At 52.4% G+C, this 70,578-nt stretch overlaps 1 protein-coding gene across 8 annotated transcripts; it reads left to right on the top strand.

The window, feature by feature from the left end:
• Nucleotides 1–38,055: 38,055 nt before the first annotated feature.
• IRX1 (iroquois homeobox 1) lies at nucleotides 38,056–57,455 on the top strand. 8 transcript variants are annotated; one of them, XR_010413377.1, is made up of 7 exons: nucleotides 38,056–38,360; nucleotides 41,167–42,202; nucleotides 42,546–42,618; nucleotides 48,002–49,671; nucleotides 49,934–49,988; nucleotides 51,352–53,344; nucleotides 53,835–55,428. XR_010413377.1 is itself a non-coding variant. In XM_064596888.1 (4 exons), exons 1-4 carry the CDS (start codon nucleotides 38,085–38,087, stop codon nucleotides 48,048–48,050), a joined length of 1,434 nt encoding a protein of 477 aa, XP_064452958.1. In that variant the 5' UTR covers nucleotides 38,056–38,084; the 3' UTR covers nucleotides 48,051–55,428. The 8 variants fall into 8 exon arrangements, 3 of the variants coding, with proteins under 3 accessions (XP_064452958.1, XP_064452959.1, XP_045719750.1); XR_010413376.1 differs by having other exon boundaries at nucleotides 48,002–49,811; XR_010413373.1 differs by adding an exon at nucleotides 56,162–57,455 and having other exon boundaries at nucleotides 48,002–53,344; nucleotides 53,835–54,176.
• The last annotated feature ends 13,123 nt before the right edge of the window (nucleotides 57,456–70,578 follow it).

Below are 70,578 nucleotides of genomic sequence, written 5' to 3'. Positions count from 1 at the left end.
TCACCCGCTGCTCCATGGACGACAACCTCTCCCATGCCAGGAACCCTCTACACTATGCCCAGAAATCGGCTGAGGGGTTTGTGGCCATGAGCAAGTGTATCCTACTCGCGCTCCCTGGACCCACTGACCACCAAGACCACTGGGGTGTCCCCAAGTGCAGTCAGGCTCCAAGAGAAACCTGCATTTCTTGGGAGGGAGACCCAGCCAAGAATGGGGGGCACAAGAAGGTGGGGCTGTCTGGCCAGCTGCATGAGCAGGGGGAGTGGATGGGCCGTGAGCTGTCCACCACCAGAGGCTTCTGAGGCTTTTGGGGCCCCTGGTAAGTCCGGCCTCAGGACCCTGCTAGGTCCACGGCTCTGCCCACCCCCCGACGAAACTCATTTACCGTCTGTCTTTGGTCTTCCCCAGATGAAGTATGAGGCTAGAGATAAAGAGTGTACCCACATAGGTGAAAAAAACCCGGGACACGCGCCCCCAGCACTTACCACACATAACCCCAACACTCTTTCATTTTCCCCTAAAATGCAGTTGCCTGGAAGGCAGACTCAGGGTCCCTCAGCCCTGCATCTGGGCCTAGTCGAGTGCCTGGCACACAGTGGGAGCTCAGTGAGCCCCCAAAGAGGGCAGGCGCAAGGGGGCGTGAGGAAGATGTGGGAGCTTCACATTTGCTGATAAATGCCAATAAATATGCAAATGATGAATCTAGAAATGCTCTTCTTACTTTCCAATTCAATTCCAGTAACCCAGGGGGTAAATCTCTATAAATTATAGTGGAGTGTGACTTGTAAATAACATTTTTCTGACATCCCTAAAGCATTGCTGTATGTTTGGAGTTTATAAATTGCTGATATAAATGAGTTTATATAACCATTTCGTAGTTAAAAATAATACGCAGAGCAGTACTGGGAATCAGGTGCGCTTCCGAGAGCAGAAATGTGGCGGGTGTGGATAGGGAAGTGCCGGGTTATAATTTGGTTGTGCCCACGCCGCTGGGAGCTGTGCATGTGAGGTCTGCAGGGAGAACTGGGGGGCCTTCTCTCACTCATTTGTTCAAGGTGGATACAGAGCCAAACCTCCCAAGTGCTGGGCACTGTGCTCTGGGCCGGAACACCGCAACCCTCAAGACCCACCCATACTCGGAGAGGACAGAACCCAGGGGAGTCAGATCTGCCCACACAGGGAAAGGAGATGGGGCATGTGATGGGCCGAGTTCAGGCTCCAGCAGGGAGCGGGCCCACCCCCAAGGGCGAGGGGGCTGGAGAGGAGACTGGGATGTGAGGGGTGTCTCCCAAGCAGTCACGGCAAGGGGTGTGGGCCAGACCCGGAACAACCTCTTGGAGTTATGAGAACAGACCCACTCAGGTGACTGCCAGAGGCTCAGCGCGGACGCGGGGTAGATCTAAGGGCGCCAAGCTGTTCGGTGCAGCTGGGAGGAAAACCTTTGCCTCCACACCCACCTGGAGCTCCGTGGTACCCACAAATGTAGGAAGGGGTCCATGAAGAGAGAGGAAGTTCAAGCGTGGGCCTTTTCCCCTTTGCAGATATTCCCTGCATGTCTGCGAAAGCAAACGTGAGCTTCATCATGCCTACGCAGAGGAGGAAGAAGTCCTCAGGCAAGCGACGTTGCTGGCGGAAGCTGCCTGTGCATTGTGCTTACGTCTCTGTGCGTGGCTCCTTCAGAAATCATGGACGCAGATGCTGTTCCAAACAACATTCCAGAAAAGTCCTGTATATAGACATGGGCCAATTTATTCCTAAGGATGCCCATTGGCTAAAGGTCAAAGCTGCAGGTCAGAGGATTCACAACCTGGGTCACCTCACCCTAGCGGTCTTTTCTCCTTAATGCATCATACTATTGCATCAAATGCAGAGAAAAAACGGTTTTAGGTGGAAGCGACCTCTGATTTCTTCCAGGACACAAGCATACACAAAATAAGATCTGACAGGCACACATCACACACACACACACACACACACACACACAGGGACCTCTTTCAGATCACTCTCTCCTATGAATGTGATACACATATCCTAGCTGCAATATTAGCAACCAGACCTAGCATGTTTTAAAAATGATACATTGTGACCAGGTTAAGTTTATTGCAGGAACGCAAAAAGCACATGACACCAGAGCGAAGGAGACAACCATAGGGAAATAATGATAAAATTCTACATCTATTCTTGAATTTAAAAATCTTTTTTTTAAAAGCCTTAGCAAGTTAGGAAAGACTACATCTAAATAGCTACTAAATACCTACATCTGTGTCTCTAGGTGTCTATCTGTGTGTGTGTGTACATGTGTGTGATCAGTATGTCTCATTATATGTGCATCTCTGAGACTATAAATCAGCTAACCACAGAAAACATCCACTTTGATGCAGAAACACAGCCAGGGACAAGAGCAGCCCCCCATCACTGCTGTCCCCATAGGCGCCACTTCAGGGAGCAGACACCCCACCCAAACCCAGGACTGACCTCGTGACAGGTTGATTGTGTGAAGTAACTTACCCCTTCATTCTGAAAGATGTCCTGATGTATGTCATTTATGTAGTTATGTGACCACCCTACCTAAGGCATGAAATAAAATGAATTTATAGTATCGGAAAGAAATACCAAGACATATTTATTTCTGACTTTCTGATAGCTTATCAAGAAAAATCAAATAAAAATTATTAGAATTCGTAAGAACATTTAGTGTTTAAATATATGTGTAAAATATAGTTTTCTTCTGTAGGCCACCTAAATTTACTTAAAGAATTGCTTTACAATTTCTAGAAGAATAAAAACTGAAGATACTCAAGAAAGTTCTGCCGCGGTTATTACATGCCAGGCACTGGCCTTGAACCTTGTCCACAGACAGAGAGTCCTGTGATGTCACAGCCCGGGACGCCAAAGTCCTCACTTCACAGAGGAGACACTGAGGCTCAGAGAGGTCGGCTCGCGCTCGACTTTGGCCGCCACCCCCACACGGGCAGACACAGCTTCCGCCCACCTGGCACGAGCGAGCCAAGGCCCAGAGATGCCGCGTGCGGCGGGGTGAGCGTGGCGGCCAGGAGGGTGGTCCCCAGGGTTGTCCACTGTGCAAATCAGCACCGCCCAACAAACAAACCGGGGAAAGCATCTGTGGCTACCTCACCGATTACGGGAAACTGAGCCGCTCTGCATGTCCCCCTCACGTACTGCCGCGCAGAAGCCTGCAAGGCTCCTCATCCGAGGCTCTGGGAAGGGCTCACTCCAGGGCGGCCTTGTCGCTGGCGGAATTCTACCCTGTCTTGCAGGACTGAGGTCCCCGCTTCCTTGCTGGCAGTCCCTGGAGCCACTGGGAGCTCCATTTCAGCAGCCGAGTCTCCCTCGAGCCCAAACCTTCTGGCTCTTGATTCTCTGACTTCCTGACTTGCCACCAGCTGGAGAAAACACTCAGATTTTTAGAGGGCCTGTGGCACGAGGTCAGGCCTCCCTCTTTCAACATCTACGGTGCCACAGAGCATTCCAGTCGCAGGAGAAAGATGTGCAGCATTCACGGTCCTGGGAGAAATCTTGGGGTGTGCTGGGAAGTCCCTAGGACCATCTGGGAGTCTGCCTGCTGCACACACAAAGAGCCGATTTGCTAAATAAAGACCACACAGTCCTTACGAAACGTTATCTTAGGAAGGTCGCATATCAGAAAGAAAATGGAGTCAGTCGTGGCAGTTCTGAAGCTGTCCGAGTGGGACACCACATCTGGAGCAGACGGTCTATGTGTGAAAGGAACCACCAAGCCTACACGCTTCCTCGCGTGAGGACATCCCCGGCCTGGGTGCCCTGACCCAGGTGTGGTTCTGGAAAGTAGCCTGGAGGACCTGCTGTGTGATGAGCTGGGCAGGAGGAGGGGAGAATGGTCAAGGGGTCCAGAAGCACCCCACAGGGGCTGCAGGGGGACACCAGGGTCAGCCAGGCCCCAAATCGGAGGTCTTGCAAGGGTAGTCGAAGGTGCTGGGGCAGGGGCAGCCCGTCTCCAAATGGGTCACGGACACGGAGAAGGAGGCCAAGCCACCAGCGCGGGCTGCCTGCTCTCCATGGGGCAGCGCCCTTAGTTCACACGGCATGCGGACAGCACGCCTGCGTCCCGGCCCAGCCCTGCCTGCCCCAGCTGGTATGTCCCCTTACCAGGGTAAGCAGAGGACCGGCATCCCCGGCAGGCAGAGGCCTGCTGTGGAGGGGGCTGTCACCGAGCGGCCCCAGACCCCGTGGGCCAGCCCGCGTTGCCTCTGCCACGCGAGGTCATCGTGGTACCTCCTGGAATTGAATGCAGAATGGTTAGTGCGTAACCATGTAAGTTTCTGTGGAAAACCTTTAACTGTCATTGGGACTTTTAAGAAACTATGACCGTCCCCTCCAATCTCTAGCAGGAAAAAAAAAATTATATATATATATATATATATATATATATATATATATATATATATATATATATACTTTATTAATTCAGAAAAATTAGAAGCTGTTGTCTTCCGTAATAGTAGATGCTATCCATTGTGTCATCCTCCAAGCATCCCCATCACTCCCTCCTTTGGCCTACAGACCAAATCCCAGTGTCCTCTGGACCAGCATCTGGGCTGACAGGTGACAGATGGGTGGCAGGCGGGGGTAAGACAGGGAGCCAGACCTCCCCCCGGACACCCGGGATGGCTCCCCTGGAGAACTGGAACCCTTTCCAGGACCCCCTCCCAGTAAGGAAGAGAACTGGAGCCACCGGGAACATGAAAAGAAGACAATTTGGAGTCTGGGCACTTAGAAACCACAGAGTATTTGCTTTCTATGTGAACTGCCTGAAGGAATAATTCAGTTCACCCCAGGCCAGACTGAGGGGACCGTGTTCTTCTGCAGCCTTAGAAGACTTGCCTTTGGTTTGCAAACCGCACTGTGAAAATTGGCTCTGGCTTCCCTGGATGCAGAATAACTTTCGATCAAACTTAATTAAAGTAAGACCAGTCATATTTATCTTGCGTTTTCTCTCAGGCAGTGTTTTTCTTCTAATTGGGACTTGAGGGTATCCCCCAGCCAAGGCGCCTTGGGCTACAGAGAGTGGCCGATCCCGCAACCTGACAGGCAGCTGGCTCTCCCGGGAGGAGACACAGGCCCGCCCGCGGGTTCATCCAAAGAGGCTCCACTAAATCATTTCCATCCCAGCCATGGAGATAATTTCCAGCTTGAGGTTGATCTGCAGGAGGACTCTGACATTTTCAAACAGCCCCAATAGCCATAACTCAAGACAGCGGGGTCCCCGTGAGCACGGTTCTGCAAAGATCCCCCAGGATCCCGTTGCTGGGAACCTGGCTTCCTCCACCCCCAGCAATCTGCGTGAACTTGTCCACTGGTGAGCCCCAAACGGGGCGAGATGGACAGAGGCGCCTGCCCCGATGAGCAGCCCCTGCTCCTGGAGGGTACTGTTCCCCGGGGTAGGCGTCGGCATTTCTGCCACATCCCGGTGTGTTTTAGAGGCAGAGGGACTGGTGCTGATAAATACATCATCCTGACCAAGGCTTCCAGAGATTGTGAGTTACCAGAGCGCCAGCAGTCGGGGCTCATCACATCACACGGGGGCTGCCGCCAGGAGTCCAAACGAGACGCTTAAGTCATGCACTCCCTGCAACCCCCGTTTCTCGCACTAGGGCGAGACGTTCTGTAAAGTCCCCCAGACGCTCACATTTGGGTCCTGCTTCCTGGGAGCAACACCACCTCACGCTTCCAGGAGCCACGGAGCTTCCCAGACGCACACGCGGTCCCCGGGGCAGGTAATTCTTCCCTTGACTTTCCAAGATAAATGGCCTTGCACCGTGTATACAGGGTTTTCTGTCCACAGCTGTTTTCATTTTATTTCATGTCTGGGATCTCACCAACGCCATGTAATTTTCACATTTTTCCAAATTGAGCTGTTTTAGTTTCTACTTCTGCTCTGCTGCCACATCACCGGAGTCCAGACTCCCTTCAAAGGGCCGTGTTTTCAAGTTTTGAAGGACAGGTTTACTTGAAAAGGAGTTCTGTAACTTGTTTTCAGGTTTTCGAGCTTTTGGGCTATTCCAGCCTGTTCTTCATCATTCATACACAGCATTTTGCATGTGACTTGAGGATAAATGGCCCTAATAAAGCCCATTATTCTGAAGAACAATAAAAATAACAGGTTGGTGACACTGGAGCCATGATAAATACCATTTTTTATTTTGCCTTGTCATTATTATCTCGTCCCTCCTGCCTGGCTGCTGATAGACTGTCTCCCGGCAAACCCAGCCGGGGATCTGGGCCCTGCCGGCAGACAGACAGCCCGGGGGTCTGTCTTCAGGAATTCAGCAAATGTAGAGTCAACAACTGTTCTCTGCAATCCTGGACAGTCCACAGAACATTCCAGCCCGAGGACCCCCTGAAATCCCAGCCTCAGAGCCACTACCAATCCCTCAGTTCTCCTTGGTGGGATGATCTGGAAGGCTGGGTTACTGCATCACCTTCCCATGGACTCAATTATTGGAGCTCAAGCCCAAAGACCAGGAGTCAGTGAGACAAGCTAGAAAGGCACGTGAAGGATACAAGGACAAAGGAGCAGCGTTAGGCCCTCACAAAAGCTCTGGAAAGCAGTCTGGAAGGCAGCTTATTAAACTTGCAGAGCCAAAATCAAATGTGTTGAATGACACCAAATCTATGTATAAAAGTCTTGTTTGTATTTATCTGGTTACCAGAGTGGAATTATCTTCCTGAAAACAAAGCAAAAGGACCCAGCACATGAGAAGGTGTTAGTAAAATGCCCCGTGAGTGAGTCTACTGTACTCTCCCGCCCACGTCCATGGTGGGTGTGGGACCGTGGGGGGTGTGAGGTTTGGGGAGAAAACCTGCAAAATAGGATGACAAGCCCCAGCCCAGCCTCAGTGAGCCACAGGCTGGAGTGACGCCCCCACTGCATGCTGCCAGCATCTCCTCGCCTGTGGCCCAACATTCTCCCGGAATTTTCCATCTTAATTGTCCTGTTTCATTTGCATTTCCTCCTGTCATTCCCATTTCCGAAGGAATCTGTTGCTTACATGTCTGATCAGAAGGGGTCCACGTTTAGTCTTTCCTAAGGAAAGTCTTCCCTCTTCATCTATGCCGGCGCTTACAGATTCCCAGCAGGCCTCCGAACACACGGGCATCCACTGGGTGTAACAGCAAAAGTAACCACATTCTTGAACCCGCCGTGGGCTAGGCGTTATCCTGCAGTGTTAGCACACGTCTTTCTCACACCAGCCTGACAAAACAGGACTCTGCATTAAGCCCATTTTGCAGGTGAGGCAGCTGAGGCAGGGCCAGGATGAGGACCGAGTCGAAGTAAGCTCCCACGGAGGGGAGCCAGGTACAGTCCGGCTCCAGAGGCCGTGCACTCACCACTCCGCAGTGTGTCTCCCTCGGTGCCAGGAAGTGGTCGAGTGGGGGGTCGGCACATCACTGGGAATGTGGCCAGCAAGCTTATTGCTGCCTTGTGAACATTTTTTTAAATATTGTATTGATTTATTTGAGAGAGAGAGAGAGAGGGAGAGAGAGAGTGAACGAGAGAGAGAGAGCAAATTTGGGGGGAGAGGCACAGGGAGAAGCAGACTCCCCACTGAGCAAGGGGCCCCATGTGGGTCTCAATCCCAGGACCCTGAGATCATGACCTGAGCCAAAGGCAGATGCTTAACCCACTGAGCCACCCTGTTGCCCCAGCCTGTGCACATTTAACCAGGATTTGCTCCATTCTTTAATTGGAAACTCATCAAACTCCAGTATCTGCAATAAGGGTCCACAGGCACTCAACAGATGAGAAAGACTAGGGTATAGCCAACAAAGCTTGGGCAGATCATCGATTTGTGCAGCTAAATCCTGGTGTAGAGCTATACTAAATTCCTCTCTGTCTACATGTTTGCCCAGCCCATTTCCTTGGGTATAACAATTAAAATTTAAGAAGTTGTCTAAACACACCCACAGAGATCCCAGGGGTTAAAAATCCCGGAAACATTTGTCTTAATTTGGCATTTAGTCTATTTGTGGTTTTGGGAGTGAGGGCAAGAGAGCCAGGCTTCGGGATTGGGGTGGGGGCAGACCTTCACGGAAGCATGTAGCTTGTACTCAGGAAAGGAGCAAACCCACACTGGCATTAGGTCTGTGGAGGGGACAAGAGAACCTGGTTGGGGGGGATCTGTCAGCTTCACCCTGGATGGCGACCAGCACACAGATGTACACCCCTGCATTTGCACACGAACCCACCGCAAGAGGCCTCCATGCATGGTTTACACTAACCTCTATCATCTTGAAATTCTTAATTTCTAAACAAGAGTCCCTGGAATTCTGTTTCCCAGTGAGTCCTGCAAATGACGTAGCCAGGCCTGTCCACCACAAGCACGGTCTATCAAGGATGTTTGTGGTTGTCATTTGGCTGGAAAAGCTGATGACGTTTTCTGGGGGGACAGAGACTTCGGGTGATTATGTATACAACCCCAGAACGTTTCTGTAGAAAGACTCCCATGTGACAGTACCCACTCGAGCTGTGGCCGGGAGAGCGCCTGTGGCTGGCAGGGCACGTGGCTGTCTCACTCCTGACAGCATGGCTGACGGGGCATCGACATGTGGGGCTGTGCACTGGGTGAGCCGGGTGTTCTGATGACACCCTCGCCTTTGCTGAGGCTAACTTCCACCTCTTTAAAATGTGATACAGTCAACTTGTAATAAAGAAAAGAGTCTCCTTAAAAAAAAAAAAAAAAAAGGTCAAAAAAGCATGTTTCTAGTAAATGTGAAAAATCAGTGAACGCACAAAACCATGATGTGATTCTGGGCATGTTGTTAAGGACATAAAATGTTTGAGTCCCCGAAGCTTGTGATCGTTGTGCTGGGACCGCAGTGTAATGTGCGTGCTGGCCAAAGTGGACTCCCCGAGCTTCTCCACAAGGCCCATCACCACAGAGAAGAGAGGAGATGGGGCATTCTGCGTATTTTATGATGAAGGCTAACGGCACTAGGCTGACTTTCATGATGTTCGATAAAGTGAGAGAGAGCAAGGGGCAAAGCACCAACAGCACACTGGGTGGAATTTGGAATTCAGGTTTATTAGTCATCTTCCCTATCTTCAGTCCTAAATTCTCCAAAGGACTCAGGCTTCATGCACCAAAGTTGAGTGGTCTTCGGGAAAGGATAAAAGTCTTTCTTTTTTTATTATGTTCAGTTAGCCACTGTATTGTACATCATTAGTTTTTGATGTAGTGTTCAATAATTCATTAGTTAAGTATAACACCCAGTGCTCATCACAACACATGCCCTCCTTAGTACCCATCACCCAGTTACCCCATGCCCCCACCCCCCTCCCCTCTGAAACCCTCAGTTTGTTTCCCGGAGTCCAGAGTCTCTCATTGTTCGTCTCCCTCTCTGATTTCTTCCCCTTCAGATTTCCCTCCCTTTCCCTATTGTCCTCTGCACTATTCCTTATATTCCACATATGAGTGAAACTATATGATAATTGTCTTTCTCTGCTTGACTTATTTCACTGAGCATAATCCCCTCCAGTTCCATCCATGTCGATGCAGATGGTAGGTATTCATCCTTTCTGATGGCTGAGTAATATTCCACTGTATATATGGACCACATCTTCTTTCATTTGCACTGGACAGAAAGTCTGAGTCGTGCCGCCTGCGAAGTAGGAATTCGACACAGATCCACAGCCCCACGTGCTCCTTCTGCCCAGCCACTCACACAGCCCCAACATGAGGCTCAGAAGCCAGGCCTGGGACTAGGATGGGACCACTGCCCTCCAGCCCTAATGCAGCGCCTTGCAGTGGGGACACTTGCATCACAGAACAGCAGGGCTGTCTGTGGGCTCAACCCACCCCCCCACCCTTCCCCAGCTACTTGGGCTGGCTGCCTGACATGCTGGGGCTCAGGGAATTGGGGGCTGGTTCCAGGGCCTGCACGCAGAGAGCCCAGCTCTCCTTATGCCCTCCAGTCCATTTAGCTGGGGAATGTGGCATCTGGAGAGAAAGCAAGGGGGGACACTGCAGCCCTTTTCATGCATTTTCCTGGTTGATCATCAGCCAATCTGGAAAGAATCCACTCCTGTGTTCTCAAGAGTATTAAGGAAACAACCCATTATTCTGACTTGTAGGAGAATCTAATGCATAACTTACTATTCAAGTGCTGTTCAGACCCTCCGTCCCAGGAAGTGACTCAACAAGACTGATGGGTCCCACCAAGATCAGCAGCCAGCACACAATCAGGTTTGATATTTTAAGCACTTGGGGATTGCTGTCGGGGTAATATAGAAACAGAGAGTTTCAAAAGGACAGACTTAAATCTAGGAGGAAAATATTTAACAGCCGCCTGAAGAAGGAAAGTTTAAAAAAAAAAAAAAAAAAACCCTGAAGAAATGGAAGCTTCCTAGGAACACCAGACATGGCGCGAGGTGCCCAGAGAGGGTGGTATGAAGCCCCGGGAGGGCTGGGGAGAAGCTTGCCTGTGGGAGCCGCAGAGGCAGGGCTGGCTCCATAAAGCAACTCTTACTTAAAGGAAGATCACGGTACAAACAGCATCTCATTAGTCTCAAATGAGAGTATAAAATGGCAGCGACAACTGCAAAGAAAGGAAGATGAAACATTTTAATGAAAGATCGAGTAACTACGTGGGACACGAGAAGCCTGGCTCCAGATCCACAGGCCCTTCAAGGAACCGAAGGAGGCGCTGCCGTGAAGGGACCTGCCTTCCCTGGGAGAATCCTGCGAGGAACCGATAAAGTTAATGACCATTCACCCCAGAGGCACCTCGGAGGAAAGAGTCTAATGTCATCTTTGCAAGGATAAAAGCCCCATCACCCAACTACCCTGGGCAATTGAGTGATGGGCATTAAGGAGGGCACGTGATGTGATGAACATTGGGTATTTTATGCAACTGATGGATTATTGAACTCTACATCTGAAACTGATGATGTACTACATGTTGGCTAATTGAATTTTAAATTAAAAAAAAATAAAAAATTAAAAAGGATTAAAAGCCCCAAAGGGAGAGGTTTTTAGGGTCATTCTGCAAACAAGGATGGCAAGTTGAGCAGCGACAAGTGTGAATTCCCCACTTAGACCTCGGCGGAGTTAATGAAAGAGCTCACAGAATAGTGCAGCCAACTCAGGGACCATTCTGCAGGGCCAGGCTTAGCTGCTGCGGCAAAGTCAGTGGAGGGGTAGGACCCCAGCCACCAAGGAGAGCCCCACGAGGAGAGCCCCACAGTGCAGCACCCCGCAGAGCTGATTCATGCTCAGAAAATAAAGCACCCTCCTGGATTATACCAAGAAAAAATAAACGACAAAGACCTTCGTGCTTGATAGCATCCTATTTCACTGATCCTTGATAGTTCAGACTTACCCACATCCACGTTTCTCCTGATGTTGCCCAGAGCTGAGTGTGTCCCCTGGTAGCACAAGCAATAAGACAAGAAAAGATGCTGCTTGTTAAGTGAGCATCCTAAGGCACATCGCCCAGGGGCTGCACACAGCAGGGGCACCCCTCTGTCCCACCTCTCGTGTGGCCCTTGCCGTGTTCTGTGCTCTGAAATCCTGAGAACAATCCATGTGCCCAGAACCCAGCTGTGTCTGAGACTCCTGGTAGGCATCTGTGACTGTTCATTGTGAACGAAGGGAAATAAGTTCTGGACCTGCGAGAACCTGCCATTTGGCCATATCCCCTACTCTTAAATTTCTACTGTCGGCTGCACACAGTGCCCAAGCCTTGCGATACCGTGATCAAGCCACAGGCTCTGAGTTCTCTCCTAGTTATCCATCACTCTATGGTCCAGAATTAGAAGGAATGGTGCGTCCGAGTCTGGGAGGGACAATATCCACACAGCATAATGGGCAGGGAGACTGCTCCTGAGGGCCGCATGGCTTGGGTGGGGGCCGGTGGGAAAGACCGCTTCCTTCGCTTTAGAAATAGGCATTTTCCTGCCCCAGTGGCCCCAAGAATGTTCCGGTCTACATCCTATTATGGTTAAATGAGCATGTGTTTTAGTAGAGCTTTGCTTCCCAGATTTGAAGCTGAACTTGCCTCCCCTGTGCGTCTTCCCTCGTACCCATGTCCCACGGTTAGAGAAGTACCTGAGGATGGAACCAGGTGCGAAAGACAGCATGTATAGGAATTCCTAGTAGCTGCTTAAAACAAAACAGAGCAGAACGCAGGAATCTCTATCCCCAAACATAGAGCGCTGGGTTACTAGAGAATTTACTTGCCAGGAACGGAGGCTGCTCACACTGCACCTGCTTGTACAGTTCAAATTAAAACCTGAAACCCAGCAAATCCCACTTCACAATGGCTCTCAGTGCTGCAGCCTGTGAATTAAAGGCCTCCATTGTTGGGAAGGATTATTTCCTTGCCTCTACCAGCTTCAAAGAAATGCGAATCTTCACTCACTTTTCTATTGATCCTTGTTGATCAGATTAACTTTGTTTTGGATTCCTACTGAAACAAAGACAAACAGATACATTTTAAGCACTTTTATGTGCAGCTTTGTTTCAGTTCGGGATTTCTTATTGTGCTTCTACTTCCTTGTTGTAAAGATTACTAGGCAGTTGGGGGAAAATAAGGGAATTACCATAAATTCTATTCACTAAATACCAACACTTTCAGGCAAATTATCTCAATTGTAAAATACTTTGGCATACCAAGTAATTATATGCAATTAAAACCCCACTGTTCGTTTACCTTCCCTTGTTGATTTATAATAGAATACCTGTATCAGGGAAAAGAAAAGATTAGCAAGCACTAGACATCAAAGGCTTCGCTCAACACCGGCAAAGTAGACCCAAACCGTGATCCTACTCATTGGGCACTTCAGATTTCAGATGAAATTATTTAATACTCTCCCACTCTTTAATGAACTATGAAGAATCTGAAGAGTATTTCCTTGAAGACAGAATGTTCTCAGGCTCTTTGTAAATATACGGAGGCGGCTTCTCCCCGGCCTGCTCGGCACTCTGCTGCATGACTCAGATACCTGGGGCTGAGATTAACGAGTTTCACTGCGGGCCACACCACATGCTTTTTACCTGCTCACCGTCCCCTCCGTGGGCTGCTGCTGAATCTGCATTTAAACCTTCAATTAGAGAGCCCACCTTGTAGCCGCCCCCATGCCAGGCAAAGAGCCAGGAAGCAGACACATAATCTATTTGCCCGGGCTCGGCCCACGAAGAACCCCCCCGCCACCTCCCACCGCACCTCCTTCTGACAGGTGCTTGCACTGAGACCTCCCCTGGGCAGACCCACCGCCACTAGGCCTGAAGCCAAGTTCTGTGTAGGTGACATCGGTTTATGGGAAGTAAGAGGCTAATCATCTCCGGAGCATTCATTTGCAACCAGCCAGGCAAACAAACAAACAAGACCCACACTTCCTCGGGAACATTCTAAGAACTTGTCCACTCTTGGCAGGATACCAAGGATGACCAACAGTCCAGCTTTTCCCGGGATGGAGGGAGCTCTCAAGACTCGAGTCGTCCAGTGTGAAAACAGAAAGTCCTGAGCGAACCGGACAGGCTGGTCACCCGCAAGTACGTCTTGGCTCAGTTGTCCGTGAGCCGGTATGACAGGGATCCTAGGGGGCCTGTGCAGCTCAAACTGCAACTCCCACACCTGAGGGCGATTCTCCCCAAACCCTGCACACACTGGCTCGTCCCACCTTGCTACAAACAAGGCCGAGTGCTAGAGAAGGTCTCAGGTCCTGGGCCACAGAGCACTTCATACATAAATTAATAGGATTTTCCTCATTAGCCACTTCATCACCAACTCCGGGATCAAATTTCGCCGACCAGGCATTAGACGATTCTCCAACTGGCAGTGGGAGAGAAACCGATCTGTTGGCTGGGCCCACATTTCTGAGGAGAAATTTAGTTTCATAAATATCCTTTCCGCAGCATCTGGGTTTCTGATGTGGCAAGAAGAGAGGCCCAGGGCGCCTGGGTGGCTCACTTGGTTAAGCGACTGCCTTCGGCTCAGGTCATGATCCTGGAGTCCCGGGATCGAGTCCCGCATCGGGCTCCCTGCTCGGTGGGGAGTCTGCTTCTCCCTCTGACCCTCCTCCCTCTCATGCTCTCTGTCTCTCATTCTCTCTCTCTCAAATAAATAAATAAAATCTTTAAAAAAAAAAAAAAAGAAGAGAGGCCCACATGGATGCCCCCTGCATCAAGATGGTTCTGCCGTGTCGCGAAAGGTCGGGACATCCAAGGACACTGCCCCACCTGCACTCCGGCCCAGGATGTCACACTGGCCCAGGATGTCAATTACGGCTCTTGATGCCATTTTCTCTGAGCCTTATGGCCACCCATCTCTGAGGGGTACTTGCCTTCTCGCTCCTCCAAGGAGCAACACGGGGAGATTTCCTGTCCCTTCCCCCGCGCTGGACTGGCTTCAGGACAAGCGTGAGCACTAACAGAGGGCTGAGAACGTGCACCATAGACTTGAGGTGAAATGAGAAATGAGAAACCTACTTGATATTTTTGTAATGGTGGATTGGAATGTGAAATCGTCAGGTCTCCAAAAGCTGAAATGAAGCACCTTCTCATTGGAGGCCAGATCCGATGGTTTATTTTTGAGAGATCGTTTACCTTAGGGTTTATCAAATTTAAGTTGTGATGAAAAAATAAAAAGTAGAACAAACTGGGCTTGAGGCTCCACTTGACCGTCTGGCCGCAAATTCACAGCTCAGAAAGGACACCACTTTCCTCGCCTGCTAAGCCGGCAACATCCTGTGTCCCTCCCACTGTGGTCCGAACGAATTAAATGAGGTAGAATGTTTCAAAAAGAGTAAAGCACTAATAATAATTGTATCATAATAGCATACAGTAACTTTTCCCATTAAGTTATTTTCCCCCTCTCTCAGTGCCCAGAGGAAATAATCACCAAAACTGTTTTCAGTGATACTAAGTAGCAGGTCCCTTGAAAAATGGTACCTCCTGTTAAATATGTCAGGTTAGCATGGCCTGTGTTTTAATTTCAAATATAGCTCTGAACATTTCTTGAGGTTATCGAGATGCAGGACGAACCTATAAAGGCATGTAAGCCTCAGACGGAAACCATGCCCATCGGGCGATGTCTGCTTCTTCTAACACTTCTAATCCTGAAGAGGTGAAGCCCTTGAGATACGCCCCTGAGGAATGGAACAGTGCAGGTGCATACTCTGGGTCACTGACAGGCCAGTTAGAGAAGAACATGACCATTGCCTCCTGGTGTCCCCAAAGACCCGCTGCCTCCGTCCATCTGATCCAGAGAGTCCTCTCCACCCCACCTCCTGTGTGTGAGTCCAGAACAACACTGTCCAATGGAACGTTCTGTGATGATAGATCTATTTCTCTTTTTATAATTTTCTCTATTTTCTTAAATATGCCTACGTTTTTCTTACCAAAAGAAAAAAAAATCGATGGCAGTAATTCGATTAGTCCAACAATGTGTTGTTCAGAAAATGAGCTTTTGGACCAATGAATGGTGCCGCGGAGTCAAGCAGCTCTGGGTATCACTTAGGTGCATTCTGAGCCGAGTAAATTAATTGGCAGTTGGCTTACTGTGTGAATCCCCTCCGGGTAGGCTGGACATTTCTCGCTGTGCACGGCCCTACACTGCGTCCCCTGGAAAGCCGGGTTCCAAGAGAGAAGTGGCTTCGACCCTGACACTCATCCATTAAGCATGACAATGGCTTCCACAAATCAAGTGCCAAGACCCAATGGCAGGACGTGATGAACGTTGAGAATAACTCCTCTCACCTTGCAGCTACGCACACATTTGGGAGCTCTGGGAGGCGGAGTGAGAAGCTCCCTCCTGGGGCATCCTGTCCTGCCAGCCAGGGCTGTTGGATTGCCCCCCACAGCTGGGAACGCGCCCCGGGGTGTCCCGGAAAGCAGCTAATTCCTGCCCTGTGGGCAGGCTGAGCAATGGCTTCACCACTGAATCCTATGCAAACTTGTGATGACTAACTTAGTGAATCATGTCAAATTTTAAACTTTATTTTATTTTTTATTGGCTGCTGGGTAATTGAAGGGAAGAAGATGACCAATTGACATCCTGCCCGAGGCATCAGCCAGTTTTGCTACAGCCTCACCTCCAAGACACATGTCAAGGAGTGTGGCTTCACGCGGAAGTGGCACCCTCTACCCTGTCAAAACCTCCAGCGTTCTCCAGCTGTCAGCCTGCGAATGGTTCTCGGCCCCAGAAGTGTCTACTTCCCATAGAAAGTAAATATCCCCCCAAATCCATCACTGGTGAAAAAGAAATTTGGAAGAAGTAGTGACCCTCAGATCTCACTTAGAGATTCTCATTTTAACACAACCATTACCTGATATTTTTAGAAAGCCACCAAAGTCTAAATTACCAACAAAATAAGACTTAAATGGCCCATTATGTTTTCCCTATTTAAGTACTTTTAGAGGAAGGTACCGGTTTTCAAAACAAGTAAGTGAATGATGAATCATCTGGTATATCCCACTGATGGATGAGTCCCGTGTCAGGCAGAAGGGAACACTTGCACCCCACCAAGCCAGGAGGTGTCCCTGCTGTCACACAGCCACACCTGTTCGCAAACCCAGCTCCGCTCGTCCATATTCGGAAACAGATTTCACGTCAGAATTCATAAAACTGCATTACTGAAGAGGCAAACATCCAGAAAGTCTGTTGTATCCCGAGATTTAAGATTCTGCAAGAAAGGGAACTGGGCTTCATTGCATATCCTGCACCTTCTGCTGGAAAAAAAAAAAAAAATAGGATATAAAATACCACCTATGGAAGGGGGTGAAGTTGTCCTGAAGCTTTGTTCCTTGGGACTTTCAAGTCAGGGATGGTGCTGAGTGGATGGGTCACCTGCATGTCCAGACTTACAGTGACCTCACACAGGAAAGGCTTCTTTCTCGTTCACATCATGTGTCCCTCATGGAGAACACAGGGCTTCTGCTACCCTCCTAACCCAGGTGTCCAGCTTGGCGGAAGCTTTGTCTCAGCACACTGAGTCATACACCAGCCCTTAAAGATGCTCTAGGGAACGACACGTGTCCCTCGGTCATATTTCTCTACTCCTGAAGTCACACAGCCACATCCAGACTCAAGTGAGTAAGAGCCACCATCCTGTTCCCAGAGGCAGAGCCTGGAAATGAGAGAGCAGATGTAATGGCCACCGTGGGCAGGAATATGCCCCGCCCCAGGGCCAAGGCTGGAACTCCAAAGTGCTCAGGACGACTCCTTCCTGGCTTGATGCCCCAACTTCCTTTGCATCTGGCATGGCCCTTGACCCAAGTCTGCCATCGGGCCACATTAAAAGCTCTGCCAGGGGACAGCCTGAGAATGATCACTCTTTTAGATATAAGTAAATCCCTTTTCTTTTGTCTGTGTTTCTCCCTGTTGGAATGTGTTTGGGTAAGAATGCGATGCTTGGAGCTGTGGCAGCCATATTGAAGCCATGAGGCAATACCAACGAGCTGTGGGTGAGGGAGCAGGGCACTGGGCATTGATGACAGACTGGAGCCACCTCACCAAGCTCTGAACTACACCCTTCCAGGCTTCTTCTGTGGGAAAAGTGTGACATTTCAGCTTAAGTTTGAACGAGTCAGGTATTCTGTTGCTTGCAAGTGAATAAATCCAAAAGGATACAACCACACTTCTGCAGATAACTAGGGAGTAGATTACTACCGACATGGCCACAGAGATGTGGTATTCAGTGAAGGGGCCAAGAAGAAGAACTGAGTGCCCTGCGACTGGAGGCACTGTCTTCTTGACAGTAAGGACATGACCGCCTGGGAGGCATCGGGCATGGGGAGACGTCGGCAGCATCCCCGGGCAGGGCAGAGCGCTCTGTCATCTCATCTTTCATCTGTGAATAGCCCTGACTCAGCCCCAGTCTCTGTGCCAGGTCCTGGCTCAGGAAGAAGAGGCTGACTGAGATGGGTCTGGTTGCTGACATCGTGGGAGAAAGTTCTCCCTTCTCCAGTGGGGAAAGTGGTTGGTGAAGGTGCAGAGGGGCCGGGGTCTTCGGGCCACAGGGACAGAGCCTTCCCGACAACAGGACCACGCAAGTAAAGGTGGAGCTGGGAGGTGGGAGGGGAAGTCCCGCTGGGTCCCAGTAGCAAGCACCACCCATGCAGTCCTGGTTGCACATGCCGAGCTCAGCACGGTGTGGACTTCCCTCGCCCTGTGGGCTCTGGCTCCGACTCGAGTCCAGTGCATCCTGCGGCACCTGACTTGCCAGACGCTGTGAGCAGCCCGGATGCATTTCTGAATTCCCGAGTGAGAGCAGCCCCGGGGCTCACGGCATCATTACCTGTGGAAAAGTGAAGAAGGCCATGCCTGGCAACAGCAACTAAGGTGCCTCTAAAAGCCCCACTTCCCTCCCGTGTCCCCAAGGGGGCTAGCTTGAATGAGACGACATTCAAATCTGGTGGTTTCACCCTCTGTAAGGTGATCACTTGTAGTTCAGACACACTGGGGCCGGGTTTCAGAGTGTGCGGTCCTGATTCACTGGTCTGGGTGTCGATGTCGAGGACGATGTACAAAGGTAAAAACAAGGTGATGTTTAGTTTGGAAAGGTAAGGAGGAAATATGGTTCTGCTCCATAAAACCACGGCAGGTATGTAAAGAGTTAAGATTACATTCCCTGCAAGACCTCAGTAAGACTAGAATATCTGGAAACCCAGGAGAAAGTGCTGATGTGTGGGGCAGGTGGTGAAATGACAGGAGGGGACTGGAGGGGACAGGAGGGCACAGGTGCCCGGACACGTGGTGCTCAGGATGCCGTGGGGCCTGTCCCGTGGTTCTTGCCGGGAATGGGGCCATGACTGCTTTCCTACAGCCTCCCCTAGACTGTCCTCATGTCATCGTGCAGAAACCCAGGGGCTTCACGTCATTCTCTCCTCGACAACCCCGCCCCCGGGACAACCGCAAGCTGCAGTCCCTGTGGGTCTCCACGGGGCAGAGCTTCCTGTCCACGCGGGCCCATTCACGGTGAGTTTACTCCAGACTCCCTCCGCTGAGACCAGAAGCACCGGGTGTCGGGCCCTGTCATGGGTTAAATGGTGGCTGCCCCTAGGGGTGTCCACGTCTTAATCCCCAGAGGCCATGAATGTGACCTCATTTGGAAAGAAGGTCTTTGCAGATGTAACTAATCTAAGGATCTTAGTGTGAACAGAACAGTCTGTGTTCTCTGGACGGCCCCTAAATCCAGTGACAAATGTCCTTACGAAAAACGGAGGGAGACACAGACACAGAGGAGAAGGCCAGGTGATAGTGAGGGATGGTTAGGATGATGGAGCCACAAGCCCAGGAAAACCTGGGGCCACTGGAAGCTGGGAGAGGCAGGAAGGGCTCCCCTGGGTCTCTGAAGGGAGCACGGCCCTGTGGCACCTTGATGGGAGCCTCCGGAGCTGTGAGAGATACATTTCTGTCGTTTTAAGCTGCCGTGTGGGGGGGGTTGCATGAGGGCCGCCTGAGGACAGCCTGGGAGCCCCTGCCCAGTTGGGTGCCAAGGTCTCTGATGGGGAGGGTGCGGTATGAGGAGGACAGGACCCCGCCAATTCCTTCAGCTCTGGACTCCCCCACTTCCTGGGCCTCTGGCAGAGCAGACCTGGGGCCAGGCGCTGGCTGTCCACACCAGGGCTTCTGGGGACACTCGGGAACTCACAGAACTGGTCATTTCTCTGAGAACCTGTCCTGGGTAACCCCGGGTGACTGCTCCATGCAAGGCAGCAGGCATGCCGAGTCTTATCTCAGGGCATTCAGAGGTCCTCGGTGTCAGCAAACGGGTGGTTCCAACCTCACGTTCCAGCCCACAAGTCTCCCGAACGCTGGATCCCTGGCCCAGCCCCATGTCTGGCTCGTGGTGGCCACTCAATAAATATTTGTGCAACAATAGTCTTTCACTCCATTATGCAACCCTACTTAAGAGAAAAACTGTGCATGCCCTTGGCATCTTATGGGTAAAACTGGGGCCAAAAATCCATAGTGGTAAGTCACTGAGGTTTTAAGTTTTCAGCACACACAAAGGTGATTTAAAAGAAATCGTTCTTCACATTATTTTCAGTGTTTTAGGAAGCCCCCAGTTTTGTTTTTAAACCACCAGCTGAGGGCAGGTTTCCACCTGGGTTTCCCACGTGGTCAGGACATGCCCCACGTGAGTCCTGGCCCCTAAGTTACAGAATTCATGGCTGAGAGTGCCCCTCACTGTCATGTCACCTTGTTCCAGACACCGGTTCACAGCAAATGGGGGAACTATCAACAGAAGCCATGCCATCTTCTTGAGTGGTTGTTTATTGATGATGGCCAATGAACAAAGAGCATAAAAATATGAGGTAACTACAGAATCTGAGAGAAGAATTCCAGAATATTCCATGAATCCCCAAATAAGATTCAGGAGAACAATATGCCAACGCAAAGAAATTTGGATTAAAGTAATAAATATTTCACCTTCCTCGGCGTTTTGGCAGTAAGGTGTATGTTCCAGGATGTACTGGAATCATCCAGTGGTTTAACTTCCAAGACCATGGTGAGCTCAGATGACCCATCTCATCCCAGCGCTAAAGCCAGGGCTGCCATGGGGTCTGCCCGGCCAGAGGGAGAAACTGGGAAAGAGGATGGTGAGTGTGTGGGTCCAGTCATCTTCACCAGCTGGCTCGGCTGGGGCCTTCCCCAGGCCATCCCTTCTCTTCCTGACTCACCCGTTCCTTTGTTCTGCCCCACGCCCTAGCTGGGATCCCTAAAGGAGGAGCAACAATCAGACGGGTATAAAGTCATAAGACAAGCACATGGACCATGCCGTACACCAGAACTACGTTTTCTAAAGTCAACTGCGTGGATGTAATATTATTTTGCCTCAAAACCGACCTTTCAAAGGTGTGGCCATGGATTATGAAGGCCATTAATTCTCTCCACTCCCCCTAACTGCTGCTCACTCAGCTGTGTAGACAGACATGCAACAGAGGACACCTGTCCTGAAAACAAAGGTAGGATTCATACTGAATGGCTTTCGTGAATTTACCATCAAAATATGCCCCTCACCAACAGTCAATTTATGAGTGAAAAGCCCACCCGCTCATTTGAGAATAAACAGAAGCGCAGAAGGAATTATAACAATTCCAAAAAATTGAAACAAAGAAATAATGGGGTAGAAGTTCAATGAAAATTCAGCCATTTATATTTTAGACAGTGACTCCAGCAAACATCTGTGAAGAATTTCAAAGTTGGAATTAGACTTTAAGATATATTGCCCACTTTTGAAACGAATAACAATAAAAAAAAGTAGCTTTTCTAAAACAATGTGCTGGTAACTGACACACTCTAAGAAGTTCCTTACGCAGTCTTTCCATCCACAGGGACTCCCCAAGCACCCACCGTGTGGCAGACACAGCTGGCTGCAGGGACCGGGACACTGGGCATGTCGATCTGCCTACCACCCCCTGTTCTCAGGTCCTGGTGCTGCCCCTGCTCTGGGTCCACCAAGCAGAGCACCCCAGGGTGGGCATGGCCACCAGGAGGCTGGCCCTGTGCTGGACAACGTCCCTCCCAGCCCACAGTGGACCAGCGCATTCAGCGCATGCCCACTTCGTATGTTGGATCCTAGGCACCTAGGTTCACCCAACACCCCAGTGGGGCTGGCCCAGGAGACCAACACCACAGCAGGCATCCAGTGGGGCTTAGACTCAGCCCTGCCTGCAAGGGCACTCTGCCTGCCCCCCTTTCTTCCTGTGCAAAGTGCAGCTACTCAGAGGTGCCCTGTCTCCAGCCCCATTCACGCTTCTGCCTGTCCCGCCCCATGAGTGGTTCTGAACCCAGTGGAGGCAAAGAAGCCCCTCCTAACAGGGCCTGTTGCTTCCACACGAGGAGTCCCCCTCCCCACCCCTGGGACACTTCCGCACCAGTTCTTGGGGGGGCTTCCTGTCACAGTCATGGAGGAGACATGGACATGGTCCTCAGCAGAAGCCTTAACAGACAGAGGTGCATGTGCATCTGCCCTGGAGAAACCCTGATGCGGCGGGGAGAGATGCGTGGCCGAGCCCGCTCCTCCAGCACCACGCAGACTCACGTCTAATTAGAAACCACTGAAATGCCCTTTAATTGAGAGATAATTAAATAACATATAGCACATTCATGCTCTGGGATTCTAACCAAGTTTTTAGAACACAGTGAGGATCTCTGTGTGCTCACACGAAAACAGAGGCGAAGTGGCATTAAGGAAAATTGAGCTGCAGACACTCTGCCGGTGGGGGGGGGGTCACTTGTGCAAACATCCGCAAAGCTGCGCATGCTCACGTACGCACGTGTGTACACGTATCTGTTGTGAGTGTGCACGCGACTCATGTTAGCACACGGAAGAGGAACAGAAAAGCGAACCGCATGAACTGGATCAGGGTCACCCCTGGGAATGGAATAGGGATCTGCCAGACTCACGTATGAGACGGTTTCGGCAAGGGATATTTTAATTTTACTTGAAATTTTTAATGACAGATTTTTATGTGTCACTTCTACCATTAAAAATTAAAAATCCATGAAGATGCGTCATAGTAAGAAAGCGCGGCGTGCCTTCCGGGCAGAATGGGAAGGCACAGCCCTGGGTGGCGTGTGTGTCAGAAGCTTCCGGAAGGGTGGGGCAGCTGGAGAATGACGGCTTCCTCATGGAGGCTGAGGCTGGGTCAGAAAGGGCCAGGGGGCCACACAGCCTCCGCCTTGCACAGCAGGTAGGCAGCAGGGCCGCCTTGGTCACCAGCAGCAGATGGGAGTCACTGGTCAGTGTGTGATGTAGGAAGGTCACTTGCAGCAGAACAGGAGACCCATCAAAATGGAACCAGACTGAAGGCAGGGGATCTTCTGGGAAGCCCCGACAATAATCCAGTCAGCTGACGATGCCAAAGTAGAAGAGTGCCAATGGGTAGGGTCACCATCTAATTTATTGTCCAACCTGGATCCTGGACAAAATGAGACGTGGAAGCCAGAGAGGCAGTGAGAGCGTCCACACACACGGGGGTGTATGGAGCCCTCACCAGCGGGGCGGGGAGGGGAGAGGAGCAGAGGGACCTCCGCAAAGTCACGTGTTGCTAACACCTCCCTGAGGGCAGGACCCCATCCACCTTTCCCGCTCCTCATCTACCGCAGCATCCCGGTGCCAGGAGCATCACGCGTGTTCAACACATGATCACTGAGCAAACGGATGTTGAACAAAACAGAAGCGAAGGTGGACAGAGGCAGAGACGGAGGCTGGCTGGCCGGGTTCTGGCTGTTTCATGGGATCCCAGGGGCATGAAGAGCCCCACGGCACCTCTGCAGCTTGTCCGGTGGAGAAGAGTCACATGTAGGTGAATAGCTGGGTCTGTAACTCATGGCTGAGATTTGGATTAGATACAGATGTGGGGAGCCCACAGGGAAAAGCCAGGGCGTGAAGGAGATTTTCCAGGGAGGATTCCTACACTGGGTGAGCCCATGAGAGCAGGGAAGTTAGCGGTGGGCAAAGAAGACAGAGATGGAGTGGACAGAGAAGCAGGAGATCCTTGAAGAGGGGTGGTACCAGTGAAGGAGGGGTATCAGAGTGAGTCAGATTTGGGGTCTGCAGGAGAACACAGTGGAGTTTGTTGGGTTTGAAGGGTCAAACTGGGTGTAGATCTAGGACTCCTTTTTATGAAATGTGTTTTTTCAACCAACTAAGTCCCAGTCACCTCCGTGATTACTTCAGATTCATAAACTGGACCCAGCCCCATACCTAATGAATCAAAAGATTTCTAGGCAAGGTCCACACATTTTAAGATACTTTCCAAGGGATTCCAAAGTTTTAGAATTCTAGGATAATATATGGGCTTTCCAACTGGATTTTGAAGACAAGGAATGAAAGATGGGCTTGGGAAGAAGAGACAGTTCTGGGCTCTGAGTGTGGGTTCAAAGGTAGAGGCAATGGGAGTTGTAAATGATGCACACAGACCAAGGCCAAATCCAATATTTCACGGGCCGCACCCTCCCTCTTCTGAGAAAACGGCAGACCGCGTTCACACAGACTTTTGCAGGAGATGAGGGGAGGAGACCACAGCTGCTCAACCCTCTCCAGCTTGAGCGGGAACATTTCAACCACGAAGGCTAACATGGGACGTGCTAAGGAGATGGACCTCTTCACTCTGCAGTCAAGGGGGAGCAGAGAATATCTTGGCAGGGGAGAAAATGGATGCAAGTCGGCTGGAACAGCTTCATGCATCCCAGAATAGAAGAATGAGGGACACGAATGACACGGAGCCTTGTAACCATCCAGGCCGGATCCCGAAGGGCTTGCACTCGAGAGAGATGAGGCTGGACCTCAGAGGCTTTCCTGAACATGACAGGCCATAGTCAGCGTAGGAATTAAAGACATTCTCTTGCCCAGGAGAATGGCCGTGGAGGAGGTGGAGGAGAACATGCTCGGAGGTGGGCAGACTGACGGCGGAGAGGGGGAAGGAGGGCAGGAGATCCATGTTCTTTCTCATAAAGCTTTGGGAAATGTTCATGGATTTGCATCTCAGGTAGGAGGCAGTAAGGTTTGAAGAGGTGGTTTCTCCTCAGATGTTTGGCTTGATGATAAAAGAGGACGGGCAATTCAAGGTGCAGGGACGGATTTACAGAAAGCCAACCGCAATCAAATTCTTGCAATAAATATATGTTATGGCCACACGATATTCCAACGTAAGGCAAGATGAGAGGTGACAAGCAGAGGCTTTGGTCTGTGTGTGGTGCAGAGCTCCCCAGGCTTGGACAGGTGGGTTTACACAGACACACCACTCTCTCTGCAAGATCACATCTCTTTTGAGAAGACTAAACCTTCCTGGGGGAACCAGCACTCACCCTGGGTTTTCACTGAGCTTCTTCTATAGCCTGGTTACACAGTGATACGACGAAGTCAGGTGGGAGCTGCCCAGAACCACCGGACCTTGTGAGCCTTTACACTAGCCAGGTGCTGAGGGAGCTGGGCCTGAAGTGTGTTCACTCCCTTTCTCTGAACACATAAAACCAAGCTAACGGGTGGGAGCACAACAGAGTTTATTCCTAAGTGAGGATGACATGGGGCACGGATAGAATGTACCAACTGGGGCGTTAAGCGTCTGCCTTCGGCTCGGGTCATGGTCCCGGCGTCCTGGGATCAAGCCCCACATCGGGCTCCCTGCTCAGCGGGGAGCCTGCTTCTCCCTTTCCCACTCCCCCTGCTTGTGTTCCCTCTCTCTCTGTGCCTCTCTCTGTCAAATAAATAAATAAAATCTTAAAAAAAAAAAAAGAAAAAAGGATGTACCAACTGACCCTGGGTTTGCTGTGTGGCAGGTGATAATCACTGATATGTTTTGCATATCTCATGATTATGGGGTTAGCAAGAAAACCATCCACACAGAAGCATCATTTTTCCCCTCTGATAGTGAACTATTCCTTCTTCATACGTTAGTCCGGAGTTCCCTGATATGATGCAGGATTGTTTTTCTGCCTTATAACCACTGGGTTTGTCTTCCCCTCAGGATGAAACTATTAACTCAGCCTTTGTGTTATGGCCTGCATGTGTTGATGCCAAAGGAAGGATTGCAAGTAAATTGTTTTCACCCGTATTAATAATAATAATGGCAAATACCTTTATCCGGAAGCGTTCTTTTCCCCTACATTTCTGTCATTCCAGATTTCTGTTTAATTTAACATTTAATACATCATAAAGAATCAAGCAAATTTTCACACATTCTTTCCTAAGAGATATGGCTATATATTCCAGATGTGGATAGAAAACCCATTGAATCTGAGCAGAGAAAGATGTGTTCATAGGACTGTTTCACAAACAGTTGGAGGTTTATGCCTCATCAAATCACCTGAAGATAAAAGACTTTAGAACACTGACAGTCATATGCTTCTACGATTCTTCAGGGTCAGAGTGAGGCACAAAACCCTTTGTTCCAACAAAACCTTATGTGTAAGTACAAGATATCAGTGAGGGAAGCAGAGCTTTCTGCCTAGTGGACAAAGAGACAGGGCCCCGAGTCCCCCCATGGAGCGCCCCCACCTGCCCCAGGTGCTCCTGAGCAGATTCCACGGGAACAGCAGGGTGGTGGGAGGCTGGCCTTTCCTGGTGTGTGCATGGCAGGGCTTTGCAGGTGCCAGGAGGGCCGGAGAGTCCGGGGCACAAGCTAATGGCCGGACCTGCTCTCACTCCCTCCCACCAGGACCTCGGCGGGCACGCACAGTCACCTCTACCTCCGTGACGTAGTCCTGCAGCTCTGACCCAGATCCCTTTCTTGACATTCCACGGACACACCTGATCTGTCCTGTCCCTGCTCAGAGGTCGAAGGCATCTCCTCCTTGCCCAGAGAATGAAGCCTGCTCCCGATGGCAATCCACTCTGATCTGGCCTCCATGTCCTCTGGCATCCCTGAGGACCCCCCTCCCCGGCATGCTCCCAGAGCCCCGTCATGCCAACGCAGGACTGCCTTTGCTCATGCTCTTGACCTCTCCCAATCCACGGCACCTTTCAAAGTCTGGGTCGAGTGACAGGCCATTGGGGCCCTTTCCTCAGTTAATCCCTAAAATCTGGGCCCCTTGTATCAGTCCAGGCCCAGCACACGGCTATCTGGACAGAGACATCAAGATCAAAGAATTTTTATTTAAACATCATTATGGGTTAAACTGTGTCCGCCCAAGATCCACACACCGAGGTCCTAACCGGGTTGTCTCGGGTTGCAGATGCAATTATTAAGATGAGTCGTACTGGAGTAGGTGGGCCTCCAACCAATATAACTGTGCCCATGTGGAAAATAGGGAAATTTGGACACAGATACGCTCCCAGGGAGAAGGTCGGTGAACGTGGAGGCAGAGCCTGGGGTGATGCATCCACAAGCCAAGGAATGGTGGAGATTGCCAGAATGTTCTGGAAGGTAGGAGAGAGGCCTGGGGCAGATTCTCCCTCCACTTCTGCAGGAACCAGCCCTGCCAGCACCTCGACCTTGGGCTTCTAAACCCCAGAACGGGTGACAGTAAGTTTCTGTCATTTAAGCCAGTGAGTCCAGGTATGTTGTTAGCGGTGCCCTTGCAAACGAGGACAGGGGACAGAATGGCCAGATCAGTTGGTTGAAAAGGCACGAAGAGAACAGGAAGGCTTTTCAGAGGCAGACGCAGAAGCAGCTACCCACACAGATGACACAGGATGGAAACTGCAAAACTTCAGGAGCCCCACAGAGCCGAGCTCAGGCTTCAGAGGCTGCGGTTGGCCCGGCCGTCCAGGGAGCACAGTGGCCGGGCTCTGGGAGTGCTTGCAAACGGGACCTGGACACCACTGCTCCTACCCAGGTGCTGAGCCCCCGAGGGATGGTGAGGGAGGGGGCAGGCCTCTCCCTCCGGGGCCCTGCAGCTCCCCCCTCCCCCGCACCGCCTGTTGCAGGGTCTAATGGAGGGAAAGCAGCAATGCAGAAATGGGGTCTGCAGGGCCCCAGCCTCCCACAGTGGAGGTGGGGGCGGGGTTGAAGCTGAGAAACAAAGCTAAATAGCTGGCATATTCCTCTTCACAGGTATCTCTGCCTTGAGTAATAATTAGGTGTCTATGTGCTTCACCTAATGTCTAATTTACCTTAGACACTTATTTTAGATATTTAGACAACTGTCGGATTTGTCTTTGCTTCACCCACAGCACAAGAAATTGTTCATTTTTAAGTCAAACAGAGAAAGACATGTATCATATGACCTCACTGATATGAGGAATTCTTAATCGCAGGAAACAAACTGAGGGTTCTAGAGGGGAGGGGGGTGGGAGGATGGGTTAGCCTGGTGGTGGGTATTGAGGAGGGCACATTCTGCATGGAGCACTGGGTGTTATGCACAAACAATGAAGCATGGAACACTACATCTAAAACTAATGATGTAATGTATGGGGATTAACATAAGAATAAAAAAATAAAAAAAAAATAATAATAATAAAAAAAAGAAATTGTTCATTTTTTACAGTGGTCCTCCACAAATGTTTGTGAAGAAGGGAATAACTGAAAAGAAAAAGAGGGGAAAAAGAAGGAAGGAAGGAGGGAGGGAGGGAGGGAGGCAGGGAGGGAGGGAGGAATGGAGGGAGGAAGCCAGGGAGGGAAGTGGGAAGGATAGGGCAGGGAGGGAGGGAGGGAGGAAGCCCGGAAGGGAAGAAGGAGGGAGGAGGGAGGGGTAGGGAGGGAGGAGGAAGGGGGAGTCAGGAGCTCCTGGAGGCAGCTAATGCTGGGACTGGCACCCCCAGGGCCATCAGGTGGCCCCCCAGGGAGCAGGGCAGCAGGGGCTCCTGCAGGTTTGGAAGGGGTAGGCAGGAGGGAGGCCCCCCTCCCCGAGATCCACAAGTCTGTCTGCCTGTGGCCTAGCATGCAGACTGTTGAACTGGGTGCCAAGGTTCTAATTCTGGATTTATTACACACTTGCTAAGTGACCTGAGACAAACCACTTAACTCAACCCTAGAGATAATGTCACAGGGCCTTCAGCTTGTAAAATGATCACTGATGCTCCTTCAGCACCTCACCGCCCAGTGATAATGCATTTGCTGGCAGCGAGGCCCAGCTGTTGACGAAACAGGGGGTCGGACTCTAAGTTTCCATTCTCGTCGCGATTTTTTCTTGGCCAAAGCCTAACGTGCCCACACCAAACCTCCGCCGTGGGACCCAGGCGAACTGGCATCATGGGCTTCACTGTTCTAGATTTGCTCTTCTCTGGAGCTGGGGACTTGGTCTTCACTGACACCTTTGGAATTTTCCCGTCATAAATGATACCGAGAGGGTGATGGCGCCTTTAGTGACTGGAGCAGGGTACTCCCCTGCCTCCTTGGATGAGGCTGTGGTCCCGGGCTCGCTAATGGCCTAGGAGACAATGCGGCTCAGGATAAAATCATGTTCTCAGAAGGGTTTGCTTCAGATCTGAGGCTCTTCCTGACTAGGGAGAATATAAACCATGCAATCGAGGTGACCAAATTTAACCTTCGATAATAACCAACTCAAAGGATTACTGTGGGGAACGTGATTCCCTACTATATACACTTCATATTCGTGTTTTGATTTTAATGAAGGTGCCCTAATTTTCTTTAACATTGAAGAGGGGAAAAGTCTAGAGCTTCTTTATAAGACCTTTGAACCTCACATGAAGGATTTTTGCAGTGTCGGAAATGAATGTAGCTTCAGCTCATGAATCCTTGTGATTTTGTGGGGGCAGGTGGTCAGGGACAGTGCTATGGGTTGAATCGTGCCCCCCCAAAATGCATATGCTCAAAACCTTACCCTTAATACATCAAAATGTGACTATATTTGGACGTAGGGCCTTTAAAGATGTGATTAAGTTAAAATGAGGCCAGCAGGGTGGTGTCCTTGTAAGGACAAGTTTGGACACGGAGAGACACGGGGAGTGTGGGCACCGAGCAAAGGCCACGGGAGGACAGAGGCAGAAGGTGGTATTTGCACACCAAAGAGAGAGGCCTCAGAGAACCCCAACCTGCGGACTCCTCACCCTTGGACTCCCAGCCTCCAGAACTGTGAGAACACGAATCTCGCTTGTTGAAACCCGCCTGTTCATGGTATTTGGTGACTACAGCTCAGCAGCTTGAGACAGATGGGCAGGATTCTGAGGACCTTCTCTGGGCTTGGTTCTGCCACGGGCTGCATCTGAGAAGGAAGGATCTTTGGCCAAAGGGGAGTTAAACCTACCTTCCTTCAAAGAATGTTTGGGAAGGGAAGCTTTGACCCCCTTCACAGCCCAACCCCCCAGTCAGAACTTGGGTCTCCTCTCTCCTAGGAGCTTGGTGTCAATGCACTGATTGTCCTGTATTCAAATGTAAATATTGTCTGTATAAGAGATTAAGTTCACCTACCTATCACTGTCAGTTCACAACCACCCTGGGTCGAATTAGGAGCCATGATGAGCCTGCCAATCACTCACCTTACTCCCAGGAGACTGGACCACAGGCCATGTGGGTCTCTACTGGAGGGTGGAGGGAGCCACAGAACATGGACGAGTGGCATCGTAGATGTGTCTTGGCAGCTTTCAACAGCATGAGGTCATCAGGAGGGACTCTGGAATTGGCGGGCTAGGGAAGGGCACCTACAGGAACTCAGAGGTTGAAGAAAGGACACTTCCTGAGCTTGGTCCGAAGTGCCATGTTGTTTGGGTCAATGTGTGTCTGGAAATGTGTCTGTGAGAAGAGCCCCCACGCCCTCCCCACTTGCAGGTACACATACGAACATTCACACACACTCAAAGATGGTACAAAATCGGGGGTCCAGAAGGCCTGAGGTCGCACTATCTAGTCTTCCTTGCATTGGAAAGGAGGGATGGAGCTGGTACCACCCCCGCCAAGAACCCCGAATCCAGAACAGCTCTGGAGACAGTCTTGGGGACAGTAATGTGGAAGGAGAGGTCTGAGCAAAAGCAGACCAGGGACCCTCAGTCTAGGGACTTTTCAAGTTTCCCCCCTTAGACCCATTTCATACCCTTGATTTTGTTTTTCCACAAGAATGGTCCTGGAAAATGCTGGTAGACCCCAAGTATCTTCTGAACCTCGGAGAAACTTTCCCCTGAACTCCCAAAGTGTCCTCTCTTGGGCACGTTTGTTGCACTGATGTCCCTTCAGTGAGCAGATTTTAACCTGCTCTGGTGACTTCTGGTGCACACATTTTGTAACACCCTGAATGCACAATGATTTCTGCCTAGGATGCTGTGTGGGTGACTAATTGTCAACGGGTATTTCTAAAAGGGTATTTCTAGTAGGTAGATTGAATCTTTTATAATATAAGTGATTGAGGGCTGATAGGAAGTCATGGGAGGTAGAATCTTATCTGGTCTAAATTTTAAACAGTTCTCCAGGAGTCAAACATAAATATGTCATTTAGTGTTTTCACCTTTCTCCGTCCCACACATATCATTCCTTTTGAGGGTTTTCCTAGCAAATCGTCTTTGGATCTGTTCAGATCTGAGAAATGTACTCTCATTCCTGAGTTATTATCTCATGTCCTCTCTGGTTGTTACTGTCAGTTGTTATTTGGAAGAATGTGTGAAGTAAATTCATAAATAGTTTAAAATATGTATTCATGTAGATCTGGTTCTTTGGAAGAAAGGTGCTCCTGTAGCCATAATTGAATGTGATTAAGTTTACATGATAACTTAACCACTGTTGGTTGTAAGACCACCACCTGCAAAATGTACAACTATGATAAATGTCAGGGATTCTGAAAAGAAACAAAAAGCTAATCATTCTTATCAAAGCATTGTACTTTTCTTAGAAGCTCAGTCCTACTTTGTTGGACACTATACTGATAATATTTAATATTTATGTGACTATAGTGCCCAAACCTGCAATTAAAGTAACTTATTTGATTAATGAAATATTAATGAAAATGACAGTGGAATTCGATCCAGTGGATTTAAGGTGTTCCTACTTCCTATTTTCTCTCCACTGAGAGGGTGAAATGTTTCCTGCCACCTTCCTCACCCAATACATGCATTTCTCTGCTGAAATTTCACCATGCCAGAATAGAGGGCTCTGTCCATCATGCGGGTTAGAGGAGGAAAAGAAACGGTCTGCTTCTGCAGCAACCTAACCACAGAAAACACAGAAATCCCGTCAGACTTCCCGCAGATCACCCTCCTCCTGTGGCCGTGGTTATGAACTTTGCATTAGCTGTGCCAGTTGTTAGCATCACCTAGAGACAAGTCCACTTCAGAGCCTCCCAGAAAAGATGGCATGGCTTGGAGTCATTTGCTCTTGCTTTTGGAAAACAAGAGGAAATGAAATTCTTCCACAGTTTAGGAATGAAGGGTTAAGGTCGAAGAATGGGCCTTGGTAGCTTCCAATCCCATGAAGATCAATAAACCCAGAAAGTCTTCCTGCCACTAGGGTGGATGCCTCAGGGACCCAGAGGAGCAGGGCAGGAGTTTTCCTGAAGGATGGGCCACTTCATCACAGATACTAATGAAATGAGTCCTCTAATAGACAGCCATCATCTTGTAGTAGAAAAAAGGAAACTGCCTACCGAAAGTGAAATGCGCTTAAGTTTAAAAATAGATTAAATGACAAAAGTTAGAGGATGCTAATTTCCAAAGGGACATGCGCACAGAACAGAACGGAACTTCTGTGCACCCTCTCTGCACCCATAAATATCAGAGATTTTGTCTAAGTAGTACATAAACAGTTAACAGTTACATACTCAAGGAGTTAAAATATAAACCTTAACACATGACTGCTTTTAAGCTGTAATGTCCTTATAACAGAAGTTCTTATCAGAGGTCTGCACCGTACTTGGCAAACAAGACGTTCTACCTTTTAAACAAATAATTCATTAAGTAATTCAATTCAAGTGAGATTACTCTAATTAAATACACACTGCTGTTGAATCATAATTTCTATGTGGTCTAGTTAAAGATGAACAATCTCTTATTCCTGACAAAAAAGAAAGCTTTAAACGAATTCCCCTGTGGCTGGAGGGATAGATTTACAGGCACTCCACAGAGGTCATTTCAAGAAGGAAGAGACAGCCAACACAGCAGGGCGGGGGGGTTGGCGGGGGGTAGGGGGGGGCAGGGGCGGTTCTCATGCCCAGAGATGCCAGAAATTCAGGCTGTCAGTTCGGGGTTGGGTTCCGGGACTGCTCCGAACCCGGCAGGAAGTCCCAGCGGTCTTCTCCGGAGCTCGGTTTCCTGCGCGCGCTCACCCCGGCGCCTGGCGCGCCCACCAGGCCCCGAGCAGGACGCGCGCCAGAGGCCAGCGGAGCAGCCAGGACCACAGGACTCGGGCACAATGAAAAGTCACTTTGTCCCCCAGGCCATGTGTGGCCCGGCTCCCGCTAAGGGCATTGGGATCTGCAGCCAGGACTGCGCTCACGGGGTCGCAGAAGTGCCCGCTGGTTTGGATCTGCGCGCTTCGGCTGCGGAGAGCCGACGGTGGGCTGCGTGGCGGCCCCGCGTTCCTGTGTCAGACACGCGTTTCCTAGGGCTCCGGAGCAGGCAGCTACATCTGTACTGTGAGAATTTACATCGCCTCGCTCCGGGATGGCATTGATTTGGGATGGGTGAAATACAAACACAAACTAATTAAAACCTGCATAATGGAGCCCTACAGGAACACTGTAGAAAAACAAATAAATACGAGCACAGCTGGCGTGGCGACAGTACCCCTGCCCCCGAGCAACCGTCTGGTGACATCAAATTATAAACCCTGAAAACCCTCACACCATCGCTGTTGATCACATTGGAGGCACAATGGAAATGATTTGGTTAATTAAGGGGAGGTTTATAAAATATTTACGTGTGTGCACACGCATGTAATTCACTTCCTCCTACACTCGGGGACGGCGACATCGCGGCACTCCAGGCCAGGTGATGGCGGTCCATTTTTCTACCTTGCGGTGGTGGGAAACTCCGGCCGGTTCCGGAGCCTCCGCGCGGCGCGCCAGGGCCGCACTTCCCCCTCCAGCCACAGTCCAGGAACCAAGCCCCCACTGCACCCAGGCACCTGCTCAGCTTTGCCGGCTGGCGGGCACCGCCCGAGCTTCCAACGTCCCGCGCCCCTGGTCCTTCGCTTCTGGGCGTTTTCCTCCAGGGATTTTCCTGGGGTCTCTTGGCAGCGCCTCTCGCCGGTCCCACTCTGGTCCCTCCGCGGCCCCTCCGCGGCGCGCCCGTCTCGCCCCGGGGTCCGAAGGCCCGCGTTTTCAAGGCGCTCATGGGTGCTGCTCTGGGTCCCCCGCGCGGGCCCCGGCTTCTCGCAGGAGGGCGCATGCCCGGCACCCAGGGGTGGGGGAACCACCGCGGCCAGCCAGGCTCCCTTCTTGGCCCGGCGCCCGAGGGCACCAGTTACCGCCCCGCGCTCATGCGCTCTTCTCGGCCATCCTCCTGGGACTGCCTGGCACTCGCCTCGCTGTCCTGGGTCCTGCTGGAGAAAGGTGCAAAGTCTAATGAGTATTTAACAAGACTCATAAATCAGGAGGCGCGCATCTGGGCGGAGGGCAGGGCCTGGGTCGGGGGCGCGGGCCAGGTCAGGCCACCAAGCCCCGCCACTGGGCTGCTGAGCTTCGTGGCTGCCCCGCCATCTGCATAGGAAGGAATGGCCATCTTGAAAGACTGCGGAAGAGGCTGTGGCGCCGCCCGCAGCATCCTTGACACAGGTCTCCGTTGTCCTGTCCTTGGCGCCAAAGACAGGTCCCCAGGATGGCTCCTGGGAGTGGGGCGGTTTCCAATGAGCCTCCTCCTCTTCTTCAGGGACCCAGGTCTGTGGAGCCTCAAAATCAGTGGAGAATTCTTTCAGAAGAAATAAAATTGTAAATGGGCATGCTTTTTGGTTTGTTTAATCTTATTCTTAAGTAAATATAACGGGGGTGGGTAGGGAGCTTGGTGGAGACTAACCATTACTGAGGGCTGGGGAGAAAAAAAGGCACAGGATCTTTTTCGGAGCTGGGGTAACACTTCCCTCCAATTTAGAAAACTACCCCCCACCTAATGACAACCAGCAAGTAAACTTTCCATCAGGTCTTGAAACCTGCTTAAAAGTCAAGTTGGTCCAAAATCATATTTTCACCAACTCTCCGCCCTCCCTCTGCCAATACACACCCAGGGTCTCAGGACCTTCCTCCCCAACTGCTCCTGCACTGCACTCAGGTGCCCTGCCCAACCACCGGGGCACCGGAAGCCCAGGTCCTAGCCAGGGATGCCGAGGGTCCGGGCTTTCCAGTCACAAGGCCCGGACCAACCACCACTGCCCAGCTCTGCCTGGTTGCACCCATGACCTGGTCCAACTGTCTCGGGTCCCTGAGTGGGCATCCTTGCTCTCCCTCCCCAACCTGAGACAGAACACAGACCACTTGGAGCTCTGATTCAGCCATGCAGCGACCCCTAGACTGGCTTTGTATATGGCTGGTCCGCAGTCCTGCCTCTGGCTCTGGGACCTTGGTTGGCCCACCACAAGGAAGGGGGAGGGGCTCCCCCCCCAACCCCCTGCCCCCTTCCCACTCCCCCCCACTCCTGAGGCCTCCTGACTAGTGATGGGGCCTTCCTACCACCCCTTGCCAGGTGGAGACGGTGGCTGAGGGTCTGTGAAGGTGGTTTCTCCCGGCTTATGGATCCAGAGCAGCATGGCTGTGGGCTGGTAGAACCCCACAGCTTGTCCCCAGCCAGTGCCACTGAGCCCAAAAAGGACCCTGCCTGGCCCTCCTATTTGTCCCTGCTTCTCTGCCATCAGAGGGATGACCAGGGCCCCAGAATGGCTGAGCAAGTGAGCTGGGCCATCTTCTTTGGGGAAAGTTCTGGATTCCCCTTAAGCAAATGTTCAAGTGAGGCCCAAGGTCCAGGCTCAGGCACCCTGGGTTTTCCTTCCTCAGCCCCATTAACTATTTGATGCTAACAAGGATTAGAGGGTTGGTGGGATGATCTTCTCCATGGGGACACTGAGCCAGGAAGTTCTGGATCCTTCTCTTTTCCTCCTCCTCTCCAGTGGGATGGTTTGGAGGCAGTTTCCTTCCCCCGCTCCTTTTTTTTTTTTGGCAGGTGGCTTCCTAGTTTTCTTCATGCAAAATTTTGGGTAAAGCTCAAGGAGAATTAAGGGAGGAGGTGAGCCAGGGGGTACACCCAGGCTCTGCTGGGATCCAGCCCTGGCCTTGGGCAGAGAATGGTCACAGTCAGAACTAAGGCACCTTTCCAGGGCTTCCTGGCAGAAGTCCACAGGCTTTTCTAGAGCCAATTCTCCCACTACAGTGGAATCCTCAGACGTGGTTTTCAGGAGGGCCCTTCTCCTTCACCTCCCTGATGTCTTCTAGAACCTTCTATCTTGTCATAACCCAAGTGCAGGTGATATAGGCAGGGCACAGCAGGTGACTGTGGGGGGAGGTAAGGACAAAATCTGCTGCCCACATCCACCACCCTCAGGTTCTGATCGCTACAGTACCACTGAAATGGCCTGCAGGCTGCAGGTGGAGAGTGGGAAGGAGGATCGATCCATGTGGCTGAATCCCGACACTGACAAGTTTCTCTGGGCTTACATTCCACTTGCTCTCCAGGTCATGGAAGAGGGCTTATCTCACCTGTCTTTACCTGTCACCCTGAAATGTGACACTGAAGTTTGCTAAACAGGACAGCGGTGGGACTGGCCCACTGGTTTGTTTGGGAGGTAGGAGAGAGGGTTTTGGCAGCCAGGGAGATGGTGGCCGGGGAGAGGGGGGCAGGAGGAAGCTTCCCTTTAATGACTTCCAGGATTGGGAGTGGTTAGTGCTCACCTCCAGCACCCCAGAATCTGTGTCAAAGCAGGAAAGGTGTCCAGATAGTTGCAGGAGGTTTCTAGAGTGAGCAAGGGCTAGTTAGTGGAGGTGGGGCGGGGGTAGGGGAAGGAGTGAAGGGGCAGCATGAACAGGAAGAAAACCTGACTGAGCAGAGAAATAAAAGCCTGATTATGGAGCTGGTAATTAGTAATTACTATTATGGAGTTATTGTTGCTAATTATAGGCAGTGACTCCCTGTCTGTCCTCAGGCCCCAAAAATGGGGAAATGAGAGCCTTCCTGATGGTTCAAGAGTCACTGGGCCTCCATGATCCAGGAGATTGGAGGAGAACTAGGGGTTGCGGGACAGGTCAGGGTCCAGTGTGCGGGTGGCCCAGGTCACCAGCAGCACAGCATGCTGAGGACTGGGCCCAGAGGCCAGCCTCCACTCCGGGGACCTAACTGGCCAAACCAAGGCTGACAGCTGAGTGCGTGGGTGAAATTCCTGCAGGGTCCAGTGTGCAGGGAGTGCAAGCCAGGCACTGGCTGCTTAGTAGGAGATAGGAGGAAAAGTGGCCCCAGGAACCTGGGCAGGTAACCTGGGCCCACTCCCTCCCCCATCCGCCAGGAACAAGCTGGCCAGTGTATGGCAGAAGCGGCCTGCCCTAGAGATGTCCCATGCACAGGGAGGCGAGGAGGCATCTGGACCTCCCCACCAGAGCGTGGGGTCATGGCAGTGTCCGCTTGCTCTTCCGGCCAGCTGAGGATGGAGGAGAGAGAGGGAAGGAGAAGAGGAACGCCCTGTTCCCAGGCTGGTCGCAGCGTCGCCTTGGGCGGGCGCTCTCCACGCAAGTTTACTTCCTGAGTGTGCACACCTAGCAGACAGAGGAGGGGCTCCCAAGCCACACTTAGCTTCTCCCATCACCGCGGTGGGGGCTGAACGTTTCCCTCGCGCTGCAGCGGTGATGTTCCAGCAAAGAAAAGGTCCCACCCCCATCTCCAGGAACCTGTCGCTGTGGACTGCGTCCGCTTTCCCCTTGAAGTGGCTTCTCAGCTGCCCCTTCTCAAAGTTTTCACGATAGAAAAGCCCGCAGAGCTCTGCGGCTTCCCGCCTACCCGCGTGCAGCGAGGCCGGTCACTGCCAGGTGGCCAGTTCCTGCCCAGTGGGGGCCCCGCAGACGGCGCGCCCGCGTCAGCGTGTCACCACGCCAGGTTCCGCGCCGCACCCGGGGCGCCGGGTGCGCTTCTGCCAAAGGCGTCTGGGGAGGCCGAGGCAGCGCCGACCGCGGCGGAGAGGCCCTTCCCGCCGGCTGTCACCGCCCCAGCGCCGGCCCCGCCGCCCCCGGGGCGGGGAGACAGGCGCCGAGATGTTTTCCTGAAGGGGCAGACCCGCCTCGGCTCGGAAACAGCCAGCCCCGGGTCCGACCGCCGAAAGCCGGCGTCGACGGGTCGTCAGACAGCCGCGGGAGCGCGGCAAGGAGCCCGCGGCCGCCGGGTGCGCCGGGCCGCGCGCGCGCCCACAGCAGGCGGAGGTGGCCCGGCCGGCGCGGAGCACCACGTGCTCGCCGGGCGGGGCGGGAGGCAGGGAGGGGGCGGGCGGGGAGCCGGGGGCGGGGCCGGCGCTCAAGGGGATGCCAATCAAAGCATCAACTTCAAATCGTGTCGGGAAGCCTCGCCGCGCGAGCGGAGGGCGGCCGCCGCAGTCGGCGCGGATCGCGGAGCCGGGCGCAGCCGGGAGCCGGGCGCCAGCGAGCCCCGGGCCGAGCAGCAGCCACCGGGCCCCGCCCGCGGGCCGGCCCGAGCGCGCCCGGCCTGCCGCCCGTCCCCCCGCCCCCGCCCCCGCCCCCGCCCCTTTAATACTCGCCCGCCGCCGCGCCGCCGCCGCGCCGCGGACATGTCCTTCCCGCAGCTGGGCTACCCGCAGTACCTGAGCGCCGCGGGGCCCGGCGCCTACGGCGGCGAGCGCCCGGGGGTCCTGGCCGCGGCTGCGGCCGCCGCCGCCGCCGCCTCGTCGGGCCGGCCGGGGGCGGCGGAGCTGGGCGCGGGGGCGGGGGCGGCCGCCGTCACCTCGGTGCTGGGCATGTACGCGGCGGCCGGCCCGTACGCGGGCGCGCCCAGCTACAGCGCGTTCCTGCCCTACGCCGCCGACCTCAGCCTCTTCTCGCAGATGGTGAGTGCGCCGGGCCTGCCCGCGTCCCTCGCCTCGGCCGCCGCCCCCGCCGGCCCGGGCGCCCGGGGCGCGCGTGGCCAGGCGGCGCGGCGCGCGGAGGCAGGGCGGGCGCGCGGGCGGAGCCGGCCCGGGGGGCAGCGGGGGAGGCCTGGCCCGAGGGCCCGAGGCGGCGGGCGGCGGGGGAGCCGGCGGGCCGGCCGCTAACGGCCCCTGCGGCTCGGCCGGGGAAGCGCGAGGCCTGGGCCGCGAGCGGGGCTCTCGGCGGGAGGCCGGAGGCCGGAGGAGCGGGCCCGCGGCGCGCGGCTCGGGCCGGAGGTTGGGGCCAGAGTCGCTCGCGCCCCCGGCTCGCGCGACCTCTGCGGCTTTGGGGCCGGGCCGGGGAGACCCCGTTCTCTCCCGCTTCGGTGGACCTCCTCTAGCTTTGTCCGACTTTGCCCGATGGAGCCCTGGAAAGCCTAGTAGAGGTGGTCAAAATAAACCTAACAATGGGGCGATCAGACGGGCCGGATGGGGTCTCCTAATGCAGTGTGCGCACATTTGAGATTTAGGGGGGAGAAAAAGTGGAAATAGTTTTGGCGTCCGAAGCGGTGTTTGGTTTGACTTTCGTAAGTCGCCGAAGTTTTCATTTCTTTTGCACAGAATGGAAAGCACTTTTCTTTCCGCGTTACATAATGGAGGGTTAAAGAAAAGAGAGTCCCGGGGCTTAAAATAAACACTGTCCTCTTGGTCTCCCGTCCCAGTGGGTGTCAGATGGGGGAGGGAGCTGCAAATGTAATTCTCCGCGGGGCATTCGCCATTCTGTCGGTCCGAAGGGTCCATCTTCCCTGGCCTGACTGCAGGGTCGCGCTTAAGCTTCGGGAGGCTGCTGAACTGCGCGCGGGGCGCAGGGGCCAGGGAGGCAGCCCCCGCTCGCGCTGCTGCGGGCGGGATAACGCACTCTGCAGGCACCCCCCACGCCTTCCCTCTCCCCGAAGAAGAGTCAGGAAATAAATGCCGGCCAACTGTACGCGAGAAGAGCGGCTGCTGTGTTTTCCTGTAACTTTTTCTTGTAGTTTTGAAAAGAAAGACTGTTTCTCTGAAAGCAGCCCCAGCTGCTTTTGAGATCGCTGGCTATCGAAAAAGATCAGCTCCCATTTTGTTCTGGCGGCTGGGGATGCCGGGGAAGCGATGAGAGATTTACAAGGTATCCTTTCAAAAAGAATTCCCGGCAGAGAAGAGGCCGAAATGTCGTCCTTACAGTTACAACCAAAATAATTAGAGAAGTGCAAAGTGCGTTTTGCAAAGATGGGGCAAAAACGAAATCCGGCCAGAGCAACCTTTCCTCTGCGGCATCCACCACGAAGCAAACTAGTCAAAGAAATATTCTGCTCTTTACAACTTTCTCAGCCTGGAAACCCCCTCTGCTAACATAGCAGTTGGACCATATTTATTTGGAGAACTATAATTTTTTAACAGAAATTTTGAACACAGATATGTGCCATTTGCTGCCCCCACCCCCCATGTTTGTAGGAGAGAAAGGGAGCTGTGTGTTGGGATCTGCTCCCATTGTAGTGTGGTGGGGAAGGGAGATAACTCGATTTTTTTTTTTTTTTTTTTTTTTTTTAACTAAAGGGAAACCATATAGAAATCTCCCCCAAAAGGCGTGTGCTCTCCCTCTGGTTCTCAGAGAGTACGCCTAAACCCAAACTCTTGAGTCTAGGCCTACGTTTCCAAGCCGTTATGATTGGGGATTTGGAAGTCAAAAGATAAAATTGTGAATGAATGTCTGTCTGGGCAATTTATGGTAATAATGAGGCCTAATGAGGTTGTTAGAAAGATAAAATGTTATTTACCAAAAAACCTGATGGGATAATTTGACTTGCTGTGTTTTACTACAGATGATAAAAAGAGTATTGATCGCAAATAAATCACGGCCTCTAAATGCTTGCAGTTTGAGCTTCCTCTTGCCACATCACAGTCAAACTTCAGAGATAAACTAAGTGAGAATAGGCCTAGGAGAGCAGTACCCCTTCACACAGCCGGGACTCCCGGGCCCTCGCGTTAATATTTTACGGGTTAAGCCCTCCTTTTGTATTTAAAAAAAAACAAATGGTGTTTTTGTTATTGTTGTTGATGATGGCCAGGATTAAAATTTTAAATTACCGGTCACCACTGTCGACCTTTAAGTGTGGGGAACCATTATATGCAGATTAATTTGGGAGCTAAAAGGAGTGTGCTTTCATTTTAAATTGCTGGTGGATTTGGACCCAAAGAAAACCCGAGATGGTTTATTTTGCTTGACCCCCTCAGGGTCAGAGGGGGCTTAGGCTTTAGGTTCTTTACATTTGGAGAAACTGTTTTATCAGCGCAGTTAAAAGGTTTTCCTTTCTAGTTAGTGTGAGATAAACTTGGAAATTAAGGCTGTTGAAGTTATTGTGGGTGGTGGGGGTGGGAGGACTGAGGGACTCCTAGGGAAATTCTGTGGGGCCATGGCTCCTGCTGTGATCTTCTGGAAATGCACAGATTCTGGAACTTCTCTTGAGTGACAAAAAATAATAAAAATAAAACCAACAACAACAAAACAAAACAAAAACAACCTCTTCATGAAGGTTGGAAGCTCAGTTTTTAGAGGAGGCTGAAGATTCCGGCCAGTCACTTCCTCCCTGGGTGGTGCACTGGGGGCCTTCGTGTTCTTGAGCTGACAAGAGCAGCTGCCCCTGACTTTACTAGTTTTGGGGACTCATCGCGCTCTCTTTCTCTCTTTCTCTCTCCACCCCCACACCCCTACTCTCTCTCTCTCCTCCCTCCGTGGGCTTTGTGGTTGCAGGGCTCACAATATGAACTCAAAGACAACCCCGGGGTGCACCCTGCCACCTTCGCAGCCCACACGGCGCCAGCCTACTACCCCTATGGCCAGTTCCAGTACGGGGATCCCGGGCGGCCCAAGAACGCCACGCGCGAGAGCACCAGCACGCTCAAGGCCTGGCTCAACGAGCACCGCAAGAACCCCTACCCCACCAAGGGCGAGAAGATCATGCTGGCCATCATCACCAAGATGACCCTCACGCAGGTCTCCACCTGGTTCGCCAACGCGCGCCGGCGCCTCAAGAAGGAGAACAAGGTGACGTGGGGCGCGCGCAGCAAGGACCAGGAGGACGGAGCCCTCTTCGGAAGCGATACGGAGGGCGACCCAGAGAAGGCTGAGGACGATGAGGAGATCGACCTGGAGAGCATTGACATCGACAAAATCGACGAACACGACGGCGACCAGAGCAATGAGGACGAGGAGGACAAGGCCGAGGCGCCGCGCGCGCCCGCGGCACCTACAGCCCTTGCTCGGGACCAGGGCTCGCCGCTAGCAGCCGCCGACGCGCTCAAGTCCCAGGACTCGCCCCTGGGCCTGGTCAAGGAGGTCCCGGAGCCTGGCAGCACGCGCCTGCTGGGTCCCGGCGCCACGTCGGGTGGCCTGCAGGGCGCGCCGCACAGCAAGCCCAAGATCTGGTCCTTGGCCGAAACGGCCACAAGCCCCGACGGCGCGCCCAAGGCCTCGCCGCCGCCTCCCGCCGGCCATCCCGGCGCGCATGGGCCCCCCGCGGGCACGCCGCTGCAACACCCCGCCTTCCTGCCCAGCCACGGACTGTACACCTGCCACATCGGCAAATTCTCCAACTGGACCAACGGAGCGTTCCTCGCGCAGGGCTCCCTGCTCAACATGCGCTCCTTCCTGGGCGTCGGCGCGCCCCACGCCGCGCCCCACGGCTCGCACCTGCCTGCGCCGCCGCCGCCGCAGCCGCCGGTCGCCGTGGCTACAGGGGTGCTCCATGGTGACAAGGCCTCTGCTCGCAGCAGCCCCGCGCTCCCAGGTATTGTGCCCAGGGGTGTCCGCCCCACCCCAGGAATCCGGAACCCCGGCCTATTGTGGGGGTGGGGGAGCGCCGGCCGGGGAGGGGAGAGGCGGTAGCAGCCAAACCCGGGATGAGCCGTAATCTCGGCCTGGATTAGGGGACTGAGGCCAAGGCCCTAGGCTCCGTCAGGAGAGCTGAGTTCTACCTGCAGGCCTGCCTAGGGAAGGTGAAGGATTTTCTTGGAGACCCTACCCTTGTTGTGAGAGGGAGGGGGTGGGTGGGGAAGAGGCTTGAGCACCTCGGCAGCAACCCCCCCCCCCCACCTGTCTCTTAATGCTCGGCTTCTCCCTCTCCCTCGCAGAGAGAGACCTCGTCCCCAGGCCGGACTCGCCGGCACAGCAGTTAAAATCGCCCTTCCAGCCCGTGCGCGACAAGTGAGTGCTGTTTGCTTGTACTCTCCGTTGGCCGCGGCTGGCGCGGGGGTGGGGTGCGGGGGAGGGGGGTAGGGGGCTGGAGGGCTGAGCGGGGCCAGCCGGGAGGGTCTGACAGTCTTTGTGGAAGGGGTGCTGTCCACCAGCCCGGCGCGCGGGGCCCTCTGGCTCCTCCGGGTTTCTCCCAACCCGGGAGCCGTGCGGGGCGGGCGACCACGCCCCCAGGCGCTGGGCTGACAGAACCGGTGACGCCGGGTCCCAGCGTCCATCCACTGACCCTTCTTGTTCTTCTTGTCTCGCTGTGTTTCCCCTGCAGCTCGCTGGCCCCCCAGGAGGGAACGCCCCGGATCCTAGCAGCCCTCCCGTCGGCCTGATTCAGGGTCTTCTTTTACATTTGCGGGGGGAGGGGGGAGGAGTTCGGGAGGGAGGGGAGGAGGGAGGAATTAGGACAAATATTTCAGACTGGTGTAACGGACAAATATGGCCACGACGTCGAGGACTCCCATCCATCGCTTTCTGCAGAAAGGGGCTCGTCCTGCCCGAGCTCCAGTGCAGGCAGCCTGGCCTCTGCCCTTGGCTCTGGTGGCTGGCACCATGCTCTGGTTCACTATCAGCTCGGTAAATGCCCCACGTGCTTGTGTCTTTTTTTTTTTTTTTTTTTCTTCCTTCCTTCTTTCTGTATATAGAGTGATTTCAGATTGTAAATAGCGCGTCAGCGAACTTGTCTAAATCATATATTTTTGTCTAATAAACTAAATGAAATGATGCCCACTGCCCCCCTGCTGTGTGTGGCTGGGTGTCTGCCGGAGTGTCCGGAATCCTGCAATGCTGGCAGGGCCCAGATGCCCCTGGCTTTGGGAAGAGAGGCTCCTTGGGGAGTTTCTGCCGGCGGAGGCCAGTATTTCTCACAGTCTTTTGGTGGTGGTTGAATTTGTTAATATCACCAGGGCAGTTTCTTTGTAGGCAGTTTAATTCTTTCCAACCCTTAGACATTTATCGAGGGCACGCCTTTCTCGGGACATAAATGACTTCGATTTTCAGCAGTTTATAAAATGATTTCTTAAAGTGGGCAACAATGGGGGAAAAATGAAAAGAATTTCCAATTATGTCCCCAAAGGAGAACTTCGGATTTGAAATCAATTTATAACTAGTTGTCTCAACAGTGCATCCTGGCGTCGGTTCGTTTGGTGGGTAGAGTGAGGACATAATGGAGTATGAAATTTTGGCTTTGAATATATTTTTTAGTTACTTGGTTAAATCAAACGTGGAGAGAGATTGGAAGGCTCTTTTAAAATGTCCTAATGGGCGGGCAGAAAGATGCAGCTCGGGAGTTCTCTGGGCTTGTGAGCCAGGAAGCTGAGGTAGCCTTTCGGGATGAGAAAGAGGGGTGGGGGCTTTGGTTTCCCAGGGACCCCCCTTTAAACTCAAGAGCCTTGGATGGGCACACCAAGAGAGCAGAGGAAAAACAAACCTCGGGTGGCAGGGTCTGGGAGGTAGCTGGGAATGATGGTAGGACAATGCGGGACTGAGCTGGCCTCGGATGTGCATGGGTGGGAAATGGCCCAGGACCTTGGGGGATCACAGTGGTCAGGGTTCCCCGACTCCAAGAGCGCTCGGAGGGGACTGGCCACCACAGCTGCATGTCAAACAGGGCACAGATGACTTTATGCAGAATTCGTGAAAACTGAGAATACAAGCATTAACAAAATCCTCAGTGAGGATGTGAGCTGCAGGGTAACCTGCCCAGTGGGAAAGAAGCCTAGTCCCTGATGCAGGACAGGACCTCCCCAATCCCCGCCGAGGCTGGATAGTCAGCACCAGCTGCCTGGGGCCTGCCAGTGGCGGCGAGGGGCGCCTCGACGAAAGGGGAAAGTCTGGGCGCGGCTCTCTGTCCCTGGCTCCTCTGTGCGGGGGAAGGGGCGGCTCGCACTGAGGACCTGGGGATCCACGCCACCCGGGACTGACTGCCCTTTTACGGACGCCTGCGTCTTCTCCACCCCCCACCCACCCCGTCCCCGTCCTTTCAGAGGAAGGGGTCCCCTCCCCGCCCCCGAGGCTGGAGGAAGAGTGGCGAGGGGAGGCGCGAAGGCGGCGGGAGAGCATGCAGGCGGCACGTGAGGGTGCGGGCCGTGTGGAAGCGCGGGAGGAGTGGGGCCGCGGAGCCTGGCGAAGGGCTGGCCGCCTGCGGGTACGCAGGGGCTGCTGCCACGGTGGAGACGCTTCCAGTCCGAATGGACGTGCTCGGCGCGCCCTCTATGGGCTGGAAGCGGAATGGGGTCCTGACCGCGGCGTTGATGGGGCTCCTTGGGGCATGGCACATGATCTGGGGTGCTGGGCCTCGGAGTTGCCGTGGGTAGGAGCCTGGATTTGTGGTGGTCTGGCTTTCTGTGTGCTCTTGGGTACCACCAGTTGTTTGAATTTGGGGGTGCTGTGGCAGGCCTGCTGGTTGGACTACTGGCTTTTGTGGGGAGGGTGTGGGTGCCAGGTCCCAGGCAGGGCGCTTTCATTGTCAGGGTGGAACTTGGAAATTTGGAGAGGAGTTCCTGTTCTGCCCTGGACACTAGGGCTTCAGGGGTCATTGCACCCTCAGCTCCCCAGTCCAGAGCTGGGATGGGTCCTCACATCCCACCCTGACCACTGGGGACAGATGGATCCTGTGTACTTGGCAAGAGTGCGATCGAGAGAGTTTCGACCAGGGGTATCTTGCTGCTGTGATGAGGAATGGCATTCTTGGCGCAGGGACATGGTGCCCTGTCATCCACAGTGCGCTGGTAGATCCCTCCTGGGTAACTGCTGGAAGCATCAGGTGGGATTCAGGTGGGTGGCGGAGTCCTCTGCTGCCGGCAGCCTCCGTGCTTTCATTTCCCAGAATCAAATAGGCTGGCCCACGCAGGCCTCGGCTGCTTGCACACCCCATATCTCTGTTCTTTTCTTTCTTCCTGTTCAATACTTTTGGGACCCCTGAATGCTGCTGCCCAGGGGCCTGGACCAGCATGTGCTCACCAGCTGAGTCCCATGCCTGAGAACCCAGTGGTCTAGAAGTCCTGAAGGGTCTGTGCTCCCCCCTGCTGACAGAAGTTTCCCATGCAAAGAAATCAGACCTCCGTCCTCAGAATTATTTTGCTCGTGTGAAAAGGTAGAGATGAATTTTTAATCAAGCATTGAAAAATCATTTTTGTTCTTTGTGCATGATTTGTAACCACCCTCCCCCCACCACCACAGCCACCTGAGCGTGCATGCGAGGGTGCGTGGCTCCCCAGTGGGAGCACCTGCTGTGCATGCTGTTTCAGTTCCTGAAATATCTGGGAGTAGACCTAGAAACCACTTTTTCTTCTAAAGCCGAAGCAGAAGTTCTTCTGGAACTTTCCGCCTGTGCGAAGGTGCTTTAATACTCTACGCCTGCTTAGGGACAGTTTCTGGCAAGGAGGAGTTTGAAGCCAAAAAGGGGTAGGAGTGAGGGATGTCCACGGGATTAATATTTGTAACTTGGTGCCCCCTCCTCTGATGGGGAACTAGAAAGGACAGCCTGTGTCTGGGGCAGGGGATTTCTGTCTATTGACTCTTCTGGTAGGGAAGGGTATGAAATCCTGTGCGGAGACCCTCCCCTTCCTGCTCCAGTGCAGGCCTGTGACAAGGAGACAGTCAGAAGCTCATACCTTCTAGATTCTCCCCTCCTACCCCATGTTCCTAGCTTGAAGACTTGGGGGGTGGGCACAGGTCCCACCCGTCATTGAACCCCTGGATGCTGGAGTCTGAAATCTCTCTGTTCCCACCATCCATCCCTCCCTCCTTCGATCAATTATATTCACCAGCACATTTATCTCGCCTGCAATATGGAGAATTCATATTCATATCTCGGTTTTAGTGCTCTGACACTGATTAATGTAATACGCGCCATGGCTCCGAGGGGCGCGCCACCCGATGAATCATGCCCTATAAAGTTTCAGTCGTCCTTGTAGATGGGGCTCTGCTAGAGAGCCAAGAAGCCAGAGAGGGAAAGAGGGAGGAGAAAGGAGAGAGAAAGGGCAGGGTGGCCACAGTGTCCGGGTGCCCTGGGACAGACGCTGGCCCTCAGCCCCCAAACGTGGAGGCTGGCTGGCTCTGACCCCTCTGCCACATCCCTTCTCCTGAGTTGGGGAATGAGGTTCTGGTCTGACCCAGCTGCCCTCTTTCTTTTCCTTCTGGATGGTGCAAGCAGGCTAGAAGTTGCCTGGCTGCTCCCAGCCAGGGTCTGGGTAGGACTGTGGCTGCCGGCTGGAGACCAAGGATTTATGGACACTGATTTGGAGAGTGGAGCCAGGAATGCTCTCCCGAAAGTGACAGGGTCCAGTTTGCCGTGGAGAATGGGATATTAATCTTGCATCCCCCAGGTTGGAGTTTGGAAAGGAGGGGAGGAAGCCAAGCGCATGGTTGCTGGGTGGGGGCAGCTCTGAATAGGTTTAGAGTATGTGGGCAGTAGGGACATGGAAGGCCCTTGGAACCTCTGGTGGTCTCCTCCCACCAGACTTGTGCTGCATGGGCCACGTGCAGGACCGAGCACTGTGACACCAATCAGCTGGGCTCTCAGGTTTCCAGGGACCTGAGAGAGGAAAATCTGGGGTACCTGACACTGAGCACATGCCTTGTGGCCCCATGACTTAGCAGGCCCCAGGGAAGCATCCTGGAGGACAGTCCTGGCTCATCTTGCAGATTGTGTCTCCAGGTGGGGAGGGCAAGATTCCAGAGTGGATGACCAGAGGAAAGAGCTAGGAGGTAGAGGGAGTGTGTCTTGGGGGAGGTGGCAGCACCCAGCCCCCTGCAGGGGTCTCCCAAAGTCCTTGTGGATGGAGCAATGCCCCTGGACACGTTTCCTTGCCTCTGAGTGCCCATCCTGGCGCAGGCATTGGGTGAATGGTCTCCAGTTAGAAGCCCTGTACCAATTCCACGCCCCACTCAGCCAGGTGGGGCGTGGTGAGCTTTCCAGGTCTTCTCCAGGGTGTCCACTGGCCAGGGGCTCCAATTATAGTTCCAGAGCTGAAAGGCCTCCCAAGGTCAACCCAGGGGGACTGCTGGCATCCTTTTGTGCCCCAGCTAAGGAAGCTGGGTACCTATCCCCTGCCCTCTCTAAGGACTCTGAAAATGGGCAGTGGTCTGTCTTAGAGTGAGCACAGAGTGGGGCAGAGGAGGTGGGCTGACCTATCAGGACAGTGACCACAAGAACTGCTGCCCACAATGCTTTTAGATACCCAGGAAAATGTTCTAATTTATTCTCAAATGAAAAGAAACAAACAAACAAAAAAGTAACTTTCAGGACAAAGTGTTGCTATATAATATACCAAGATACTCATCTTTATGCCAACAGCAGTTGTAACATGTATATTTTAACATTTGTTTTCCACGGAGAAAGAGGCCCACCGCCCACAGAAGTGGCAGAGGAGGCCCCTGGAGCGGCCTAAAACTCTGGAAGTATCTTGAATGGGGAGTCCGAGGAGTGAGGTGGCCCAGAACCCCGAAGGGGAGCACAGACGGAGCTGCGCGCCTGGATGTGTCTGTCCAACGCAGGGCCTCCCAGCCCTCGGCCGGGGCGCCCAGGCTGGGGGCCCGAATCACGCGGATCAGCGAGAGCGCAGCGGCCCCGGGGGCGCGGGCAGGGGGCGCGGGCAGGGGGCGCGGGCGGAGGCCGAGCAGTGGCCCGAGCCCCGGGGCGGGGCGCAAGGGACAGCCCTTTCGGTGCTCTGTTTGGCTTTTGAAGACGCCGCGTGAGTCCCTGAGCCCCTAATCCATTTATCCGGCGACCTGAGCCCAAGGCTTGGATGCGGGGGCACAATGGCCGGACTGCACCGCGGGGTCTGGTGGGGGGAGCCGGCGCACGCAGCCCGCCTCTGGTCGCCCACCCCATTGTCCCGCCGTCCCCGGGGTCCCCAGCGGCCCGGAGTCCCTGCCTGGCGGCGGATAAGGCCACGGCAGTTTAAGGCTTAACCGAAGAGCTTTCACTCCTAATTCCGTCCAGCTGAACCTGCCTTCCGAGCAGGGCGAGGCTCCCTGGAGCGGGGGCCCCGCGCGCTGGTGCGCCCTGGCGCTGCGGGCAGGGGTCCCAGGGGCGGCGCGCCGGCTCAGCCCGCGCTCCCCTCCGCCACTGGCAGGCTCGGCGCCCGCCTTTCCGCCCTGTCTTTCCTGTTTGCTTGTTTGTCGCTGCTGTAGCTTCGGTTGTTGTTTGAATTTTAAACGGATGCTTAATTGCCGCGTCCTCGGATAGCTGCAGCAGTGCCTGGAAATATTAAATACATCTGCGAGACGGTGGGCAAGAGAAATTAAAAAGGTGCTCCCGCACTGAATGTTAAAAAGATCTCACAATGAAGTGATTAACATTTTTATGAATAAAATTAATCACGCATTGACTCTGCAGCCCAGTACATCTGAAAGCCAAATGTGGCCCCGGGCAGCCCTCTTCCTTACACCCAAGAACTTTGGGGACCTCCTTGGCCCCGGGCAAACATTCAGCCTCTAGGAATTTGAGATGATTTTTGAGGAGATGAGTCAATAACGGATAATTTTGAGACAAGGAAAATAAAACCTCCCCAAATACCACCATCAAAAGCGCATGCAGGGAAAAATTAAAAGGCAATCTCCCCCCCCCCAACCCCCCCATAGCAAACTCTCGGTCAAAACGGGCTATACTTTTCCTTCTCAGATATGCACATGGGCTTGTGTGGACCTGGGTCCTGGAGGGCAGTGGTCGGTGATGGAGGAGGTAGAGGGAGGCTGGTCCCCTGGCTGGAGGAAGGATGCTTTCCCCTTCCTCGCCCTTGTCCTGGGCCCACTCTTGTGGCAAAGGCCGTCTGATTGGAGCTCGGACCTTCTTCCCCGTGATTAAAATTTCCAGTCTTGTAGATAATACCGTGCGATTTCTCTGCCGGCCTCCTCTCCCTCCTTTCTAATCTTTTGCCACTGTGGTTTTGGGATGATTCCAGCAGGCTGTACAAAGGGAAGCGAAGGCATCTGAAGAGTCACTGCAGCTGCAGCGAAGAACAGCATTGCCATTTTGTCGATGTCCCCAGCTCATGTGTGCAGCAGAAGGTGGGATCAAAGCAGCCCGTCCTCCTCACTTCTGCACATTATTTCCTACCGCTGTGGCGAATCTCTCTGAGCTCCGTGAACCAATAAAACAACGGTCCCTGTTTGAGTTGATATATTAATATTTACCGAGGATTTGCAAGGTCGGGGCTAAATGTCAGCAGATTGCTGGGGCAGTCCTGTGGGGAATAATTAAACAAATCTCACAGCGGTTCAGGCTCATAACATCTTTATTAATCTTTTCTTTCCCCTACCCTCCTGAAAGAGTGCACTGAAATCATGCCTCTGCATTCAGATCCAGAGAAGATCCGGGGTTCAGAGTAAGTGTAACAATGGAACACCGTGCGGGTGAGCGTCAGCGTCGCCTTGGACGGCCTCCTGCACCCTGCCCCGCAGATGTTCGCTAGGATGGAAGGCTCTGGTGTGTGAAGCACCAGCAGGCGGCTGGGATTCTCACCTGCCCCTCTATCAGGTTTATCCTGACCGCTTTGCCAAACACAGTCCTACAGTTGCTGTTGAATCTGATCCACCCCCTGGCTGTGCCGGCCGGTCCCCTCCGCTGAGCCAGGTGCCTGTGGGCCGCGTGTGCCGGGGCCCGCCTTCTTCAGCATGAGCACAGTCTGCACTCTAGGACAAGTTGTCCAGTTCTCTTTAATAAGCTTCATAATTAGCGTTGGGAGCCTCATTACAAGTCATAGCCTGTAGCAGTCCCAGGCCAAACAGCCCTCCGCCATCAGATTTATTTTTTATCAGGCAGCAGTAGCTGTCTGGAGTTTTTGTTTGTATAACGGGGACCTGCATCAGCCCCCAGTGTAAAAATACCACCAGGAAATTAATTGCTTCTGTGTGGATTCACTGCAGATGTGTCCTGTTGATGAGAATGGTATATTTTTGACTTCACTATCCTGCGGTGAGTTGTAAAAAAATAAAATGAAAGCCAGCAATGCAAACATATTAGCATTAATATAGCTTCAGTATGGCATAATTGGAAACATGGGCTTTCAGAGGAGGATGTGCAGGGAAAGTTCGGGTTTCTGCTAAGGCTCTTTCCTCTTGTGTACAGTTCTTATTTATTTGTTTATAAATGCATGTGTTTACTTATTGTTCCTAAGTGGAACCACCTTGTGGAGGACATGTGGCTAGAATTTCAGCTGGTTTCTGGCTGAGAGATCTACCACTTAAAATAGCATACACCACCCCAGTGATGTGGCTGATCCTCCTACCCCGAGCCTGACACCAGGACTCCCGGCCGAGGACGGTTTGATGCACTCACACCCATGCAAGGCCATGAAGAGAAGGGTGGATCTCGGCTGTTATGTGGGCTGCACCCCAAAGGGGCCTCCGTGGCCCTGGGTGGGTAGGCATGGTGTGCACTCGGCGTGTGTGTCATGTGTCACGTGTAACTAAGCTGGGTGGACAGATCTACGTCACGTTTTCTCCGCGTTCCTCTCGGGGCTCAGATATAAATAAACGCAGAAGCTACTCTTTTATCAGACCTCTTGGTCCCTAACTTCCGATTAGGTTGGGAATGACTCCTCCAACCTCGAACATTTTAGGGGTATTTTTAGACTAATTAGTCCCTGATTTAGAATTTCTGTTCTTTCTTGTGATTCTGTATGGATCACCATCCCTACGGTTTACGTTTTCCTTCCATGTCCCTTTGTTTATTTGCTTTTCCTACAGGAGTTTCCCCAGCTCTGCTCTCCTGATCCTTCTTTGTGAGGCCGTTCGAGGTCAGCAGTGTGGTTTCCTTGCTCAGCACCGTGTTGGGATGCAGATTATAAATTTAACCTCAGATTACCAAGCAGACAACACCTTATTTGTTGGGGGAAAAAAAAAAAAAATGCTAAATGTAATGATGATGAGAGTGAGACACTTCCAAGTGTGCTAGAAATTACATCCCTTTTCTGTACAAAGGAGCACAATGAGGGACCTTTCGGGGCCCCCAGAAGCATCAAGTACTTTTCCAGCAGCAGTGAGAATAATTAGACACTGGAATCTGTCAAGTTGGATTTGCAGAGCCCTGTCGATGGGAGGGTTTTACTGGTTGTGAAGGTCTCCTGGCCAGTAAACCGAGCGCCTGAGCTGACAGGTAGGCATGGACTCCCAGGAGCTTCACCTCATTGAGAACTGAGGCTTAGCCCTGGTGGGCACCACCTCCCTGCCTCCAGATGCATGGAACAGCCAGGGGGACCGTGGCCATCCCGTGGGTGAGCTCCGGGACCACAGGCAGTGGGACGGAGAGGGGCTGCCCAGGTTGTGTGAGTGTGTGTGTGAGAGAGAGAGAGAGAAAGGGAGAGGGAGAAGGAGGGAGAAGGGGGGGTGCACAGGAAGAAGGACTGGAAAGAATGAGGAGGCCCAGAACTCGGAGCCTCCTCCTGAGCAGTCTACCTATTCTTCCCACTTACCCTTCAGCCCCGTACCTCTGCGAAGGGCGCAGCAGGACCCTTAGGGATATGTGTCAAGAAAGCATATTCCCGGGGCGCCTGGGTGGCTCAGTCATTAAGCATCTGCCTTCAGCTCAGGTTATGGTCCTAGGGTCCTGGGATCGAGCCCTGCATCGGGCTCCCTGCTCCGCGGGAAGCCTGCTTCTCCCTCTCCCACTCCCCCTGCTTGTGTTCCCTCTCTCTGTCTCTGTCAAATAAATAAATAAAATCTTAAAAAAAAAAAAAAAAGCATATTCCCAGCAGCCCCCTCCACACTTCTGTTGTAGCAGGTGTGGGGTGGGGCCCAGTCATCTGCATTTTAGATCCGGGTGATTCTGCAGTCGATGGGGATCCACACTCGGAGAAACACTGGGTGGATCCCAAGCTGCCCTGAATTACTTCTTGTTAAGGAATCAGCCAGTAAGAGGCGCTGGGATCACCATTCTTGGTTCATTAACACTTTAACTTCCTAGACCCAGAAGGCTCTATGGCAGAACCAAACACATCCATCTTTAATGGCAAGAATCGGTCGTGCTCGCCAGAGAACGGAGATCCTCCGGAGCATCCGTGCAATGCAGGTGTCCCACAGTTCTCCCGCCACACTGGTCACTGCAGATTTGGCCGTGGCTGTGCGGGGCTGCGTGAGGACATTGACCCTGTCCCTGGTCAGCAGGGACATCTGTCATCTTGCAGCCCCGAGAAAGGAAAAATAAACCTGCTCCCTGTGCCCCGCTCATGGTGGGAGCCTACCTGCACGGCGGCTTCTACCTCTGTGTTCGAGAATCTTGAGACAGTCCATTGTGAGGATCTCCCCTTTGTCTGAGGGTCGCTGACTCTTCGTGCATATAGTTAACCTTTTCTTGTGAATCACATTTCCCCTTTTTACTATTCATGCAGTTGAGAATTCAAAAAGTAGATGACAGTTGCCCGAGACCTACCTAAACAGATGCGTGAATGAGAGTTCCTGATTCTGCGAAGAGCAAGCTGAGGATGCTTGATGAAAAGCGGTCATAGCAGGCATGTGTGGTGGTGGGAGTGATCATCTGCCTCCTGAAGTGTCCTCTCAGTGCAGTAGCAGGAGAGCTGAGTGCTGACCACAGCTGGCCTCCACCAGAAGGGCACGGGGAGCAAGGCATGGGACACCTTCCAGGGAAAAGTGAAGATCCAGAGGGACCACTGGATCCCCTGCGCCCACCTTCCTCCTCATTGTCCCTCCCCTCGGCACCTGTCACCTGCATTTACAAATAAAGGTAGAAAGGAATTTCTTAGCTAAGTTTGATACCAACTGAATCTTTAGGGACTGGAGTTCATTTTCTCTTGGGAGATAGTTTTTCCCCCATTCTAAGAAGGAATTCTGTTTGTTTTGTTTTGTTGTTATTTTTTTAAAGTCTAAAAAAGACCCCAGACCTTCTTGGACTTCGCATATCTGTTATAAACAAACGACATTTTGATAACTTAGGTATAAAAGTCAGAAGCATGTGGCCTTGGTATTCCTTCATAGGCTTACTTTGAACCCCACATATTTCTAGGAAGTGTGAGGGGTTCGAATGCTGTGCAGTTGGGCACCTTCACTGTGGTTTTAGTAAGATGAATTCAGTACACGTGTTTCTGATGTATTTACAGTTATCACAATCAGAGCTCATTTGGAAAGCTTTTGGTGTGCAAGAATCTCTCCAAGGCTTTGCAAGCCATCTTTTTTTTCTTTTTTTTTATAAGATCTTATTTATTTATTTGACACAGAGAGACACAGTGAGAGAGAGAGAACACAAGCAGGGGGAGAGGGAGAAGGAGAAGCAGGCTTCCCGCAGAGCAGGGAGCCCGACGCGGGACTCGATCCCTGGACGCTGGGCCATGACCTGAGCCGAAGGCAGACGCCTAATGGCTGAGCCACCCAGGCGCCCCTTTGCAAGCCAGCCCACCATCACTTCCTGTGCTGCAGAAGATACGTCTTGCCAGAGCCACACAACCCCCTACCCCTGACTTTGCACATTGCCTCAAGTCTTTAACTCTGAGTTTCAGGGCATATTGGACTTGTAAGAATGCCCCTTTCGTGTTAGGAACACGCTAATCTTGGAAGGAGAGGTAAGGCAAGATCCAGGCGGGGGGCTGGGGCTTGACCCCACGCTTAGGGCATGACAGTCGTCCTTTCAGGTAGAGGAAAATGTTCTCCACAGCTGCCTGGATTTCATTTTCATTTTCCTGAGCCAAAAAGCAGTGCTGGGGCCATGTGTTCCGGCAGAAGCAATTCGTGTTATGGGCCACTGCAATGAGTCTCACTGTGAGGCAGCCTGGAGGAGGTGACTTCAGAGCGCCTTCTTGTAGGTGCGGGCTGCCCATGCGCACCGGTAGGGCAGCCCGAGGAGAACGTGGCGGATTGGAGATTAGAAGTCACGGATAGAAACGGTGTCTATTATCCTGGACCTGAACTACGATCCTGCAATTCCTGACGTGTCCCCAGCAGTCGTGGGGCTCCAGGTGCTGCTGTAACTTACAGGTGGTCGCGGCGTGAACCCGCCCACAAGGCGGGTGAGGCTGGGGTCTTCTGGGCTTAGTTTTAAAGGTAGAGGGACAGGTAAAGGATCTCCTGGAAGCTTAGGGTTCTAGCTGCCCTCTGCTGCCTGGGTGACCCCGGCCCTGGAATGGGAGAAGGTTTGGGGTGTTTTCTCCACAGACAGTGACACTGCATTTAGGGCTGTGGGAGCCCTTCTGTTTTGGAAACCATCCCATGGTGTGTGCCCCTGTCGGATTGGACTCCCCGTTCGACGATGGCCCTCTGTCACCCTGAGGCCCCCACTACCCCTGGGAACACATCCGCACTATCCCAACGCCAATGTCTTTTTAAAATCTGGTTGTGATTTTTCTGTCATCAGGAGGCAGTGCTATTTTTTTTTTTTTCTTAGCTATGTCTTTTTATGCCCAAAAAGGATAAGCTAGCATGTCATTTCCCACATTTTGTCCGTGGGAAGAAGTTGCTTGTTTTCCCATGGACACGGCCACTCGGGTCCCACCTACAACAGGGTATCCATAGCCCTGCACACGTGCGGCGATTCCGTCTTCCTGGCTCTCCAGGCCCCGGGAGCCACAGGCCCGCTTTCCTCCGTGGAGCCCACTTTGCGCCTCTTTGCTTCTTTCTCTCCCGCACCCGGACTTCCCAAGGCTCCGCACGCAGGGGTCACAGGCCCCCCTGGGGGCGGGTGAGGGACGCAGGGGCTGGGACACTCCCTCTGCCCTCCCCCCGGCTCACGGTGGTCAGGGATGTGAGGGATCTCTGGGACTTCCCAAACGGTGCCTCCGTTTTAGGTACCGATAACCCGGTCAGTGTGTGTGTGTGTGTTGGGGGGGGCGGGGGGTGATGGGGGGAAGGCACCAGACAGGGGAGGAGGGTCAGCATTGCTCATCTGGTTGGCGTAGCTGCCAATGCAATAACTTAAGCCCACAGACCCCCACATTCCCTGGTCGTGAGGGCGAAGCTGGGCTTCCCTGGGAGCGCCTCCTGTCCCAAACTGGCTCTGTCTCATACGCATGGACTCCCAGACTCTGTGAAGCACGGAGAGCCTCCCTTTGCGGGCAGAGCAAGGATCCCACAAGGCAGAGTGCCCTTCGTGAGGACCCTGCAGTCTGTCCCTGGATGGACAGGGGGAAGAGGATCCCAGCCAGGGGAGCGCAGTGGCCAGTGTGAGTGCATGGGGAGCCTTGCACGAGGATGCCCGAGCTCCATGTTAGCAGGGCTCAGAGAGCCAGGAACCTTGCCTCAATGCCGGGGGGCAGAGAGCAGCATAGACGCGGGGTGATCTGGGCCGGGGTGGCTGTGGCACATTCAGGTCGGGTTCAACTCCTGCCCTACAGAGCTCCTTGCTTCTCCCTTGCTGGGACCAGGCTTTATCCCCGGTGACCCCACAGGAGTCTTCACTGCGGCTGGAAGTGGCCCTGGACGGGCGGTGGGGGTGGGGAGCTGCCGGCCCCCGGCCTCCCTCGCCTCCTGGCCTGGACGTGGCCAGCGGTTTCCACATGGCCTCACCTCGGCCACGCTCCCAGTCCAGGCCACACCACCTTTGTGCCCTTTGCAGGTGAAGGACCCCACGTTCCTGAAATACTGAGGCTCTAGGACCTTCTCCATCGAGAGATTTTCCAAGGACCTGCTGAAATTCACTCCCCTACTGACTTTCATTGATAGCAATCGCTTTGTTCCTGGACGGGGACTGGGCTTCACGTTTAATATGTGCAACGCACATCCTTCTACAAGAGAGTCCTGTGTCCTGGCCTTCAGCTGCTTTGCTTGCCCTCTGAGACTTTGACCTTCTCAAGGGTGGGGCCCTTTCTGCAAAGCCACCCATCAGCATCTCGGAAGGAGCGGATCCAGAGGGAAAGGAGCTCAGAACGCCTCCGTTTCCTGATCACGTCTAGTTGTGCATTGCACTCAAAGGCTAAATGGTTTTGCACACTCCTGTGTATAAGAGCTGTACCCACTTCAGCTGTTTTACTTGAATTAACGCTTAACTTTTGGTGGTCGGGTAGGTGGTAATGAGGGGAAACGGAATGTTAAAGCAGCGGAGTCTGAGTTCCCGGGACTGCAGCGGGCAGAGGCGGGAAGCTCCCGTGGGAGCCAAGTGTGCGGGGAGGCTGAGCGCAGTGAGAGGTGCGTGCAGGTATGGCGGTGACCCGCTCTTTCCCCAGGTCGTTTCCCATCTACGGTGCTTGTCTGTTGCACAGTGCTCGGGCCGAGCGCCTCTGCAGGGCTCCCACTTCACGTGCTCCCTTCCCCGGGTACCTCACCTCCTGGGCCCACTGCAAACGCATTCTGCGGGGTTTCCCAGAATCTGAAACACAAACACATGACTCTGGAGACAACACTGGCTGGTTTCATTGCGGGGGGTGTGAGTTGTTCCATCTTCAGCAGATGTGACGCATTCTACAGGAACTTTCCAAGAGCCCGTGGGGCTGGGTCCTCTTCCTACTGGTCGGGAAACTCATTACGTACAATTTGTTACCTTCCTTTTGCCCCTCAGTCCATCCTGAGAGCATTTGTTGGTTGGGTGGCTGTTATCCCCCAGGGCCCTGGAGCGAGGGAGTCTTTGGGGGATTCATGGTGATACGGATTCCAGTGGGTTGTGGGGATGGTTCCCTCTTCCATCAGATGAAATACTTACATAAGAACAACTGGGGACTCTGTTCTTCCAAGTTTGGTTTCAAATCCCGCCGGTTAATGCCATCGGTGAAAACAATTAACTTCTGTATATTTCGGGATACAGGCAGGACCTTGTAGGAATCTTATTTAATTATGTGCTATATTAATGTTATATTGATTATGTTATTGCCTGTAAATCCAGTTGCTTAATAAAGCTGCAGTCATTTTGCAATAAAGTTGTGTTTGCAGTCAATTAATGGGTGTCTGGGGGCAGACAGCTATGCGCAGGGGGCGTGGGCGCTAAGAAAAATCGTCCTGGGGCTGAAAAGCCATAGAAACCAAAGGAGAAAATCAGGTATTTATGTATATATAGGAATGCATGTATGTACATGTATATAGTTGGATTAAGGAAAAGGGAAAAGCATATATCCCACTGCACTTATTTTTAGCACATGGATCTGGATATTTATGAACAGCCGTCTGTATGGCGAGGTTCTAAACAGCACCGAGGCAACATCTGTACGTGGGGCAGGATAACGTGTGATTTAAAAAATACAAGTAAAGGATAAGTGCCAATATTGAGACCACGTGAAGGCCAGGGAACAAAGCATACTTTCATTGCTAATCATGTTAACATCCCCGTCGGAGGGGCATATCCACCCATTCAGAGGAAATGCCATCACCCCTCTGAAGATCACATCTGCCACTAATATCGTTCGGCATGCGCTCTGACTTTTATCTCTCTACCAAAATTTCATGTCATGATTTTCGCATCTGATGCTAAATTCAGGTCACTATAAAATAAGTACAACTATTTCTTTCTTTCTCAACTTTCCTGATGTGTCCAAGATGTGTGTCCTAATGACAGAACATGTAATAAATATTAAAGTTTTATGAGGGTATTTTTAATAAGGCACCATAGCAAATGGAAAATAATCCACTCTCCAATGCAGATAGATACTTGATCCTTTCCCTAAATGAAAGTGGTATGTCAGTCGTGTAATGATGCTTAAGTACTCTTATTTGGGGACAAGCCAACAGCTCTATCATGGCGATGTATCTTTGGCTGTAAGAATGACATCTAAGAGGGCGCCTGGGTGGCTCAGTTGGTTAAGCAACTGCCTTCGGCTCAGGTCATGATCGTGGAGTCCCAGGATCGAGCCCCGCATCGGGCTCCCTGCTCGGCGGGGAGTCAGCTTCTCCCTCTGACCCACCCCCCTCTCATGCTCTCTCTCTCTCATTCTCTCTCTCAAATAAATAAATAAAATCTTAAAAAAAAAAAAAGAATGACATCTAAGAATGTATAATCTTGTGGTCAAAAAGTGACTTAGGATAATGGGGTGGATGTCAGTGAACAACCTTCTGTCACACGAGGATCCCCCCAAAAACCCAAGCTGTGGGTGGCTCAGGCTCCCTGACTCAGCTCTTGTCAGTGGTAAACAACATCAGACCAAAAAGTAAAACCGTATTTCCTGCCGCATTCCAGCTGGACCTTCTGAGAATGCATCGTGCTGAGTTATGTTCTGCGCCCTGGGAGCTAGTTTTTCCTACGCTCCCAAATTCCGAAGGCTTGGTCCACACCCTCCGCTAACTGCACATAGACAGCCATCCCTAGGGACTGCATGGGGGCTCCCAGCTTTGATGGGCTTCTCAGTCTGCAGATCCAACTGCTTCACCACGGTCTGTATGCCAGAGATCCATTCACTACGGAGTTGCCAGGTGCCCCTGTTGGAGAATGAATGCTTGTTCCCTGTTAAACCAAATCCGTCTCCCAGGCTGCTGTCCTTTTGGCCCTGAGCACTAACCCACTTGGTGAGGACGTGCAGGCATTTTTAAGTAAAGCAAAGACGGAAGAGCAGACCCTCGGTCCCAGCCTGTGCACGTCCAGTGACTGCGCAGCACGTGGCAAGAGCGACGTGGCATTGCGACTCTATCTTCAGAGTCATCTCCAACCAGCATGCTCAGCTCCTGGGGAAATCAAATGCCTCTCAATGCCACTCAATCCCCAGTTACTCTGTCCTGTTGATATTTTGGGGGCAGTTAATCATTGCAAAAAGGGGCTGGTCCAGATTTCCTTAGCCCTGGGATGTGAATCAACTGGAAATGTTACCAAGTTAGAATGATTGGATCCTGATGTGTCTTCTGGACAGGGACTGAGAAGGACCTTGGGTGAAGTAGGGAAGTAGAGGCTGAAGGGGACGGGCTTCTGGAGCCCTTTTGGGCCTGTGCGGGGACCAGCTTCTCCGGGAGCCACCCCCGCCTCAGGAGCTCCACATGACAAAGTTATGTCATGTTCGGCAGTCTCCGGGCAGTAGAAGGAAAAAAAGAAAACAGGCTCACTCACAAATCAGGTGTGCACATCTGATCACCGCCAAAGATGGGGGTGAATCCACCCACTGCTGGTTTTCAGAAAGCCTGAGGAGTGTCTCCAGGTGGGAACGTGGGAACGTGAACCATGGAGACGGCTGTCCGTGGTCACGGGCTCTGTGGTCAGCCCCGCCAGGGAAGAGGGAGAAAGCCTCCGTGAGGAGGTGTGACAGTCCCCCAGACATGCCAGCAAGCCTGGCACGCCAACAGGGAGGCCACTTACCGATCCCCTGTCATCCCACCAGCGTCACTGAAAGCCAGACGACGTGCCAGCCACCATAAAGCGCAGAGGCAAAGGATCTGTTGATTTTGCTAAAAAAAAAGAAAGAAAGAAAGAAAGAAAGGAAGGAAGGAAGGAAGGAAGGAAGGAAGGAAGGAAGGAAGGAAGAAAGGAAGGGAGGGAGGAAAAAGAGAGAGAAAGAAAGAAAAGAAAGAAAGAAAGAAAGAAAAGAAAGAAAAGGAAGGAAGGAAGGAAGGAAGGAAGGAAGGAAGGAAGGAAGGAAGGAAGGAAGGAAGAAAGAAAGAAAGAAAGAAAGAAAGAAAGAAAGAAAGAAAGAAAGAAAGAAAGAAAGAAAGAAAGAAAGAAAGAAAGAAAGAAAGAAAGAAAGAAAGAGGAAGCAAGCTGCCTCTCGCGGTCGCTTCCTGTCCATCTTCCTAAGATCCTGTGGATCTCTCATTGCTTCCTGTCAGGGCTCCGTTGGCGTAATTCTCTGTCTTGTGCTTTCTTCTCAGCCCAAGTTTTCCCTGATTTGTCACAGAGGTGCTGATGTCTTTAGAATCTGTTGCAAGAAGACCCCAGGTGACTGTTGTGCATCCACGGGGCTGATGCACAGGTCACAAGGGGGGCCCCGCCGGCTGGAGAGGAAGAGGGGAGCTCAAGGTGGTAGGAGCCCTGAGAAGCAGGGGCGCCATGGGTGAGGTGGGGAAGGCAGTTTGTGCTGCGTCTGAATTGCTCAGCTGGTGTCTTAAGGGGGCATTTCTCGAGACACCCCCACAAAGAATAGTGTGAACTTGAGTCGGACCTTTCACTGGTACTAAACGTGAATGTTTCTGTAGGGATTTTGGTGATCGCTATTCCCTGGGCCCCGGGGGCTTTCGGTGGGGGCATGGGTGGCTACCCTTCCCCCACAGCCTGACAGAGAATCACCCTGCCCCAAAGGTCAACAGAGCTGGCCAGTTAGTCCTGTATAGGCAGGTTCTCCCACAGCTCTGCACCCCCAAAACCCATAAAGCGTGCTGTATGAGCGTACCATGATGCCCATATATTAGCGGTCAAAAAGAAATAGCAATCTTACTGTCAAATCCGGCAGTCTTCTGACGAACCGCACGCACCTGGTGACTTGAGTGTGAGTACCTGTAGGGTCCTTGGAGCTCTTCTGAGCTCTAGTGACTCCCCGCCACCGCCACCGCAGGACATTGGCTGCCACACTCATCCTAATGTGAATTAGAACTAGCTCTGCTCTCGCTACCGAATGAATTGGGTTTTTCTATCTCTTGAAGAAAAAATTAGGAAGAAGTAAATCAGGGAGTGAGAGTACCTGCTGAATGATTTAGGGAGGAGAGGTCAACCCTTCCCTAGTTCAAGAGGTAGGCGTGCAAGGAGACCTTCAGCACACATGCCATCCATCCCCGTGCCCAGAGCGTGGGCAGGGCGCTGTGCGGACATCATGCTCAGGGCCAGGGGGCTGCTGTGCACTTTGGTTCCGTTGTCCCCAGGGTCAGACACAAAATCATCTGCATGTGTGAGAAGGCAGAGCCAGACTGATTGCCTTTTCTGCCTGTTGGAAAGGCTCTCTGGTCCCCGACCTGTATGGCATATGGGGAGAAATTCTGATTTCCCCGCTGTGCTTGTGGCCTAGGAGCTGACCCTGGCTTAAGAAATGCAAACCGTTACGCTGCGATCTCAGAAGGGCAAGCAAACAAGCAAACGGAAAATGTCTACAATAAACAGCTAATCACAAAAGGAAGCAGATACCAACAAGTGAAGTCTAGGACATTCAGAAGGGAAGCAAGCCTCATCTTTTAGGCAAAAAGTACGAGGTCGGTGTGTTTACTTGTAGCATCCGTGAGCGTGTCTGGGGTCATTGACAAGCAGCTGAGCCACGTGCAGCTTGGGGAGCTCACCGAGACCCCATTCCTTCTCATTTGGAAGCTGGACGTGTGGAGTCCTGTGGTGGGAACATGGACCTCCAGGGAGCCTAGAACACTGGTGACTCCACTCAGGACAGCGACTTAGAGCCCACCCTCCGGGACAGGAACCCGTGGGAAGATGGTGTCAGGTGGCAGCCAGCACTGCAGACATGAAACAGGCTCCTTAGTGTTTCCCACCTGCACAGGAGCTCCTGGGAAAGGTATAATCGTCACGATCCATTTGTTCACGGCCCCACAGGCCAACGGGCAGAACATGCTCTGGGGACTAGACTCACAGGCTGGATAGGCAGAACATACATACATCGCTTTTGGGGGCTTTGTCCATAACAGCTCAAATGGCATGCTTCTGGGAAATATGTTCAGTTGTTTTGTTGTTGTTGTTGTTTGTTTTGTTTGTTTGTTTTGCATTTCAGTAAAAGAATGCAGAACTTGAGGGGTTGTTTTGAAACAAAATGATGAACTTATAGATGCCTACTCCAGTAGCTTGGCAGTCCTCCCCATGGAGTTAATAGGATAGAGCTGAAATGCTCAGCCATGCTGAGAGAGAGGGATCCCTCTCCTCCCTCACCCCTGCAATCCGGGTGCCGTCTGTGGTCCTGCGTGTCCCCTGGACAGTCTGTGCCGTGAACCCCTGAGTTCATCCCTGCTCAGACCTGGGGGGGCAGGTGGGGTCTGGAGAGCCTGCTCTATTATCTCGAAGCAACTGATCTTTCTAAATCCACAGGGAGCCCCTGGTCTCTCTTGTGCATCCTTCGAGGTGACTCTGACTTTGACTTCCCCTCCAACCCCAGGCTCTACATTTTGGCTCTGTTCTTAATCCTGCCCAAATGGCCTTTCCCCCAAAGCAACAGCACTAATTTTGACTTTCAACCCCAGAGCAATCCAGGGGCATTTTTCCTGTTTCTATATATATACTGTTTTAAATGAGAAAAGCATAAGAAGGATAAGGAAGAAGAGAGAATAAGGACTCTTAAGAGCTTCAGGGAAAGATGTGTTTGCCACATTATTTATGAGGGTGAAGTAGGGATGAACTTGAGGTCTCAAAGGAAAATGTTAATTCAATGGATTTTGATCCAACCACCCGATGGAAAAAGATACTGGCATTAAAAAGGAAATTTCAGAAAAACACTTAAAACTATGAGTCTGTTTGTGTCTTAATGATAAGTGACAAAAGATGGGTACTGATTGTGGTTATGCTTTGATCCCAATTCTGGAAAAATATATATGGAGCCGTATTTCTAGATTTACCCACATAGATACTGAAAAGAGCCTGGAGAGAAATTCACAAAAATATTAATTGTGCCTCCCTATTAAGTGTTGGGATGTTGTTGATTTATGTTTCTTCTTTACGCTTATCTGAGTTTCTGACATTTTTTTAAATCAGAAATAAAAATTTTGTAATCAGAAAAAAATTTCATCGTGCAGACATTTGTGGACAAAGCTCCACTTCAAGTTATAAAATCAATGAAACCATCTCTTTCTGAGATCTGGGCTTGGATGCAGAATGTCCTTTAAAATCAGACGTGATTTCTGTGCAACTGTTGTGCGCGTGTTCCAGCCCACGAAGGCAGGTGCAGAATGGACACCCTGGACTGTGTATAGACCACGGTTGTACCCGGTGGAGCTGTGCACTGAGGATAGAGAACTCCCTCACAGGACAGCAGGAAGCCGACACTGGACAGCTCTGTATTCCAAGCGCTATTTGGAGATGAAAAGCCACCTCATACAAACATGCTTAGGTACCTGGATGCCACCAAATGCGTGTCTCATGGGCGATGAACCCCGCGGAGCACTTTTACACATTTGTCCACCTCTCGCAGAATCCCCGCAGCACTAACAGTGGTCAGGTCCTCACCGTCCCCAAAACTTCAATGCCGCTCGGCAGGCTTACGTCTCAGATAAAAGCCCCCAGTGGCATTCCTCAGTTTCTAAAGATCAACCTATAAAAATTAATGTTTGGGCTATAGGATGAATTTTTAAAAGAGCTTTAGCAAAATAAAACAGAGGCACAGGATTTCCTGGCATCTTGGGGAGCGTCTTCCTGCCCTGTATTCATGTATCCGGTCTCTGTCACCTTCATACACCAGCACCGGGAATCCGATTAACACCAGGAACCATCGTGGAGGTCTGGCAAAGAGGAGAGGTGCTCCCGGGCTCGGCAGTGCATCCCCTGGGCAAAAACCACGTGGTTACTCGTTACTTTCGGAGATCATGACTAATGACAAGTTAATTACAATTTCCGTTTTCAAATTTACCTTGTCGACTTCTCCCTCACTGAATCCATCCTGGAAGTGCTTCTCTGTAAGGTTCTCCTTATTGACACTCATGGTTATTTTACACTGCACACCAACAGGAGAAAGCGAGCCTTGTGGTACCACACAAAGTGCTTGAATGTGGGGTGTGGAGTCCAGGCCACCGAGGCTTCTGGTCCTTGGGGGCCGGGCAGCCCGCCGCGCCTGCTCGGCCCCTCTACCAGGTCTTAGATCGGACAAGACCGTTGGTATCATTTACTACGATGCAATGAAACTTGGTTTTCTTTTTTATGAGTACAAAACAGACAGTAGCCCACAAATAAAAATGCATGCATTGGACACACACACGTACGTTCGTATACATTTGTGACTGAGGAATGGCCTTATGGGAATATACTGACCATAGCCTCTGCCACAGTCTGGCATCTTCCTTTCTACTCAACCTCTGGATGCTGGTTGTGACCAACGACATTTGTGCCATGATCTGCATCCTGGCAAACGCCCATGCACTTGCCTTTTCAGTCGGACCCTTCCAGGAGGTAACATGAGGATAGGTCAATGCCGCTGTGATCACAGCATTTAACACATTCCCTAGACAGTGAGGAGATGTTCACCTACCTGTGGTTGGCATGCTGAGGACACTCACTCTCCGTGGCACCACCCTCCAGAGGCAGGTGGCCGGGCTTGTGAGCAGCTCCGTGGTGCTAGCAGGGACCCAGGGCCCTCCATCCTTCTGCCCTGCCCCCTGACCAGTGGGAGGAAATGGGGTGTCCCCTTAAGGTCAACATAAGCCGTGGCAGTTCCAGAGTCATATGCCTATGACCTCAACCTTCAAGGAAGACAGAACTCCCTTGAAGGCTTTTTTTAAAAGAATTTATTTATTTATTTATTTATTTATTTATTTATTTATTTATTTATTTATTTATAGCGTGAACAGAGGAGGGACAGAGGGAGAGACAAAGAGAATCTCCAGTAAACTCCATGCTGAACGCAGAGCCGACACAGGGCTAGATCTTATGGCCCTGAGATCATGACCTGAGCCGAAACCAAGTGTCGGATGCTTAACCAACTGAACCACCCAGGCGCCCCTCTCTTGAACTCTTGATTTTTTTTTTTTTTTTTTAAGAGGGAGGTGGGGAGGGGTAGAGGGAGAAGGAGAGAGAATCTTTTTTTTTTTTTAAGATTTATTTATTTATTTTAGTGAGAAGAGACAGAGAAAGTGAGTGTGAGCAAGGGTGGGGAGGAGCGGAGGGAGAGAATCTCAAGCTGACTCAGTGCAGAGCCTAACTTGGGGCTCGATCTCACAACCCTGAGATCATGACCTGAACCAAATCACGAGTCAGACGCTGATCCAACTGTGCCACCCAAGTGCCGGACTCTTGATTTCTTATAAGCAAGGGGAAGGTTTTCCATCAGCCTGAGGGCAGGTTATTCTTTGGGTCAGCCTGGCCCAGACTGGATCCCATGCCAGGTGAAGGTTGTCAGAGACCAGGAAGGCAAGCATCTTGTTCCTTGAGATTCTGGGGTGGCCAGAGGGCTTTGTCTGCAAGGAAGGAGTGAGTGTCATGGGGGTGGTGGGGACAGGTGCAGGGACAGGTAGAGGGGGAGAGGTGAGTGTTAGCCAGAGTGCGACCCCACTGTTCCCCTCATCCGTGGGATCCCGGGAGGCTGGTTAGATAGGACATCTACAGGACTCTCAGCAAGAGTTCCCATCTACTATGAACCTACATATCCTGGAAGTCTAGCCGTCCTACCCACAGACATGTGGAGCAAGACCGGACACAGCGGGGCAGCTCCTGAATGGAACCCCTCGACGCCCGTGGTCAGCCAGGGGGAGCCCGCTCTCTGTGCCTGCGGATTTGCTCTCGCATTACTGCACCCCCGCACACTTCTCCCTCCCGAAACCCAGCACTCCCACTCCCACTGATGACCTGAGTCAGACAAGAGTCCCCTCAGCCTCCCATCGCCTCACCTGGACCCCCCTTGCTCCGCCCCCTCCCGTGATGGGGAGGGAGAGTACCCACGCGGAGACCAGATTCTGCCTTCAGGCATGTACGCTTCCTTGTACTGAAAGTGTCCACTTGGCCGTGTACAGCCTTTCTCTTCTGCATTATCACGTGCACCGTTTACTGTCTCCTGGATTATTGTCTTTTGCAAGCAAACATATTCTAGTATCTCCCTTCTCAAACTAACCAACAAAAGCTCTGCGGTCTTGATGTTATGTCCCCGTTGACTTCAACAGTCTCTTCATTCCAAATGCCCTGGGATGACCGCCCTTCCTGCTTCTTCCCTGCTGAGTTGCCTTGTAGAAGCTGTGTCCCTCCCCTCTCGGCCCACTCGCCTCCCTCCAAGCCAGCAGACCTCCCCCTCATACAGGTGCTGGGCGTGTTTGCCCCACCCTCCACCTGGGCACCGCTGGCCTGCTGGCTGGAAAGCTCCCTACCAGTTCAGCTGCGGGCATCGGTACCTCCCCGTTGTCCTCGCTGCCCATTGGCCATCACTGCTCCGTCATTGCTACTGGCTCCTCCTGGCCATGAGTTCTGGGGCGAGTCAGGGGTCCCTTCTCCTCTCCCCTCATGCTCTCCCTAGGCCACTGTGTCCATGTGACGACTCTGGATAGCGTCAGTGTGCAGATGACTGCAGATGGTCGCACTCAGTAGCCTGGGGCTCCCTGACCGCCCCACAGGGCTCCCCGTACACTCAGACCCAGTGCCCAGAGGGGTCCTTGGTCTCCTGCACCCAGATCTACTCCACACCATCTCTACCCCCGCAAATGCCCTGGAGCCCCGTTCTCCTGGGTGCTCAGGCAGGAAACAAGGGGCTACCTCTTTCCGTCACCCCATGTCCTGTCCGCCAGCAAAGTGCTGATGCTAGCCCCAGCAGGTCCCCCTAATCCCACCCCTCCTGGTCCCGTCCACCACCTGCTCTTGCCTGGATTGCTGGAAAAGCCTTCCTGGGTGTCCTCTTGTCTTGCTCTTGATGGGAAAGGGCCACCAGGGAGGACTTCAAAATGCAATCGATTCTTATCACATGTCCCCTTATTCTGATCACTATGCGCTCCCAATTGCTGTCCCTTAACAACAACACCACACACATACACACACACACTTTTTCCACTGTGGTTCTCAAGAGAGAACGTGACATGTCCATTTGATAAATGGGAAAAAAGCCCCCGCCCTTTCTGGCCATAACCCACTCAAGCCATCATGCAATCTTGTGTGCAATAATAACTGAAGTTTTAAAAGAGTTCAGTCCCTGTGTGGCAGGAAGAGCTCAAGGTAGGTGCCATTATCCTCATCCTACAGACGAGGACACTGAGATGGAGAGGCTCTGTGAGCTCCGGGGGGACAGAGTCGGACGTGCTGGGTGTCCATGTTGGGGCTGTGCAGCCCGGTTCTGGGGGTGCAGACCCTGGACAGAGACGAGCAGGCTGGAAGACTGGCAGGGAGAGCCCCACAGTTGAACACCTCTGGAGGGGAAGGGGCAGCCCACCCCACGGGAGCTCACAGGGATGAGGCGAGGGCCCAGGCTTGTCCCCTCCTGCAACCAGGGATGGGACCCCAGGGGGGGAGGGTGACCTTGGGTGAAGGCAGCAGCCGACTCCCGTGGACAGGACTCCGTGGCTGGGGAGAGGTCCTCTGGTCCTCACCGGGCCCCTGAGCAGCACGTCCCTGCGTCCCCTGGGGTCCCAGGCTGTTGGCTCTGGAGCCTTCACGCCGCCCCCACGTGGAGCACACAGGCTCCAAGTGCGTCAGCGTCGGGCGAGGAAAATGCTTTCGGTCCGCCAAGCGCCGGCGGCTGCCACGGGCTCACTTCCCTCCGCCTGCCACCCTGGGCTCATGCGTTTGTGCCCAGGCAGGGCTGGGCCCCTGGGTAACAGAGCCGTGACCCTTCTGCAGAATCGCCCGACTGGCGCTCATGACGGCTTGCATCATGCACAGAAACAACTTGCCGCTTTTCTTGGGGAATTTTGAGGATTAATAAGTATATTTGAAAGGGGTGATTTGGTCTTTGGGGTAAAGCGGCCTTTGCTGGGGGAAATGGTCCTCCTGCTGATGAGATGGATTTGAGTTTCCTGTGGTCATGCCCAAGGCCCTTTCTGTCCGGCTTTCATGGTGAGTTATGTTATCTGAGTCCGGGGAAGGCAAGGAGATGGCTCCAGAGGTTAACAGGACGGAAGGGAAAAAATTGATTTTTCCATCCAAAAAGTCATTGTTGCATTTGATGGCAGAGAGCTTTAAGATCACAAAGCTTCATGTGCTGTGTCCACTGCAGTCAGCTGGGGTTGGCTGGCTCATTTCCCCCACCCCCTGAATGGAAAGATCAGGATTAATTAGCCAGCTAGTCCATGTCTTATGAAACTGGCTTTTCTATAGCTACAAACGGATAATGGTTGCGGTTTATCCTTACGGTCTTGGCATAAACAAAACATGAATAAAATGAAAAGCCATATAGCTGAAAGGCAGCTTTGAATGTAAAGCAGACAACTGTTCAGTCCGTGGGTTGATCGGAGCCTGTGTGCCTTCATGATGGTGGTGTCGATAGGGAGCATGGCCAGACCTCCCGCTCCTACAAGAGGTGGGGTGTCAGTCTCCGATGGTTCTGGGGTTTTCATGCTGGCATCCAGGGCTGGCGTTATGGGTAGACGAGGACTAGGGTTTCTCTGGAAACTGTGTTTCCATGGCAAGAGCTTTTATTTAGTTAGTTTTATTTGGGACTTTTTTGGGGAGCCAATGGCGATTCGAGGGACTGAGGCTTCCCTTCCTCTGCTCCCTGTGGCCGCCCTGGAGATGGACATCTCCAAATTCTGGAAGCTTCCTTGCACATGCAGACACGTTGTCCTATAGACACAAGCCACAAGTGGACACCCCCTTCTCTGCCCCAGCTGTCCTCACCATTCTGATGTGAGAGCAGATTTGAGCATCTGTAGACTCCCACGGCTCCACCACCAAGACCCTTCCTCTTTATTCTCAGACCCTTGGACCGGGGTTTTGCTTTTTAGCCACGTCTAGCTTTTCCTCTATTGCAAGGATGGTTTCTTCACTTGGATGGTTTCTCAAATACTGTTTAAAAAAGCCTTTATCCAGACGAAATTATTTCTTTCTCAACACGCTGAATGACTCATTTTGTTTTCCTCCTCTGTAATGTGTGTTAACATGGTTAAAGAGTAGGCCCGAGTTTCCGATGAAATTTATTTTATGGAAATATTTTCGTCTTGACTCTCCTAACACATTTACACAGAGTCTCAGCCACCAGCTCCCCAGGATTCCTGCCTGGATCCCCTTTTCCCGGGGAGACCGAGGCCCCATCCTCCAGCCTGACACCATGACTGTCTGGGGCAGGGTGTTCTCTTCTGCAGGATGGATGCACGAGTCGCAGCAGAACCTGGGGAAGGACATGGTTCATTCAGAATCTTTTAGAGCCCCAAACAGGTGCTGTTTTCTGAGAAGCTCTGTAAGGTGCATCACGTTGAAGCAATCAAAGAACATAACCAGTCACAGTAAAAAATAAGACTATGAGCTTGGCTTCTGCCTACATGCACCTCATGAAGCCTGAGGTAGATGTCCAAAGCCTGCATTTGCCCTACTGAGTGTATTTCCTTATTTCCCATCTATTCTAAAAATGGTCTCCGAAGCTTGCAGGAAAGGCACAGCGACCACAAGGTTAGTAAAGGATGCCTGGGACATCCAGAATGTGGGAAGTAGGAGCAAACACACCCACACTATGGTCTAACAAGGCTACAATGACCAAAAACAAAATCAGGAGAAAAGAAGGCAACACACGACATAGGACCCACTTAATAACAAACGTGTTTGAAATCTGTTATGTACCACGCTCTGAGCCACGTGATAGGGGCGGAAGACAAAGGACTCATTATTGGGATTCATCCTTGACTTTCCCCATGTCCCCAAAAGACAGATCTGACTTGACTGAACCACACTGGTAAGTTACTGTGGAGACTCTAGAAGTCTACCCCGTACATCGGGGAAGGTGTTTTTCCCCTCTAAAGCTTGAGAGTAGTTATTCTCCCCCACCTTAGCCATGGGAACGCTTCAGCAACACTCCCGCTGAACGTGCCGGAGTGAGTGACGGGGCCCCCGGGGTGGACTCGCGTTTGCCTGGAGCATGCACACTGTCGGACACGTATACACAATTTGTAGGATTGAAATCGTTTTAAAAGACCTGATGCGAGCTGTGGACGTCGGGTGACAATGCCTTGTCCGTGACGATGCATCGATCCCTCTGGTGTGGGGTGTGGATGGCGGGGCGGCGGGGCACATGGGAACTCTCTGTGCTCCTACTCAATCTTGCTGGGAACCGAAATCTGCTCTATAAACTGAAGTCTATTAAAATATCAACACCGACAGCACTGATAACAGTATTTCTAAATCCGAGGTTTCCCCCACCGTGTGCTCTGGCCTCCAATCTGCGCCCTGACTGGCCACCCCCGCCCCCCAGCCACGGCTCTTCTGTCCAGGTCTGCTCTCAGCTATGGAACTTCAGATCTTTCCATCACGTGTCAAAATAAATAGAGTCTCTCAGTTATAGGATACCTTTATCTTCCCTTGTTGCCCGCAGACTTCACAGG

The sequence above is a fragment of the Mirounga angustirostris genome, unplaced genomic scaffold (genome assembly GCF_029215605.1).
Source record: "Mirounga angustirostris isolate CCGP_5_RB_7025 unplaced genomic scaffold, mMirAng1.0.hap1 SCAF_7, whole genome shotgun sequence".
NCBI classification, from domain to species: Eukaryota; Metazoa; Chordata; class Mammalia; order Carnivora; family Phocidae; genus Mirounga; species Mirounga angustirostris.
This window is presented reverse-complemented; position numbering and strand designations above follow the sequence as displayed.

Excerpts from the sequence above, each read along its gene's own strand:
- IRX1 (XM_045863794.3), top strand. The coding sequence starts at position 38,085 with ATGTCCTTCCCGCAGCTGGGCTACCCGCAGTACCTGAGCGCCGCGGGG. Across the intron at positions 42,203-42,545 it reads CAGCAGCCCCGCGCTCCCAG|AGAGAGACCTCGTCCCCAGG; the intron begins GTATTGTGCCCA and ends TCTCCCTCGCAG. Across the intron at positions 42,619-42,931 it reads TTCCAGCCCGTGCGCGACAA|CTCGCTGGCCCCCCAGGAGG; the intron begins GTGAGTGCTGTT and ends TTTCCCCTGCAG.